At 49.3% G+C, this 71,221-nt stretch overlaps 2 protein-coding genes across 2 annotated transcripts; one reads left to right on the top strand and one right to left on the bottom strand.

Moving 5' to 3' along the window:
• Window positions 1-12,000: 12,000 nt before the first annotated feature.
• tm4sf5 (transmembrane 4 L six family member 5) lies at window positions 12,001-25,625 on the bottom strand. Its single transcript, XM_080182581.1, has 5 exons — window positions 25,455-25,625; window positions 19,824-19,904; window positions 17,927-18,072; window positions 15,035-15,221; window positions 12,001-12,015 (listed from the first exon to the last, which is right to left on the bottom strand). The coding sequence occupies exons 1-5, from the start codon at window positions 25,623-25,625 to the stop codon at window positions 12,001-12,003; spliced, it is 600 nt and encodes a 199-aa protein (XP_080038707.1).
• Window positions 25,626-32,703: 7,078 nt separating this feature from the next.
• On the top strand, window positions 32,704-67,691 carry pelp1 (proline, glutamate and leucine rich protein 1). The gene is made up of 17 exons (XM_080182576.1): window positions 32,704-32,876; window positions 33,852-33,916; window positions 36,767-36,872; window positions 38,346-38,495; window positions 40,913-40,984; window positions 41,327-41,386; window positions 43,311-43,461; window positions 44,878-45,007; window positions 46,164-46,251; window positions 49,704-49,792; window positions 53,138-53,254; window positions 54,744-54,894; window positions 58,188-58,353; window positions 59,149-59,204; window positions 60,722-60,925; window positions 62,693-64,315; window positions 67,434-67,691. Exons 1-17 carry the CDS (start codon window positions 32,715-32,717, stop codon window positions 67,545-67,547), a joined length of 3,504 nt encoding a protein of 1,167 aa, XP_080038702.1. The 5' UTR covers window positions 32,704-32,714; the 3' UTR covers window positions 67,548-67,691.
• The last annotated feature ends 3,530 nt before the right edge of the window (window positions 67,692-71,221 follow it).

Raw genomic sequence — 71,221 nt, 5'->3', positions numbered from 1 at the left:
AAGAGAGGCATGGACAGAGTGGATAGTCAGGAGCTTTTTCCCCAGGGTGGAAGACTCAATTACTAGGGGGCATGGGTTTAAGGTGCGAGGGGCAAGGTTTAAAGGAGGTGTACGAGGCAAGTTTTTTACACAAAGGGTGGTGGGTGCCTGGAAGTCATTGCCTGGGGGAGGTAGTGGAAGTGGATACGGTCGTGACTTATAAGGGGCATCTGGACAAATACAGGAATAGGGTGGGAATAGAAGGATATGTTCGCCTCACTACAGGAAGGATGTGGAAGCTATTGAGAGGGTGCAGAGGAGATTTACAAGGATGTTGCCTGGATTGGGAGGCATGCCTTATGAGGATAGGTTGAGGGAGCTCGGTCTCTTCCTGGAGAGACGAAGATCGAGAGGTGACCTGATCGAGGTTTATAAGATGTTGAGAGGTATAGATAGGGTGGATTCTCGGAGGCTATTTCCCAGGGCTGAAATGGTCGCTACGAGAGGATACAGGTTGAAGGTGCTGGGGAGCAGGTACAGAGGAGATGTCAGGGGTAAGTTTTTCACCCAGAGGGTGGTGACTGAGTGGAATCGGCGATGGTGGTAGAGGCGAACTCACTGGGGTCCTTTAAGAGACTTCTGGATGAGTACATGGGATTTAATGGGATTGAGGGTTATAGATAGGCCTGGTAGGTAGGGATAGGATTGGCACAACTTGTGGGCCGAAGGGCCTGTTTGTGCTGTAGTTTTTCTATGTTCTATGGTCCCTGGAAGGTTAGGTGGCTGTAGTTCAGTTGGGCAAATGATCGGTGCAGGCTTGGAGGGCCATTGGGCCTGTTCCTGTGCCTCTTTGTTTCTCTTCCAACACTCCACACAACTTTCCGAAGTTGGGGAGCTTTTATATCTCTGATGAAGTGACGAAACATCAGGAAGTGTTGGTAAAAGGGGAGTGGATCGGGTGGTGTCAGAGTCGCAGATGGGCAGAAATGGAAACCTACCCTGGGGTAAATTTGAGCTGACATTCGCTCGGAGAGACGGACTGTGGACGAACAGGTTTGGATTTGAAGAACAAAGAACAAAAACAGCCCGGGAAACAGGCCCTTCGGCCCAACGAGCCCGCGCCGCCATTTTAACACTACTAGCCCCCCCCTCCACCCATGACCCTTATCTATTGTTTTTATGGCAATCCACATTGAGGGAAACTAATTTAAGGACAATTTATTACCACCAGTCAGCCTAATAGCACATCTTTGGGGTGTGGGAGGAAACCGGAGCACCCGGAGAAAACCCACGCAAGCACGGGGAGAATGCGCAAAACTCCCACAGACACCGGCCCAAATCCATGTGTCTGCACAGCCAACACTGATAGTCACTGAGCTGTCGTCTTGCCCAGTTCCTGGTCCAGTTTAGGCACACACTAACGACATGAAGCACTAGGCCAATCTCGAACATTCAAGAGCAGCCCTTGTACGACCCATCGCGTGTACGCCCCTCGTTGGACAACAAGGCGGACCGACTTAAAACCTGCGAATTAAAAGAGAAAAAACATTATTATCATCCCATATCCTTATACATTACCAGGGACGTCCCACTGCTAATGAACTTTATTTAAAACAATCTCCTATATCCTCCCATCTCCAACCCACTCATGTGCCTGTCTAAGTTAGTCTTAAAGAACTCTAGCGTGTTTGCCTCCACTGCCCTACTTGGCAGAGCATTCCATACCCCCACTACCCTCTGTGTGAAAAACCTCCCTCTAATATCTGTCTTATACCTCTCCCCCCTCACCTTAAGCCCGTGGTCCCTCATACTGTGTGTCTCTAACATAGGAAATAGCTTATCTCTGTTTACTCCGAGCACAATGATATTAAAATCACAATGATAGACGTACAAACCCGAATGCCAAAGACAATATCCTACAGCTAGGTGGACACAGGGAGGCCACATCACAAGAGGTCTCACATGTAGATATATAGACAACTCCATTCCGATACATGGGACAAAACAGCCGTGAAAAATCCCAAATGGGGAATTCTCGAGTGATTTTGATATTCGAGCAGAACAGAGTCAAAGTTGCTTTGGGACAAGAGAGAGTGACGCAAAGCCACCATCTCCATCCACACCTCCAATGCTGACTTCATCTGCAGTATTTGCATTTGGTGATGCAAATCGAGACTTGGACTAAAGTCTAGATCCAGGACAGAAACTCCAAGCTGTTTTGCGAGGACTGGCTTGATCTTAAGGTTTGCACTTTGAACTTTGGCGCAGGCGAGCAGAGGTTGGTTCACTCCAAGGTTGACTGGAATGACCCACTAGGGAGCTTTTATCAAACAAAGTTTATTTAAGAATATCGTTGCCATGTAATAAGAGAATTAGCAATAAGCTTAACCAATCACAAACAGGAGCAACCTTGACATTGTATATTGTTTCTCTCTATTCATGGAACATGGGTGTCGTTAGTTGGCCATATTTATTGCCCATCCCTAGTTGCCCTTGATCTAAGTATCTTGCTTGGCCATTTCAGAGGGCAGTTGAGAATCAACCACATTGCCGTGGCTCTGGAGTCACATGTAGGCCAGGCTAGGTAAGGACGGGAGTTCTCCTTCCCTCTAGGAGCCAGATGGCTTTTTACGACAATTGACAATGGTTTCGTGGTCATTAGTAGTTTCTTAATCCCAGATTTTTAAAAATTGAATTCAAATTCTGCCATCTGCCATGGCGGGATTCGAACCCGGGTCCCCAGAACACTATCCTGGGTCTCTCCCAATCTACTGCCCTCAGGAACGGGCAATAAATACTGGCCAGCCAGCGGTACCCACGTCCTACAAATGAACAAAATGAAGCGATGGTGCAGAGTCTCAAATACAGGTTTACACAAACAGATATGCTCCAGGACTCGATTACAAGTAATAATCATGTACCAATCAGAGGATGTACATTTGCATCAGAATTATCTATGTCCACTCACAACTACTGATTAGGTTTTCATCATGCATAGGATACAAATGTTAAAAACCAATCACAATACATGCACGTATGTCTAAGGATAATATCCAATCAGTGTAAAGCTTTAAATGTGGTAGCTGATCTAAATTATCATCATAACAAATTGTCCTCTAACATCCCAGCCTCTGCGTGGGTTTCTTCCTGGTTCTCTGGTTTCCTCCCACAGCCTGAAAGGCATGCTGGTGAGATGAATTGGCCATGCTAAATTCTCCCTCAGTGTTAACCAAACAGGCGCCAGAGTGTGGCGATATGGTATTTTCACAGTAACTTCATTGCAGTGTAATGTAAGCCTCCTCGTGACCCTAATAAATAAATGTTAAATCTCACAAAGGATCATTCTAAGACTATTGGAAGAAAGTTTAGCAGAACTCATGGGAATGCTATCACCTCTCCGAGCCACTCACTATCCCAATTGGAAAATATATCGGCTCTTCCTTCACTATCACTGGGTAAAAATCCTAGAGCTCCCTCAAAATATTAGGATATTATTAAACTAGAAAGAGTGCAGAAAAGATTGACTCAGACGCTAAGAGGACTTGATGGTTTGAGGTTTAAGGAGAGGCTGGATAGACTGGGGACATTTTTCTCTGGAGCGTAGGAGGTTGAGGGATGATCTTATAGAGGTCTATAAAATAATGAGGGTCACAGATCAGCTAGATAGTCGATATCTTTTCCCAAAGGTAGGGGAGTCTAAAACTAGAGGGCATAGGTTTAAAGTGAGAGGGGAGAGTCTAAAAGGGTCCAGAGGGGGCAATTTTTTCACACAGAGTGTCTGGAACGAGCTGCCAGAGGTAGTGGTAGAGGCGGGTACAATTTTGTCTTTTAAAAAGCATTTAGACATGGGTATAGAGGGATATGGTCCAAATGCAGTCAATTGGGACTAGCTTAGTGGTTAGAGAAAGGGCAGAATGAACAAGTTGGGCCATGCTGTAAACCTCTATGACTCTACGACACTGTGGGGTGCAGCCACACCACTCGGACTGCACTGGGTTTGAGATGGGGGTTCCCACCACCTTCTCAAGGGGCAATTAGGGACGGGCAAGAAATACTGACCCAGCCAGCGACCCCCACACCTCGAGAAGGGATACAAGCTAAAAGATTTTATCAAAGAATTTGGAATCGTGGTCTAGGCTCAGGAGCTGTGATGGTGAAACTAGCGTCGCTTGTCTGCAAAAGCCCCATCTGGATCACGAATAATATTTGGCCATGGAAATCTGCCACCCTTACCCGGTCTGGCCTACATGTGTCTCCAGGGCCCACAGCAGTGCGGTGAGAGCCCGCTGGCCATCTGAAGTGGTCAAGCGAGGTACTCCATTGCACCAAAGCACTCCGGAGAGAGGGAGAGGTCGACAAGATTTCAGCGGTTGTCTGCGTGGTGTTTGCACATTCTCCTCGTGTCTGCGTGGGTTTCCTCCCAACAGCCCAAAGATGTGCGGGTTAGGTTGATTGGCCGTGCTAAGAAATCGCCGAAGGGCCTCTTTGTGCACTGTAGGGTTCTATGATTCTACGAAACAATCCCAGTCGGAATGACTGAGGGAGGTAAAGATGCTCAGAGCTCTGAGATCAGGAGCTGGCCTGCATTGCCTTGGGCTACGCTGGGAGAATCAGTTGGGGGCTGTGTCTGGCCTGATTATAATCAGGCCATAATTAGGTCTAGGCCCCCCTCGACTATGAAAGAATCTTCCCAGTCCTTCTGCCCTACCCCCAGCCCCAAGCCAACGACGTAGGCAAAATGCCTACGTAGGATCTGGAGAAGGAGTATGAAAAGCCGGGAATGGAATTAAAAAGCAGAACCGACAGGGTGGTTATCTCCGGATTACTGCCTGAACCGAGTGCAGACGGGCGTAGGGTAGATAAGATTAAGGAAGTGAATGGGTGGCTCAGGGATTGGTGTGGGAAGAATGGGTTTGGATTTATGGGGCATTGGCATCAGTATTGGGGTAGGTGGGACCTGTTCGGGCGGGATGGGGTTGGTCTGAACTGTGCTGGGGCCAGAGTCCTGGCGAATCGTGTAAATAGGGCTGTAGATAGGGCTTTAAACTAATTGGGGGGGGGGGGAGGGTGCAAGGGTAGGTGACATTATGGGGTCTAAAGTTAAGGAGAGGGTACAGGTAAGGGAAGAGGCCAACGATGTCCCAATAATAAAGGGAGTAGGAGGCGTGAGTATAGTTGGTGGCGTTCTGGCAAATAGGGTCCAGGTGAAGGCTGGGAAGAAGGCACTTTATCTGAATGCACGAAGCATTCGGAATAAAGTGGATGAGCTGGTGGCGCAGATCAGCACAAATGGATATGATCTGGTGGCCATTACAGAGACGTGGCTACAGGGTGACAGGGACTGGGAGCTGAATGTACAGGGGTATCAAGTGTTTAGGAAGGATAGGCGGGAGGAAAAAGGAGGGGGGCGTAGCTCTGCTGATTAAGGATAGCATCAAGGTGGTAGCAAGGGATGATATTGGAGCCAAGGAGCAGAGGGTGGAATCGTTGTGGGTGGAGATTAGGAACAGCAAAGGGAGGAAGACGCTGGTGGGTGTCGTCTATAGGCCCCCGAATAATGATCTGGAGGTGGGGCAGGCTGTTAACGCGCAAATAAGTGCGGCGTGCAGGAATGGGACGGCCATAATTATGGGGGATTTCAATCTACATATAGATTGGTCGACCCATGTTGGACGCGGTGGGCTCGAGGAAGAGTTCTTGGAATGCTGCCGGGATAGTTTCCTCGAACAGTGTGTGTTGGAGCCGACGAGGGAGCGAGCTATCTTGGATCTGGTGCTATGTAATGAGGCGGGTAGAATTAGGGACCTTGCGGCGAAGGATCCTCTTGGGGAGAGTGATCATTGTATGGTGGAGTTTCTGATGCAGATGGAGGAGGAGAAAGTGGGTTCCCGGACACGTGTCCTTTGTTTGAACAGAGGGGAGTACGGTAGGATGAGAGAGGAATTGGCGAAATGTTGATTGGGGGAGCGCGTTGGAAGGTAGGTCTGCTGAGGAGCAATGGAGGATCTTTAAGGAGATCTTTCTTGGTGCTCAGCAGAAATTTATTCCGATGGTTAAAAATGATCGTAGGAGAGATAATCAGCCATGGATAACGAAGGAGGTAAAGGAAAGTGTTAAATTAAAAGCTGATGCGTTTGGAGTAGCTAAGAGTAGTGGGCGAGAAGAGGATTGGGAGGGGTTTAAATGTCAACAAAGAATGACAAAGAAGTTGATAAAGAAGGGTAGGAGAAACTATGAAGCTGGGCTAGCGCTTAATACAAAAAAGGATAGCAAGAGTTTTTATAAATATATAAAAAGGAAGAGGCTGGCTAGGGTGAACGTTGGGCCCTTAGAGGATGAGAAGGGGGACTTAGTGGTAGGGGATGGGGAAATGGCTGAGGCCTTGAATAACTTTTTTGTTTCGGTCTTCACGGAGGAGGACGTGAATAATTTGCTGGGTGTTAGCGATGGAAAGATGGTAGGAGTGGAGGGCCTGAATGACATTATTGTTACTAGACAGGAGGTGCTCGACAGACTGGAGGGACTGATTGTGGACAAGTCCCCAGGACCGGATGGAATGCACCCAAGGGTTCGGAAAGAAATGGCGGAGGTGATAGTGGATGCCTTGGTAATTATTTTCCAAACGTCGCTGGATTCCGGGGAAGTGCCGGAAGATTGGAAAACGGCTAATGTTACGCCGTTGTTTAAGAAGGGTGCCAGGCAAAAGGCAGGGAATTATAGGCCGGTTAGTTTAACGTCTGTTGTAGGTAAAATGTTAGAATCCGTGATCAAGGAGAAAATAGTGAGGCATCTTGAGGAGAATTGCTTGATAGAGCAGACGCAGCACGGTTTCGTTAAGGGGAAGTTGTGTCTGACGAATTTATTGGAGTTCTATGAGGATGTGTCTAGGGCGGTGGATAGAGGAGAGCCGGTGGCTGTGGTGTTTCTTGATTTTCAGAAGGCGTTTGACAAGGTGCCTCACAAGAGGTTATTGCAGAAGGTCAGGGGACATGGAGTTGGGGGTAGGGTGTTAGCGTGGATAGAGGATTGGTTGTCAAATAGGAGGCAGAGAGTGGGGGTCAATGGGTGCTATTCGGATTGGCGGTTGGTGACTAGTGGAGTGCCCCAGGGGTCGGTGCTGGGGCCTCAGCTATTTACCATTTATATAGATGATCTGGAGGAGGGAACCGAGTGTATGGTGTCGAAATTTGCTGATGACACCAAGATTGGTGGAACAGCAAATTGTGCGGAGGGTGTGGAGAGTCTGCAGAAGGATCTAGATAGGCTGGGCGAATGGGCCAGGAACTGGCAAATGGAATTTAATGTTGGCAAGTGCGAGGTGGTCCACTTTGGTAGGAAGAATGGTAGGAAGGACTATTACTTACGGGGCGAAAAACTGCAGCAGGCGACGGTGCAGAGGGACCTCGGGGTCCTTGTGCATGAGTCGCAAAAATCCAGCTTGCAGGTGCAGCAGGTGGTCAGGAAGGCGAATGGGATGCTGGCCTTCATAGCGAGGGGGATTGAATATAAAAGTAGGGAGGTCTTGCTGCAGCTGTATAGGGCATTGGTGAGGCCGCAGCTGGAGTACTGTGTGCAGTTTTGGGCGCCACACTTACGCAAGGATATTTTGGCCTTGGACGGAGTGCAGAGGAGGTTTACTAGGCTGATACCGGAGTTGAGGGGGTTGAGCTATGAGGAGAGGCTGAATAAACTGGGCTTGTACTCGTTAGAGTTTAGAAGAATGAGGGGAGATCTCACTGAGACGTATAAGATGATGAATGGGATGGATAGGATAGAGGTGGAGAGACTCTTCCCGCTCAAAAAAGACAGTAGGACTAGGGGGCACAGCCTCAAGATAAAGGGGGGGACGGTTTAGAACGGAGTTGAGGAGGAACTTCTTCACTCAAAGGGTGGTGAATCTCTGGAATTCTCTGCCCGTTGAAGTGGTGGAGGCTGCCTCGCTAAATATTTTTAAGACGCGGGATGATGGGTTTTTGATAGGAGAGGGGATTAAGGGTTATGGGGAGAGGGCAGGAATGTGGAACTGAGCAGCGACAGATCAGCCATGATCTTATTGAATGGCGGGGCAGGCTCGAGGTGCTAGGTGGCCGACTCCTGCTCCTATTTCTTATGTTCTTATGTTCTTATGAATGTGAAGGACAATTAATAGCAGAATAAAGGTAAGCATTGTCTGAGAGTGAAATAGCAGAATGTGTCAATCGTGGAATAAAGGTCAGCAATGTCTGAGAGTGAATTAGCAGAATGTGTTAATAGCAGAATAAAGGTCAGCGCTGTCTGAGAGTGAATTAGCAGAATGTGTTAATAGCAGGAAAAAGGTCAGCACTGTCTGAGAGTGAAATAGCAGAATGCTTTAATAGTGCTAACCTTTATTCTGCTATTAACACACTCTGCTATTCCACTTTCAGACATCACTCATCTTTAATCTGCTATTAACACATTTCACTATTTCACTCTCAGACAGTGCTGACCTTTATTCCACTATTAACACATTCTGCTATTTCACTCTCAGACAGTGCTGACCTTTATTCTGCTATTAACACATTCTGCTATTTCACTTTCCGACTTTGCTGACCTTTATTCTGCTATTAACACATTCTGCTATTTCACTCTCAGACAGTGCTGACCTTTATTCTGCTATTAACACATTCTGCTATTTCACTCTCAGACAGTGCTGACCTTTATTCTGCTATTAACACATTCTGCTATTTCACTCTCAGACAGTGCTGACCTTTATTCCACTATTAACACATTCTGCTATTTCTCCCTCAGACAATGTTGACCTTTATTTTGCTATTAACACATTCTGCTATTTCACTCTCATACAGCACTGATCTCTATTCTGCTAGGAACACATTCTGCTATTTCACTCTCAGACATTGCTGACCTTTATTCTGCTATTAACACATTCTGCTATTTCACTTTCCGACTTTGCTGACCTTTATTCTGCTATTAACACATTCTGCTATTTCACTCTCAGACAGTGCTGACCTTTATTCTGCTATTAACACATTCTGCTATTTCACTCTCAGACAGTGCTGACCTTTATTCTGCTATTAACACATTCTGCTATTTCACTCTCAGACAGTGCTGACCTTTATTCTGCTATTAACACATTCTGCTATTTCACTCTCAGACAGTGCTGACCTTTATTCTGCTATTAACACATTCTGCTATTTCACTCTCAGACAGTGCTGACCTTTATTCTGCTATTAACACATTCTGCTATTTCACTCTCAGACAGCGCTGACCTTTATTCTGCTATAAACATTCTCTTCAGTGTTTGCACTATCGCATCCATTCCCTTTGAATTGTGCTCCATAACAACTTTGTCAGTTAGTCTCTCCTGATCTCCACCCTATCCCTGACCTTCTATTCTCTTCCACTTGCTTCAGCAGTCCATGTGATGTAGGTACACCTGTAGTGCTGTTAGGGAGGGATTTTGACTCAGGGCAGCGAGGGGGAATGGCCGATATATTTCCAAGTCAGGATGGTGAGTGACTTGGAGCAGGATCTCCAGATGGTAGTGTTTCCCAGGTATCTGCTGCCCTTGTCCTCTTAGATGGTGGAGGTTGTGTATTTGGAAGGCGCTGTTGGGGGAGCCTTGGCATGTCGCTGCAGTGCACCTTGTAGATGGTACACACGGCTGCTACTGTGCATTGGTGATGGAGGGATGCTTGTGGGTGGGGTGCCAATCAAGTAGGTGCTGCTTTGTCCTGGAAGGTGTTGAGTTTCTTGAGTGTTGTTGGGAGCCGCACCCATCCAGGCAAGCAGGGAATATTCCGTCACACTCCTGACTTGTGCCTTGTGGATGGTGGACACTTCCTGGGGGGCAGACAGGAGGTGAGTTATGCACTGCAGCATTCCCAGCCTCTGACCTGCTGTGGTATGGACAGTAAGAAGTCTCATGACACCAGGTTAAAGTCCAACAGGTTTATTTGGTAGCACGAGCTTTCGGAGTGCTGCTCCTTCATCTTAGGTGAATGAAGAGTTGGCATAGATAGACACAAACTCAATGATTAGAATGTGAGTCGTTACAGGTAATCGAGTCCTTACAGGTACAGACAATGTGAGCGGAGAGAGGGTTAAGTACAGGTTAAAGAGATGCGTATTGTCTCTAGACAGGAAATTAGTGAGATTTTGCAAGTTCAGGCAAGTCGCGGGGGTTACAGATAGTGTGACATGAACCCAAGATCCCGTGTGAGGCTGTGTGCGGATCTTGGCTATCAGTTTTTGCTTGGCTGGGTCTAGTTTCTGGTCAATGGTAGCCCCTGGGATGTTGATAGTGGGGGGACTCAGCCTTGGTAATGCCATTGAGTGTCAAGGAGCCATGACTTAGGTCATCTCTTGGAGACGTTTATTGCCTTGGAGGAACAGCAACTCATCTTCCTATGGTGCAGAAAGAGGCCCTTCGGCCCATCGAGTCTGCACTGAACACAATCCCACCCAGGCCCTACCCCCATATCCCTACATATTTTACCCGCTAATCCCTCTAACCCCCACATCCCAGGACACTAAGGGGGCAATTTCTTAGTGTCCAAAGATGTGCAGGTTAAGTGGATTGGCCATGCTAAATTGCCCCTTAGGGTCCAAAGATGTGCAGGTTAGGGGGATTGGTCATGCTAAATTGCCCCTTAGTGTCCAAAGATGTGCGAGTTAGGTGGATTGGCCATGCTAAATTGCCCCTTAGTGTCCAAACATGTGCAGGTTAGGCAGATTGGCCATGCTAAATTGCCCCTTAGTGTCCAAAGATGCACAGGTTAGGTGGATTGGCCATGCTAAATTGCCTCTTAGTGTCCAAAGATGCGCAGGTTAGGTGGATTGGCCATGCTAAATTGCCCCTTAGTGTCCAAAGATGTGCAGGTTAAGTGGATTGGCCATGCTAAATTGTCCCTTAGTGTCAAAGATGTGCAGGTTAAGTGGATTGGCCTTGCTAAATTGCCCCTTAGTGTCAAAGATGTGCAGGTTAGGTGGATTGGCCATGCTAAATTGTCCCTTAGTGTCCAAAGATGTGTAGGTTAGGTGGATTGGCCATGCTAAATTGCCTCTTAGTGTCCAAAGATGCGCAGGTTAGGTGGATTGCCCATGCTAAATTGCCCCTTAGTGCCCAAAGATGTGCAGGTTAGGTGGATTGGCTATGCTAAATTGCCCCTTAGGGTCCAAAGACGTGCAGGTTAGGTGGATTGGCCATGCTAAATTGCCCCTTAGTGTCCAAAGATGTGCAGGTTCAGTGGATTGGCCATGCTAAATTGTCCCTTAGTGTCAAAGATGTGCAGGTTAGGTGGATTGGCCATGCTAAATTGTCCCTTAGTGTCAAAGATGTGCAGGTTAGGTGGATTGGCCATGCTAAATTGCCCCTTAGTGTACAAAAATGTGTAGGTCAGTTGGACTGGCCATGCAGGAGAGAGAGAAGACAGGAGCGAGATCAACAGAAAGTAACTAATTAGGAGCACAAGAGCATAACAAACGTGAACAATTTTGGGCCCCGTATCTAAGGAAGGATGTGCCAGCCTTGGAAAGGGTCCAGAGGAGGTTCACAAGAATGATCCCTGGAATGAAGAGCTTGTCCTGTGAGGAATGGGTTGAGGACTCTGGGTCTGTACTCGTTGGAGTTTAGAAGGACGAGGGGGATCTTATTGAAACTTACAGGATACTGCGAGGCCCTGGATAGAGTGGACGTGGAGAGGATGTTTCCACTAGTAGGAAAAACTAGAACCAGAGGGTGCAACCTCAGGCTAAAGGGACGATCCTTTAAAACAGAGATGAGGAGGAATTTCTCCAGTGGGGAATCTGTGGAACTCTTTGCCACAGAGGAGGCCAGGTCATCGAGTGTCTTTAAGACAGAGATAGAGAGGTTCTTGATTGGTATGGGGGTCAGGGGTTATGGGGAGAAGGTAGGAGAATGAGAAACATATCAGCAGAGCGGACTCAATGGGCCAAATGGCCTAATTCTGCTGCTACATCTTATGGTCTTCTGGATAAATCTCCGCCAGAAATGGTCTCTTCGCCTCAGGCCCACGGCGTTTACAATTCATCATCCTGCAATAGAAAGGAGGAGGGGGGGGTTACAATTAGAGCAAGATTTCACAATGGCAACAGGGAAAATACAAGCACTGACCACACACGGAGAGAGGCAGATCTTTGAGCAAACATTTCATCGGGGGCGTCTCACCTCTTGATGCCACACCAAGGGCTCAGAGCAAGGCTCAAAATTTGAGGAGCTGGGATCCACAGAAGTCCCCCCACTCCCCACCCATCCAACATCCCCCTCCCCCGCTCGCCAACACCCCCCCCATTTTGCTCCACAGAGATGCAAGTACCCTGAACTCTGAGATAAAGTTCAAGGGAAATTTAACACGGCGACTTATTTCGATTGGAAGAAGGTAAATGGACAATACAAAGCAAAGGGTGCGATTCTGAAGGGGGAGACAGGGGGACAGGGGTCTGGGAGTCCATGCGCATTGTTAAGATTTGGGGGAAATGAAGTCAAAAAGGAGAGTACAAAACAGGGAGTTGATTAGAGGCGGACGTCTGGAGAACTGATGAGATGCAAATTAGCTAAGTTTGTTTTTACTTACTAGTGCGACAGATCGGCTTACGTTAACGCTGCAATGGAGTTAGTGTGAAAATCCCCTTGTTGCCACACTCCGGCACCTGTTCGGGGAATACTGCGGGAGAATTTAGTACGGCTAATGCATCCTAACCGGCACGTCTGGGAGGAAACCAGAGCAAACCCATGCAGACACGGGGAGAACGTGCAGACTAGAACACCATAGAATCCTACAGTGCAGAAAAAGGCCCTTCGGCCCATCGAGTCTGCACCGAACACAAACCCACCCAGGCCCTGCCCCCATATCCCTACGTATTATACCCACTAACCCCTCTAACCTACACATCCCTGGACACTAAGGGGCAATTTCTTAGCACGGCCAATCAACCTAACCTGCACATCTTTGGACAGTGGGAGGAAACTGGAGTACCCGGAGGAAACCCACGAGGACACGGGGAGAATGTGCAAACTCCACACAGACAGTGACCCGAGCCAGGAATCGAACCCAGGACCCTGGAGCTGTGAAGCAACAGTGCTAACCCACTGTGCTACCGTGCCGCCCATGCTCACAGCCGCCTACTCACGGACAGTATCCCAAGCTGGGAATCGAACCCGGGGCCCTGGTGCTGTGAGGCAGCGGTGCTCACTCCCGCTGTGCCATAAGACATAGGAGCAGAATTAGGCCACTCGGCCCATCAAGTCTGTTCCGCCATTCAATCACGGCTGATATTTTTCTCATCCCCATTCTCCTGCCTTTCCCCTGATCCCCTCATTAATCAAGAACCTCTCTATCTCTGTCTTAAAGACACCCAATGACCTGGCCTCCTCTGTGGCAAGGAGTTCCACAGATTCACCACTGAAGAAATTCCTCCTCATCTCTGTTTTAAAGGATCGTCCCTTTAGCCTGAGGTTGTGCCCTCTGGCTCTAGTTTTTCCTACTGGTGGAAACATGCTCTCCCCATCCATTCTGTCCAGGCCTCCAATATCCTCCAAGTTTCAATAAGATCCCCCCCCGTCATCTTCCTAAACTCCAACGAGTACAGATCCAGAGTCCTCAACCCATTCCTCATACGACAAGCTCTTTATTCCAGGGATCATTCTTGTGAACCTCCTCTGGACCCTTTCCAAGGCCGGCACATGCTTGCTTAGATACGGGGCCCAAAACTGCTCACAATACTCCAAATGGGGGTCTGACCAGAGTCTTATAAGAACATAAGAACATAAGAAATAGGAGCAGGAGTAGGCCATCTAGCCCTTCGAGCCTGCCCCGCCATTCAATAAGATCATGGCTGATCTGTCGTGGCTCAGTTCCACATTCCCGCCCTCTCCCCATAACCCTTAATCCCCTCTCTTATCAAAAACCCATCAACCCGCGTCCTAAAAATATTTAGCGAGGCAGCCTCCACCACTTCAACGGGCAGAGAATTCCAGAGATTCACCACCCTTTGAGTGAAGAAGTTCCTCCTCAACTCCGTTCTAAACCGCCCCCCTTTTATCTTGAGGCTGTGCCCTCTAGTCCTACGGTCTTTTTTGAGCGGGAAGAGTCTTTCCACCTCTATCCCATCCATCCCATTCATCATCTTATACGTCTCAATGAGATCTCCCCTCATTCTTCTAAACTCTAACGAGTACAAGCCTAGTTTATTCAGCCTCTCCTCATAGCTCAATCCCCTCAACTCCGGTATCAGCCTAGTAAACCTCCTCTGCACTCCCTCCAGGGCCAAAATATCCTTGCGCAGGTGCGGCGCCCAAAACTGCACACAGTACTCCAGCTGCGGCCTCACCAATGCCCTATACAGCTGCAGCAAGACCTCCCTACTTTTATATTCAATCCCCCTCGCTATGAAGGCCAGCATCCCATTCGCCTTCCTGACCACCTGCTGCACCTGCAAGCTGGGTTTTTGCGACTCATGCACAAGGACCCCGAGGTCCCTCTGCACCGTCGCCTGCTGCAGTTTTTCGCCCTGTAAGTAATAGTCCTTCCTACCATTCTTCCTACCAAAGTGGACCACCTCACACTTGCCAACATTAAATTCCATTTGCCATTTCCTGGCCCATTCGCCCAGCCTATCTAGATCCTTCTGCAGACTCTCCACGCCCTCCGCACAATTTGCCTTTCCCCCAATCTTGGTGTCATACACCAATCTTGGTGTTATATACCTGGCGTGCCACCCTTAACAACACGAAAGCGGATGATCAGGTGGTTACGCTGTCAACGTCACTGGGAGCTGATTGTGCGTGTGGTTACGGAGAACCAGAATGGCTGGCTTGCTGAAACGAGGGCCAGCATGGGTTCGGTGGGCCAAATGGCCTCCTTCTCTGCCACGATAGCTCATTGACAGTGGGTGGGAGGTGGCGGGGAGACGAGGGAGGGGGAAGGTGGGTTGGCGGAGACCAAAGACGAGGCCGGACATCGGGTCAACTGGAAAAGCAACAGCGCCAAAGTCCCCAGAGGGGAGGGGAGAGGAGGGGCAGAGACGAGGCGGATAAAGTGAGACAGATCGGTACCTCTCTCCCGTGTTTCTTGCGGCAATCCCCGCAGAAGACTCCGATGCACCCGTTGACGACCTGCAGCCCGCAGAAGACAAACTCGATGGCGCTGGCCACGAGCAAAATGGAGAACAGAATGACGTTCCACTTGACGATGTGAGGTGGGTTTTGGCACACCGACCACAGAGACTGGTTGTTGAGGTAACTGGAGAGAAGGGTAGGATTGCGAAAACAGGTTTAACGTGGAGGCGGAAGAACATTGTAATCGTTGCCCACCACCGCCACCCCCCCCCCCAACCCCCTCCCCTCAGCCCCCCCCCCCCATATCCCGTGGGCCTTTCCACACTATTTACAAGCGTGTAACCGCGACACTGTGGGAATGTCAGCGGGCTAGTAAGCCAGTGGGCCCAGGTTACTGCGCCCCTACAGTGTGGAAGGAGGCCATTCGGCCCATCAAGCCTGCATCAACTCTCTGACAAGAGTCCATCACCCAGGTTTTATCCCCCCACCCTATCCCTGTAACCCACCAATACATTTATCATGGCCAATCCCCATGACCTGCACCTCTTTGAACCATAAGGGACAATTTAGCGTGGCCAATCCATCTAACCTGCACATCTTTGGACACTAAGGGACAATTTAGCATGGTCAATCCACCTAACCTACACATCTTTGGACAATAAGGGGCAAATTAGCATGGCCAATCCATCTAACCTGCACATCTTTGGACACTAAGTGACAATTTAGCATGGTCAATCCACCTAACCTACACATCTTTGGACACTAAGGGGCAAATTAGCATGGCCAATCCACCTAACCTGCACATCTTTGGACACTAAGGGGCAATTTAGCATGGCCAATCCACCTAACCTGAAAATCCTTGGAATCTAAGGGATAATTTAGCATGGCCAATCCACCTAGCCTGCACACCTTTGGATACGAAGGGGCAATTTAGCATGGCCAATCCACCTAACCTACACATCTTTGGACACTAAGTGACAATTTAACATGGCCAATCCACCTAACCTCCACATCTTTGGACACTAAGGGGCAATTTAGCATGGCCAATCCACCTAACCTGAAAATCCTTGGAATCTAAGGGATAATTTAGCATGGCCAATCCATCTAACCTGAAAATCCTTGGAATCTAAGGGATAATTTAGCATGGCCAATCCATCTAACCCGCACATCTTTGGACACTAAGAGGCAATTTAGCATGGCCAATCCACCTAACCTACACATCTTTGGACACTAAGGGGCAATTTAGCATGGCCAGTCCACCTAACCTACACATCTTTGGACACTAAGGGACAATTTAGCATGGCCAGTCCACCTAACCTACACATCTTTGAACAGTGAGGGGAAATTAGTGTTAGAAAAATGGATGAAGATTATCAGGCCCTGGAGGTTTATTTACCTTCAATCGCATTAATTTTCCCAAAACCCTTTCTCTACCTATTGCTGATTTCCTCACTAAACCTTCTGTTTTTCAAAACTTCTGGGACATTTGATATGTCTTCCTTTTTGAAGACAGAATCAAAGTATGAACTTAGTTCCTCAGCTGTTTCTTTGTTCCTCATTCAGAATTCTCCTGTTTCTGATTGTTAGGGGCCTACATTCATTTTAGTCAAACTCTTTCTCCGTCAGTACCTACAGAAGCTTTATTTTATGCTCACTGCTGGCCCTGGTGCGTGGAAACACCACCAATTGCAAAGCGGGAAGGGACGGTGGCACAGTGGTTAGCACTGCTGCCTCACAGCGCCAGGGACCAGGGTTCGATTCCCAGCTTGGATCATTGTCTGCGCGGAGTCTGCAATTTCTCCCTGTTTCCTCCGGGTGCTCTGGTTTCCCCCACACTCCAAAGATGTGCAGGTTAGGTGGATTGGCCATGCTAAATTGCCCCTTAGTATCCAAAGATGTGTAGGTTGGGTGGATTGGCCATGCTAAATTGCCCCTTAGAGTCCAAAGATGTGCAGGTTAGGTGGATTGGCCATGCTAAATTGCCCCTTAGTGTCCAAAGATGTGTAGGTTAGGTGGACTGGCCATGCTAAATTGCCCCTTAGTGTCCAAAGATGTGTACGTTAGGTGGATTGGCCATGTTAATTTGCCCTTGGTGTCAAAAGATGTGTAGGTTGGGTGGATTGGCCATGCTAAATTGCCCCTTAGAGTCCAAAGATGTGCAGGTTAGGTGGATTGGCTGTGTTAAATTGTCCCTTAGGGTCCAAAGATGCGCAGGTTGGGTGGATTGGCCATGCTAAATTGCCCCTTAGTGTCCAAAGATGTGCAGGTTGGGAGGATTGGCCATGCTAAATTGCCCCTTAGTATCCAAAGATGTGTAGGTTGGGTGGATTGGCCATGCTAAATTGCCCCTTAGTATCCAAAGATGTGCAGGTTGGGAGGATTGGCCATGCTAAATTGCCCCTTAGTATCCAAATATGTGTAGGTTAGGTGGATTGGCCATGCTAAATTGCCCCTCAGTATCCAAAGATGTGCAGGTTGGGTGGATTGGCCATGCTAAATTGCACCTTAGCGTCCAAAGATGTGTAGGTTAGGTGGATTGGCCATGCTGAATTGCCCCTTAGTATCCAAAGATGTGCAGGTTAGGTGGATTGGCCATGCTAAATTGCCCCTTAGTATCCAAAGATGTGCAGGTTGGGTGGATTGGCCATGCTAAATTGCCCCTTAATATCCAAAGATGTGCAGGTAAAGAGGATTGGCCATGCTAAATTGCCCCTTAGTGTCCAAAGGCATGCTGGTTAGGGGTGCATTGGCCATGATAAATTCTCCCTCAGTGTTACCCGAACTGGCGCCGGAGTGTGGCGACGAGGGGGATTTTTCGTAGTAACTTCGTTGCAGTGTCAATGTCAGCCTAATTGTGACTAATAAAAATAAACTTTACTCTTACTTTACCTGCTTTCCATGTCCTGGAAGGGGTACTCCCACACCCCACGACTGGTTTCACACAATGGGCCATTAGCCAGGCCAGTAGAAGACACGCTGAGACAGTACAGGGAGCCCAGGCAACCAAAGGCGGAAGAGAACACAGATCTCAGCATCTGGAAGGACAAAGCAGCTGGAGTTAGCCACGCTGACGGGAAAGAGGTCTAGCCGGCAGACAGGCAAGAGGACGCCGGCTATTAGCATACTCCTGGGGTGGCACGGTGGCACAGTGGGTTAGCACTGCTGCCTCACAGCGCCAGGGACCCGGGTTTCGATTCCCGGCTCGGGTCACTGCTCTGTGTGGAGTTGGCACGTTCTCCCCGTGTCTGCGTGGGTTTCCTCCCACCGTCCGAGAGACGTGCTGGTTAGGGCGAATTGGCCGTGCTAAAACTGGAGCGCCCAGATGAAACCCACGCAGACACGGGATAAGTCATACCATAGACTCCTTACAACGCAGAAGGAGACGTTCAGCCCATCAAGCCTGCACCGATCGCAATCCCAGCCAGGGCCTATCTTTGCAACCCCACATATTTCTGATTCTAATCCCCCTGACCTTAAGGGGCAATTTAGCATGGCCAATCCACCTAATCTGCACATCTTTGGACACTAAGGGACAATTTAGCATGGCCAATCCATCTAACCTACACATCTTTGGACACTAAGGGACAATTTAGCTTGGCCAATCCATCTAACCTGCACATCTTTGGACATTAAGCGACAATTTGGCATGGCCAATCCACCTAACCTACACATCTTTGGACACTAAGGGGCAATTTAGCATGGCCAATCCACCGAACCTTCACATCTTTGGACACTAAGGGGCAATTTAGCATGGCCAATCCACCTAATCCATGCATCTTTGGACACTAAGGGGCAATTTAGCATGGCCAATCCACCGAACCTTCACATCTTTGGACACTAAGGGACAATTTAGCATGGCCAATCCACCTAACCTGCACATCTTTGGACACTAAGGGACAATTTAGCATGGCCAATCCACCTAACCTGCACATCTTTGGACACTAAGGGACAATTTAGCATGGCCAATCCATCTAACCTACACATCTTTGGACACTAAGGGACAATTTAGCTTGGCCAATCCATCTAACCTGCACATCTTTGGACATTAAGCGACAATTTGGCATGGCCAATCCACCAAACCTACACATCTTTGGACACTAAGGGGCAATTTAGCATGGCCAATCCACCTAACCTTCACATCTTTGGACACTAAGGGGCAATTTAGCATGGCCAATCCACCTAATCCATGCATCTTTGGACACTAAGGGGCAATTTAGCATGGCCAATCCACCTAATCCATGCATCTTTGGACACTAAGGGACAATTTAGCATGGCCAATCCACCGAATCTGCACATCTTTGGACACTAAGGGGCAATTTAGAATGGCCAGTCAACCTAACTAGTGCCACTTTGGAGTGTGGGAGGAAACCGGAGCACCTGGAGGAAACCCACGCAGACATTGGGAGAGAACATGCAAACTCCACACAGACAGTGACCCAACTGGGAATCAAACCCGGGTCCCTGGCTCTGTGAGGCAGCAGTGCTAACCACTGTGACACCGTGCTGCCTTTAACAATGCAAAAACAGACGATCAGGTCATTATGGAGCTCGAAGGGAGCTTGCTGTGCGTGAATTGACTGCAAGTCAGCAGCGAGTTAACTTCAGGAAGTTCTGCCCGAGCCGTAAAGATCTCTGACACATTGAGAGGACGTGAAAGGCGCTACATAAACGCAAGTCTGCATTCTCACTGATTGTAAGCTGCTCTCAAAACAGAGAAGTGACCAGACGTGCTAGAAGTGGCCATCCTCAACGGGGGAGACGGATTTAAAGCCTTCTTGCTTCTTACCCTGCATCTGTTTCCACAGCAACCGGCACCGCAGCATCCTTTACCTCCGGCTCGTATAGCGGAACATGCGGGACAAAGGATCTGTGAATAAAAACATCCCCAACAATCAATGGCCCGCTCCCTCCACACTGATACTGTCCAACCACACCTCCGCTTTCTTTGATTTGATTTATTATTGTCACATGTATTGGGATACAGTGAAAAGTATTGTTTCTTGCGCACTATACAGACAAAGCATACCATTCATAGAGTACACAGGGGAGAAGGATTTGATTTGATTTATTATTGTCACATGTATTGGGATACAGTGAAAAGTATTGTTTCTTGCGTGCTATACAGACAAAGCATACTGTTCATAGAGTACATAGGGAGAAGGATTTGATTTATTATTGTCACATGTATTGGGATACAGTGAAAAGTATTGTTTCTTGCGCGCTATACAGACAAAGCATACTGTTCATAGAGTACATAGGGAGAAGGATTTGATTTATTATTGTCACGTGTATTGGGATACAGTGAAAAATATTGTTTCTTGCGCACTATACAGACAAACCATACCATTCATAGAGTACACAGGGGAGAAGGATTTGATTTATTATTGTCACGTGTATTGGGATACAGTGAAAAGTATTGTTTCTTGCACGCTATACAGACAAAGCATACCGTTCACAGAGTACATAGGGGAGAAGGATTTGATTTGATTTATTATTGTCACATGTATTGGGATACAGTGAAAAGTATTGTTTCTTGCGCGCTATACAGACAAAGCATACCGTTCATAGAGTACATGGGGGAGAAGGATTTGATTTATTATTGTCACATGTATTGGGATACAGTGAAAAGTATTGTTTCTTGCGCGCTATGCAGACAAAGCATACCATTTGTATAATAAAGAGAATCGAATTGAGGATGCAGGTCAGGGGACCTCACAGCGTGACGAGCTCCCAGATTAGACACTGGCCAGACTTTTTCCAGTCTCGCAACCGCGGGGAGCGGGAACGGAGAATTTAGCGCTGGGCCACACTTCCGTTGACAGCAGCAGGACCGGTGAATCCCAGCTGCGGGCACGGCCGAGGAATTCCAGCCGAGCTTGAGTAGCCCACGGGATTGCGTAGTTGCAACTTGGAGGAGCAAGTGGGTCATTTCCTTCTGGCACCAAGGAGCAACGGGGAAGCGGAAATTTCATTCGAAATGATGATCCAATTCTTGGTGCAGTGATCCCGCAGGCACGGGGAGAAGGTGCAAAGTCAGAAGGCCTCTACTTTCTCAGACGACTAAGGAAATTTGGCATGTCCGCTACGACTCTCACCAACTTTTACAGATGCCCCATAGAAAGCATTCTTTCGGGTTGTATCACAGCTTGGTCTGGGCTCCTGCTCTGCCCAAGACCGCAAGGAATGACGAGTCGTGAATGTAGCCCAATCCATCACGCAAACCAGCCTCCCATCCATTGACTCTGTCTACACTTCCCGCTGCCTCGGGGAAAAGCAGCCGGCATAATCAAGGACCCCCACACACCCCGGACATTCTCTCTTCCACCTTCTTCCGTCAGGAAAAAGGTACAAAAGTCTGAGGTCCTGTACCGACCGACTCAAGAACAGCTTCTTCCCTGCTGCTGTCAGACTTTTGAATGGACCTACCTCGCATTAAGTTGATCTTTCTCTACACCCTCGCTATGACTGTAACACTACATTCTGCACCCTCTCCTTTCCTTCTCTATGAACAGTATGCTTTGTCTGTACAGCGCGCAAGAAACAATACTTTTCACTGTGTCCCAGTACATGTGACAATAATAAATCAAATCCTTCTCCCCTATGTACTCGATGAATGGTATGCTTTGTCTGTATAGTGCGCAAGAAACAATACTTTTTACTATAAAATCAAAACCTCCTCCCCTATGTACTCTATGAATGGTATGCTTTGTCCGTATAGCGCGCAAGAAACAATACTTTTCACTGTGTCCCAGTACATGTGACAATAATAAATCAAATCCTTCTCCCCTATATACTCTATGAACGGTATGCTTTGTCTGTATAGTGCGCAAGAAACAATACTTTTCACTGTGTCCCAATACATGTGACAATAATAAATCAAATCCTTCTCCCCTATATACTCTATGAATGGTATGCTTTGTCTGTATAGTGCGCAAGAAACAATACTTTTTACTATAAAATCAAAACCTCCTCCCCTATATACTCTATGAATGGTATGCTCTGTCTGTACAGCACGCAAGAAACAATACTTTTCACTGTATCCCAATACACGTGACAATAATAAATCAAATCCTTCTCCCCTATATACTCTATGAATGGTATGCTTTGTCTGTATAGTGTGCAAGAAACAATACTTTTTACTATAAAATCAAAACCTCCTCCCCTATGTACTCTATGAATGGTATGCTTTGTCTGTATAGCGCGCAAGAAACAATACTTTTCACTGTGTCCCAGTACATGTGACAATAATAAATCAAATCCTTCTCCCCTATATACTCTATGAACGGTATGCTTTGTCTGTATAGCGCGCAAGAAACAATACTTTTCACTGTGTCCCAGTGCACGTGACAATAATAAATCAAATAATTCTCCTCTATGTCATTTCCTGTTGACAATGAGGAGGAATGGGGAGGCGGAAATTTCTTTCTAAATGATAATCAAATTATTGGTGTTGTTATCCCGCAGGCACAGGGAGAACATGCAAAGTCTACACTAGACGCCTCTATTTTCTCAAAAGACTAAGGAAATTTGACATGTCCGTGACAATTCTCACCAAATTTTACAGATGCCCCATAGAAAGCATTCTTTCTGGTTGTATCACAGCTTGGTCTGGGCCCCTGCTCTGCCCAAGACCGCAAGGAACTACAAAGGGTCAGGAATGTAGCCCAATCCATCACACAAACCAGCCTCCCATCCACTGACTCTGTCTACACTTCCCGCTGCCTCGGGAAAAGCAGCCAGAATAATCAAGGACCCCACACACACACGGGACATTCTCTCTTCCACCTTCTTCCGTTGGGAAAAAGATACAAAAGTCTGAGGTCACGTACCGACCGACTCAAGAACAGCTTCTTCCCTGCTGCTGTCAGACTTTTGAACGGACCTACCTTGCATTAAGTTGATCTTTCTCTACACCCTAGCTATGACTGTAACACTGCATTCTGCACTCTCTCTTTTCCTTCGCTATGAACAGCATGCTTTATTTGTATAGCGTGCAAGAAACAATACTTTCCACTGTATCCCAATACAAGTGACAGTAATAAATCAAATCCTCCTCCCCTATGTACTCTACGAATGGTATGCATTGTCTGTATAGCGCGCAAGAAACATTACTTTCCACTGTATCCCAATACATGTGACAATAATAAAACAAATCAAATCCTTCTCCCCGATGTACTCAATGAATGGTATGCTTTGTCTGTATAGCGTGCAAGAAACAATACTTTTCACTGTATCCCAATACATGTGACAATAATAAATCAAATCCTTCTAAGAACATAAGAACATAAGAAATAGGAGCAGGAGTAGGCCATCTAGCCCTTCGAGCCTGCCCCGCCATTCAATAAGATTATGGCTGATCTGTCGTGGCTCAGTTCCACTTTCCCGCCCTCTCCCCATAACCCTCAATCCCCTCTCTTATCAAGAACCCATCAACCCGCTTCTTAAAAATATTTAGCGAGGCAGCCTCCACCACTTCAACGGGCAGAGAATTCCAGAGATTCACCACCCTTTGAGTGAAGAAGTTCCTCCTCAACTCCGTTCTAAACCGCCTCCCCTTTATCTTGAGGCTGTGCCCCCTAGTCCTACTGTCTTTTTTGAGCGGGAAGAGTCTCTCCACCTCTATCCTATCCATCCCATTCATCATCTTATACGTCTCAATGAGATCTCCCCTCATTCTTCTGAACTCTAACGAGTACAAGCCTAGTTTATTCAGCCTCTCCTCATAGCTCAATCCCCTCAACTCCGGTATCAGCCTAGTAAACCTCCTCTGCACTCCCTCCAAGGCCAAAATATCCTTGCGCAGGTGCGGCGCCCAAAACTGCACACAGTACTCCAGCTGCGGCCTCACCAATGCCCTATACAGCTGCAGCAAGACCTCCCTACTTTTATATTCAATCCCCCTCGCTATGAAGGCCAGCATCCCATTCGCCTTCCTGACCACCCGCTGCACCTGCAAGCTGGGTTTTTGCGACTCATGCACAAGGACCCCGAGGTCCCTCTGCACCGTCGCCTGCTGCAGTTTTTCGCCACGTAAGTAATAGTCCTTCCTACCATTCTTCCTACCAAAGTGGACCACCTCACACTTGCCAACATTAAATTCCATTTGCCATTTCCTGGCCCATTCGCCCAGCCTATCTAGATCCTTCTGCAGACTCTCCACACCCTCCGCACAATTTGCCTTTCCCCCAATCTTGGCGTCATCAGCAAATTCCGACACCCTGCACTCGGTTCCCTCCTCCAGATCATCTATATAAATGGTAAATAGCTGAGGCCCCAGCACCGACCCCTGGGGCACCCCACTAGTCACCAACCGCCAATCCGAATAGCACCCATTGACCCCCACTCTCTGCCTCCTAATTGACAGCCAATCCTCTATCCACGCTAACACCCTACCCCCAACTCCATGTCCCCTGACCTTCTCCCCTGTGTACTCTATGAATGGCATGCTTTGTTGGTATGGCATGCAAGAAACAATTTTCACTGTATCCCAATACATGTGACAATAATAAATCAAATCCTTCTCCCTATGTACTCTATGAATGGTATGCTTTGTCTGTATAGCGCGCAAGAAACAATACTTTTCACTGTATCCCAATACATGTGACAATAATAAATCAAATCCTTCTCCCCTATGTACTCTATGAATGGTGTGCTTTGTCTGTATAGCGTGCAAGAAACAATACTTTTCACTGTATCCCAGTACAAGTGACAATAATAAATCAAATCCTTCCCCCTATGTACTCTATGAATGGTATGCTTTGTCTGTATAGCGCGCAAGAAACAATTTTCACTGTATCCCAATACATGCGACAATAATAAATCAAATCCTTCTCCCCATGTACTCTATGAATGGCATGCTTTGTCAGTATAGCGCGCAAGAAACAATACTTTTCACTGTATCCCAATACATGTGACAATAATAAATCAAATCCTTCTCCCCTGTGTACTCTATGAATGGTATGCTTTGTTGGTATAGCGTGCAAGAAACAATTTTCACTGTATCCCAATACATGTGACAATAATAAATCAAATCCTTCTCCCCTATGTACTCTATGAATGGCATGCTTTGTCAGTATAGCGCGCAAGAAACAATACTTTTCACTGTATCCCAATACATGTGACAATAATAAATCAAATCCTTCTCCCCTGTGTACTCTATGAATGGTATGCTTTGTCTGCATAGTGCACAAGAAACAATACTTCTCACTGTATCCCAATACACGTGACAATAATAAATCAAACAGTCACCCGAGGTTGGAATCGAACCCTGCCGCTGTGAGGCAGCAGTGCTGACCACCCTGCCGCCCATTGCTGTCCCATTCTGGAGGGCCGCTTCGGAAGCTGTACCCCAGCCCCCCACCACCTCCACCCCCCCCCATCTGACCCTTCCTTATCTCGACAAAAAGAAGGCACTCACAAAAAGTCCGCCACCAATTACTCCTCCCATCAGCCAGACCTGCAGGGTGATATGATCGGTCCATACTCTCTCCGCGTTGGGGAAAATCAGGAGGACGTTGGCTATGATACACAAGAACGCCAGAGGCAAGAGGAACAGCCCGAGGCAGCGGGCGCAAGTTCCAGTGCACATCGTTCCTTCGGGGGGGGTGGCGTAAATCAGACTGAGATCTCCCTCTGCCCAGGCCTTGTGGGGGGGGGGGGTACTGTTCCTCCTCCCTTCTTATCTGGGTGGACTCTGACCGGTTGGAAGGAAATGGTACAGCTTGGTACTGCGGTGTCATCAGTATTTGCTCTCCGATAAGGGAGTCCAGTTCCCTCATTGCGCAGTCCACCCGTCCCGCCTTCCCCCAATCCACCCCCTCCACTCATCACCCACCCCCGCCACAGATAGCGACCCGAGTGACAAGCACGTCGCAGGAGATAACTGAAAAAAATCAACAGCAGCCAGCAAATTGAGCAGCAATGCAAATAACACCAAGTGATCCTCATGAGCTGCAGTTGGAGACCAACCGTTGACATAACAAATAAAGTTTTGAGAGGGAGGGGGTTGGTGGCAACAGTGGTTAGCCTCACAGCTCCAGGGACCCGGGTTTGATTCCCGGCTTGGGTCACTCTCTGTGCGGAGTCTGCACTCTCTCCCCCACCCCTGCCCCGTGTCTTGAAGCGTGGGCTTCAAGCGGCAGGCTGGAAGGGTTAGATGGCCTACTATTTCTTACGTTTTGTTCTCTCGCTTGAAGGGAACAAAACATAAGAAATAGGAGCAGGAGTCGGCCATCTAACCCTTCGAGCCTGCCCCGCCATTCAATAAGATCGTGGCTGATCTGAAGTGGATCAGTTCCACTTTCAGTGTAGGTCCTCACACACTTTTAGATAGTGTGGCGCTCTGTGAAGTTTCACTTGTATGACAGAGGCAGCAAAGGGCAACCCCCTTCAGAGGAGAAGGAGAGTCTAGCCCTGCGCAGTTGGAAACAGATGCAGTACCTGTGCAGTCAATGGAAATGACTCCCCTTAATTCCCTTGTCTATTGGAAACCTATCTACCCGTGACTTAAATATCTTCAGCGAGGTAGCCTCCACCACTTCAACGGGCAGAGAATTCCAGAGATTCACCACCCTTTGAGTGAAGAAGTTCCTCCTCAACTCTGTTCTAAACTGTCCCCCCCCTTATCTTGAGGCTGTGCCCTCTAGTCCTGCTGTCCTTTCTGAGCGGGAAGAATCTCTCTACCTCTACCCTCTCCATCCTCTTCATTATCTTATACGTCTCTATCAGATCCCCCCCTCATCCTTCTAAACTCCAACGAGTACAGACCCAGTCTATTTAGTCTCTCTTCATAGTCCAACCCCCTCATCTCCAGTATCAGTCTAGTGAACCTCCTCTGCACTCCCTCCAAAGCCAAAATATCCTTGCGCAAGTGCGGCGACCAAAACTGCACACAGTACTCTAGCTGCGGCCTCACCAGTGCCCTGTACAGTTGCAGCAAGACCTCCCTGCTTTTATATTCAATCCCCCTCGCTATGAAGGCCAGCATCCCATTCGCCTTCCTGACCACCTGCTGCACCTGCAGACTGGGTTTTTGCGACTCGTGCACAAGGACGCCCAGATCCCTCTGCACCGTAGCATGCTGCAGCTTTTCGCCCTTTAAATAGTCATCCCTCCTACTATTATTCCTGCCAAAGTGGGTAACCTCACACTTGGCTTTATGAAAAACTTTACGGTGGGACAATTGAGGAACTTTCAAAGCCATCTCTCACCGTGCTCAGCACAAGTATATACCAGCGATAAGGAAGGACTGTTGAAAAAGAGATAAGCAGCCGTGGTTATCTAAGGAAATAAAGGAGGGCATCCAATTGAAAGAAAAGTCACGCAAAGTGGCAAAGATTAGTGGGAAACTAGAGGATTGGGAAATGTTTAAAGGTCAGCAGAAAGCCACGAAAAAAGCTATAAATAAAAGCGAGGTGGATTATGGGGGTAAACTAGCTCAGATTATTAAAAACAGAGAGCAAAAGTTTCTACAAGTGTATAAAACAAGGAAGAGTGTGGCTAAAGTAAACATTGGTCCTTTTAGAGGACGAGAAGGGGGGATGTAATAACTGGAAATGAAAAGATGGCTGAGGCATTGAACAGGAATTCTTCACAGTGGAAGACACAAATAACATGCCAAAAATTGATGACAGGAAGGCTATGGCATGTGAGGACCTAGAAACTATCTAGTTTAATGTTAGCAAGTGTGAGGTTATCCACTTTGGCAGAAATAATAGGAGGGATTATTATCTATAAAGCGAAAAGCTGCAGCATGCTACGGTGCAGAGGGACCTGGGGGTCCTTGTGCATGAGTTGCAAAAAACCCAGTCTGTAGGTACAGCAGGTGATCAAGAAGGCGAATGGGATGCTGGCCTTTATAGCGAGGGGGATAGAATATAAAAGCAGGGAGGTCTTCCTGCGGCTGTATAGGGCACTGGTGAGGCTGCAGCTGGAGTACTGTGTGCAGTTTTGGTCGCCGCACTTACGCAAGGATATGTTGGCCTTGGAGGGAGTGCAGAGGAGGTTCACTAGGCTGATACCGGAGATGAGGGAGTTGGGCTATGAAGAGAGACTAAATACGAGTACGGTCTGTACTCGTTGGAGTTTAGAAGGATGAGGGGGCATCTTATAGAGACGTATAAGATAATGAAGGAGATGGATAGGGTAGAGGCAGAGAGATTCTTCCTGCTTAGAAAGGACAGCAGGGCTAGAGGGCACAGCCTCAAATAAGGGGGGGGGCAGTTTAGATCAGAGTTGAGGAGGAAATTCTTCACTCAAAGGGTGGTGAATCTCTGGAATTGGAAGTGGTGGAGGCTACCTTGCTAAATATATTTAAGTCATGGGTAGATAGGTTTCTGATAGACAAGGGAATTAAGGGGAGAGAGCGGGAAAGTGGAACTGATCCACTTCAGATCAGCCATGATCTTATTGAATGGCGGGGCAGGCTCGAAGGGCTAGATGGCCGACTCCTGCTCCTACTCCTTATGTTCTTATTATCACAAAAGAGGTAGTGTTGGGAAGCTAATGGGGGCTAAAGGCAGACAAGTCTCCTGGCCCTGATGGAATGCATCCCAGGGTTACTAAAAGAGATGGCAGGGGGAAATAGCAAATGCACTAGTGGTAATTTACCAAAATTTGTTGGACTCTGGGGTGGTTCCCGCAGATTGGAAAACAGCAAACGTGACGTCACTGTTTAAAAAAGGAGGTAGGCAAAAAGTGGGTATCTGTAGGCCGGTTCGCTTAACTTCTGTAGTAAGGAAAATGCTTGAATCTATCATTAAGGAAGAAATCTTTTCATGGACTCAGCTCCACTTACCTGCCGCTCACCATAACCCTTAATTCCTTTACTGTTCAAAAATTTATCTATCCTTGCCTTAAAAACATTCAATGAGGTAGCCTCACTGGGCAGGGCAGATTCACAACCCTTTGGGTGAAGAAGTTCCTCCTCAACTCAGTCCTAAATCTGCTCCCCCTTATTTTGAGGCCATGCCCCCTAGTTCTAGTTTCACCCGCCAGTGGAAACAACTTCTCTGCTTCTATCTTATCTATTCCCTTCATAATCTTGTATGTTTCTATAAGATCTCCCCCTCATTCTTCTGAATTCCAATGAGTATAGCCCCAATCTACTCAGTCTCTCCTCATAAGCCAACCCTCTCAACTCCGGAATCAACCTAGTGAATCTCCTCTGCACCCCCTCCAGTGCCAGGATATCCTTTCTCAAGTAAGGAGACCAAAAGTGTACACAGTACTCCAGGTGTGGCCTCACCAGCACCTTATACAGCTGCAACATAACCTCGCTGTTTTTAAACTCCATCCCTCTAGCAATGAAGGACAAAATTACATTTGCCTTCTGAATTACCTGCTGCAAACCAACTCCTTGAGATTCCTGCACAAGGACACCCAGATCCCTCTGCACAGCAGCATGCTGCAATTTTTTACCATTTAAATAGTAGCCCATTTTGCTGTTATTCCTATCAAAATGGATGATCTCATATTTACCAACATTGTACCCCATCTGCCAGACCCTCGCCCACTCACTTAGACTATCTATATCCCTTTGCAAACTTTCGGCATCCTCTGCACACTTTGCTCTGTGACTTACTTAGTGTCAACTGCGAATTTTGACACACTACACTTGGGCCCCAACTCCAAATCATCGACGCAAATCGTAAACAATTGCGGATCCAACACTGATCCCTGAGACACGCCGCCAGTCACTGTTCGCCAGCCAGAAAAACACCCATTTACCCTCACTCTTTGCAATCTGTTAGGTAACCAATCCTCTATCCATGCTAATACATTACCCGTAACACCGTGCACCTTTATCTCACATAGCTGTCTTTGGTGCGGCACCTTGTCAAATGCCTTCTGGAAATCTAGATACACCACATCCACAGGTTCCCCTTTGTCCACTGCACATGTAATGTTCTCAAAGAATTCCACCACATTAGTCAAACATGACCTGCCCTTCATGAACCCATCTTCCCAATGGGACAATTTATATCCAGATGTCTCGCTATTTCTTCCTTGGTGATAGATTCAAGCATTTTCCCTACTACAGAAGTTAAGCTAACTGGCCTATAGATACCCACCTTTTGTCTACCTCCTTTTTTAAACAGTGGCGTCACATTTTTTGTTTTCCAATCTGCCGGAACCACCCCAGAGTCCAGCAAATTCTGGTAAATTTGCACTGGTGCATTTGCTATTTCTCCCGTCATCTCTTTTATTACCCTGGGATGCATTCCATCAGGACCAGGAGACTTGTCTGCCTTTAGCCCCCTCCATTAGCTTGCCCAACACTACCTCTTTCGTGATAAAGGTAGTTTCTAGGTCCTCGCCTGCCGTAACCTTCCTGTCATCAATTTTTGGCACGCTATTTGTGTCTTCCACTGAGAAGATTGACACAAAATTCCTGTTCAATGCCTCAGCCATTTTCTCATTTCCAGTTATGACATTCCCCCTTCTCGTCCTCTAAAAGGACCAATGTTTACTTTAGTCACTCCTTTTTTGTCTTATATTTGTAGAAACTTTTGCTATCTGTTTTTACATTCTGGGCTAGTTTACTCTCATAATCCATCTTACTTTTCTTTATAGCTTTTTTCATGGCTTTGTGTTGACCTTTAAAGATTTCCCAATCCTCTAGTTTGCCACTAATCTTTCCCACTTTGTATGACTTTTGATACCCCCCTTTATTTCCTTAGATATCCGTGGCTGCTTATCTCTTTTTCTACAGTCCTTCCTTATTGCTGGTATATACTTGTGCTGAGCACTGTGAAAGATCCCTTTGAAAGTCCTCCAATGTTCCTCAATTGTCCCACCATAACGTTTCTTGCTCCCAATCCACCTTAGCCAAGTCCTCCCACATCCCATTGTAGTGTCCTTTGTTTAAGTACAAGACGCTAGTATTGGATTTTAACTTCTCAAGTTCCGTCTGTATTTTAAATTCAAATAAATGGCCTCCTTCTGCACTGTACAGTCCATAATTAATAGATTCTATAATTAATCTATGATTAACAAATGAAATGAAATCAAATCAAATCAATACAAACTCAGTCTGTTAGGTAAACCGGCCTCCCAGTTTGGTATGGGCTCCCACTCTGCCCAAGACTGCAAGAAACTACAAAGGGTCAGGAATGTAGCCCAACCCATCCCACAAACCAGCCTCCCATCCATTGACTCTGTCTACACTTCCCGCTGCCTCGGGGAAAAGCAGCCAGCATAATCAAGGACCCCCCACACACCCCCGACATTCTCTCTTCCACCTTCTTCCGTGGGGAAAAAGATACAAAAATCTGAGGTCACGTACCAACCGACTCAAGATCAGCTTCTTCCCTGCTGCTGTCAGACTTTTGAATGGACCCACCTCGCATTAAGTTGATCTTTCGCGACACCTTAGCTACATTCTGCACTCTTTCGTTTCCTTCTCGATGAACGGTACGCTTTGTCTGTGTAGCGTGCAAGAAACAATATTTTTCACTGTATCCCAATACATGTGACAATAATAAATCAAATCCTTCTCCCCTATGTACTCTATGAACAGTATGCTTTGTCTGTATAGTGCGCAAGAAACAATACTTTTCACTGTAACCCAGTACATGTGACAATAATAAATCAAATCCTTCTCCCCTATGTACTCTATGAATGGTATGCTCTGAATGTATAGCGTGCAAGAAACAATACTTTTCACTGTGTCCCAATACATGTGACAATAATAAATCAAATCAAATCCTTCTCCCCTATGTACTCTGTGAATGGTATGCTCTGTCTGTATAGCGTGCAAGAAACAATACTTTTCACTGTATCCCAACACATGGACAATAATAAACAAATCCTTCTCTCTTATGTTCTCTATGAACGGTATGCTTTGTCTGTATAGCACGCAAGAAACAATACTTTTCACTGTGTCCCAATACATGTGACAATAATAAATCAAATCAAATCCTTCTCCCCTATGTACTCTATCAATGGTATAGAATGTAGAACGTAGAACATTACAGCACAGTACAGGCCCTTCGGCCCTCAATGTTGTGTCAAGTTATGACCAAACCCAAGATCAAAGCTATCCCCTCCCTATAATTTTGGTGCGCTCCATGTGCCTATCCAATAACCACTTGAAAGTTCCTAAACTGTCCGACTCGACTATCGCAGCAGGCAGTCTATTCCACACCCCAACCACTCTCTGAGTAAAGAAATACTCAATAATAAATCAAGTCAAATCCTGCTCCCCTATGTACTCTATGAACAGCATGCTTTGTCTGTACAGCGCACAAGAAACAATACTTTTCACTGTATCCCAATACATGTGACAATAATAAATCAAAGCAAATACAATATTAGGCTGTGAGTGGGACTCAGGGCATTTTTTGCTGTTGGCTAGGGAAAGGGACTGAGAACTGAGAGACTACAAATGGTCGCGCCACCGATGACGCCACTGCGGGGCAACGTTGTGCATTTGATGACGCCATTGCGGGGCACCGGCGCGCTGCGAATGACGCAACACCTGGATGACGTTGAGCATCCATGATGACATGAGCGTGGCGCCAGATGACGCAAGAGCGGGGCACCGACTCGTTCCCTGATGATGCGATAGCGGGGCACAGTCGCGCATTGATGATGTGTCAGTAGGGGGAGGGAGAGACGCGTGACGTTTGGCCGCTCCGGGGGGCGCGGTTTGATGACGAGCCGGGGGAAAAGCGGGATGGCTGCCTCGCTGCTGCTGGACCGGGTGTCGGTGCTGCTGCGGCCCGGGGATGGAGGCGACGGAGGCTCGGCCCAGGACCAGCCCCAGCCCCAGCTCCAGCAGCAGCACCTAGCCCATCTGCTCCGCCACCTGCGCGGACACCGGCTGCTGCAGACCGAGGTAAAACCCCCCAACCCCCCTGGGGGGGTGGGAGAAGGGGAGACACAGAGACTGGATGTAACCCCAAAAACCTTCCCCCAACAACTGAAAACTCCCAGAAACTGGTTCCCCCTCCCAGAAATTGTCCCCCCTCCCAGAAACTGACCCCCCCCACAAAAGACTGCACCCCTAGAAGCTGTCCCCCCCGAGAAGTGCCACCCCCCCGAGAAGTGCCAACCCCCCCCCGAGAAGTGCCAACCCCCCCCCGAGAAGTGCCAACCCCCCCCCGAGAAGTGCCAACCCCCCCCCGAGAAGTGCCAACCCCCCCCCGAGAAGTGCCAACCCCCCCCCGAGAAGTGCCAACCCCCCCCCGAGAAGTGCCAACCCCCCCCCCGAGAAGTGCCAACCCCCCCCGAGAAGTGCCAACCCCCCCGAGAAGTGTCAACCCCCCCCCCCGAGAAGTGCCACCCCCTGAAACTGCCCCCACCCCCAAAAAACTGGCCCCTCCTGGAAACTGTCCCCCCAAAAAATACTGCCCCCCACCCCCAGCCCTGCATTCGGCTCCCTCTTTCCTGGCATGATCTTCCCCTCACCCTTGCACTCCCTTTGATGTACTCTTCACCCGCTTTTTTTCTCTGCTTCTTTCCCCGCCTCACCCTCCTACCCATCTCTCACCCCGCACCACCCCTTCTCCGCCTCCCCCCCCCCCTTTTCCGTCCCCTATAAAATTGCCACTGGGAGGACTTGGTAAATATCTTGGCCGATGCTCTGCCCTCACGCTTTCCGCGATCCGGTTTTCCTCCCACAGTCTGAGAGACGTGCGGGTTAGAGCGCATTGTCCGTGCTAAATTCTCCCTCGGTATTTTCCGATTAGGCGCCGGGGTGTGGAGACTGGGGGATTTTCACAGTAACTTCATTGCGGTGTTAATGTCAGCCTTGCATGTGACACAAATAAATAAACTTTAAAACCTTACCATTTAACGTTTTTCCTTTCAGAATCTGTCTGATCTTGGCGGTTTGATTGGCATCAGCAACTCCAATCTGCGGTCTGTGAAAACCAGGTGAGGATTACGGGAGTGTGAAAGGTGTGCGTTCCAGTTTCACTCGCACAGGGTTGCTCGGGTGTTCTGGTACATGGTTCGCCAAAAGCTAGTTTGTAGACAGAGGAAGTGATTATGATTTAAAGTGTGATGTTGCCGTTAATTGCAAGGCAGATAAATATGGAAGTTCTGAAATCCAGCTACAGAGTGGTACAGTGGTTAGCCCCTCTCAGCGCCAGGGAGCCGGGTACAATTCCGGTCTTGGGTGATTGTTTGGAGTCCACACGTTCTCCCCGTGTCTGCGTGGGCTTCCTCCCACACTCCAAAGATGTGCGGGTTAGGTGGATTGGCCATGCTAAATTGCCACTTTGTGTCCAAGAATGTGCAGGTTGGGTAGATTGGCCATGCTAAGGTGCCCCTTAGTGTCAGGGGGATTAGCAGGGTATGTACATGGGGTTATGGGGATAGGGGCAGGGTGTGACTTCGGTCGGTGCAGGCTCGATAGGCCAAATGGCCTCCTTCTGCACCATAGGGATCTGTGGAGAGAGGCAGAGCTAACATCTCGAATCTGGGTGACTCTTCGCCACGGCAGCATAGTGGTTAGCCCTGCTGCCTCACAGTGCCAGCAACCTGGGTTTGATTCCTGGCTCGGGTCACTGTCTGTGTGGAGATTGCGTGTTCTCCCCATGTCTGCATGGGTTTCCTCCGGCTGCTTCTGTTGAGGAGGAACTTCTTCACTCAAAGGGTGGTGAGTCTCTGGAATTCTCTGCCCGCTGAAATGGTGGAGGCTACCTCGCTGAATATATTTAAGTCACGGGTATTTAGGTTTTTGATAGGCAAGGGAATTAAGGGTTATGGGGAGAAAGCACGAAAGTGGAACTGATCCACTTCAGATCAGCCATGATCTTATTGAATGGCGGAGCAGACTTGAAGGGCTAGATGGCCTACTCCTGCTCCTATTTCTTATGTTCTGGTTTCCTCCCACGAAAGACTTGCTAGTTGGATGCATTGGCCATGCTAAATTCTCTCTCTGTTTACCCGAACAGACAGCGCAGCCTCACAGCACCAGGGAACCAGATTGGATTCCAGACTTGGGTAACTGCCTGCTTGGAATTTGCACATTCTCCCATGTGTCTGTGTGTGTTTTCTCCCAGAGTCCAAAGGTGTGCAGGTTAGGTAGATTGGCCATGCTAAATTGCCCCTTAGTGTCCAAAGGTATGCGGGTTGGGTGGATTAGAAGGGCAAATACATGAAGTGATGGGGTGGGCCTGGGCTAAGATGTCCTGTCAGAGAGTTGGTGCATACCTAATGGGCTGAATGGCCTCTTCCTGCACTGTAGGGATTCTGTGAAATCTCTTGCCTTTTATCTTAAGCCTATGCCCCCTGGTTATTAACCCCTCCAAGGGGAAAAGTTTCTTCCTATCCACCCTATTTGTGCCCCTCAAAATCTTGTACCCCTCGATCAGGTCCCCCCCCCCTCAGTGTTCCTCCTTCAAGGAAAACGACCCAAGTCTACTCAACCTCTCTTCATAACTGAAATGTTTCATCGCAGGCAGCATCCTGGTGAATCTCCCCTGCATCCCCTCCAGTACGATCACATTCTTCCTATAATGTGGCGACCAGAACTGCACACGGCACTCCAGCTGTGGCCTCACCAGCATTTTATTATAACTTCATCGTATCCTCCCCGCTTTTTTGTTCTTCTGAATTCCGATGAGTGCAGGCCCAATCTTTCTTCGTTAGGCAACCCAGAAACAGTCGAATGAGCCTGCAATGCTTCCAATGCACGAATGTCCCCTCCTTAATTGAGAAATCTGCATACAGCATGGAACATAAGAGCAGGAGTCATTGTCTCTGTGGAGTTTGCACATTCTCCCCGAGTCTGCGTGGGTTTCCTCCGGGTGCTCCGTTTTCCTGGTGCGCTACACCAACAAAGCATACCATTCATAGAGAAGGGAAGAGAGTGCAGAATGTAGTGTTACAGTCATAGCTAGGGTGCAGAGAAAGACCGACTTAATGTGAGGTAGGTCCATTCAAAAGCCTGAAGGCAGCAGGGAAGAATTTGTTTTCAAGGTGGTTGGTACGGGACCTCAGACTTTTGTATGCTTTTCCTGATGGAATAAGGTACAAGAGAGAATGTCCGGGGCCTGTGGGGTCCTTAATTACGCTGGCCGCTTTGCCAAGGCAGCGGGAAGTGTAGACAGAGTCAATGGATGGGAGGCTGGTTTGTGTGATGGACTGGGCTACATTCGTGACCTTTTGTAGTTCCTTGCAGTCTTGGTCAGAGCAGGAGACCATACCAAGCTGTGATACAACCAGAAAGAATGCTTTCTATGGTGCATCTGTAAAAGTTGGTGAGAGTCGTCGCTGGCACGCCAAATTTCCTTAGTCTTCCGAGAAAGTAGAAGTGTTGGTGGGGCTTTCTTAACTATAGTGTCGGCATGGGTGGGACCAGGGAAGATTGTTGGTGATCTGGACGCCTAAAAACTTGAAGCTCTCGACCCTTTTACTTCGTCCCCATTGATGTAGACAGGGGCATGTTCTCCTTTAAGCTTACTGAAGTCCTTTGTTTTGTTGACATTGAGGGGCGAAGGGTCATCCGGACTGTAGGCGTTAGTTCTGTTCTCTCTCCACAGATCTGTGCACCCCTGCGGTGCAGAAAGAGGCCATTTGGCCCAGCTAGCCTGTACCGACAACAGTTCCACCCAGCTGTTATCCCTGTAACTCCCACGCTGCCACCATGTTCTATTCCAGTGTTTTTTGTTGTTTTTTTTTTGCTACTCTGCCCAGTTGATCTTTAGCCACTGCTGATGCCCCCTCCTCTCTTTGTCTGCCTCATTCCGATTCCCCACCCCCTTCTCCCTCCTGCAGGTTCGAAGGGGTTTGCCTCTTGGCTCTACTTGTTGCCGACAGCCCTACGGATACGTTCCAGGATCAGTGTATCTCATGGCTGCGGGCCGTGCAGAACATCATCCAGGTAAGTAACGGGCTGCCTCTATAAGACATAGGAGCAGAATTAGGCCACTCGGCCCATCGAGTCTGTTCTGCCATTCAATCACGGCTGATATTTTTCTCATCCCCATTCTCCTGCTTTTTCCCCTGATCCCCTTATTAATCAAGAACCTATCTATTTCTGTCTTAAAGACACTCAATGACCCGGCTTCCACAGCCTTCTGCAACAAAGAGTTCCACAGATTCGCCACTCTCTGGCTGAAGAAATTCCTCCTCATCTCTGTTTTAAAGAATCATCCCTTTAGCCTGAGGCTGTGCCCTCTGGTTCGAGTTTTTCCTACTGGTGGAAAAATCCTCTCCATGTCCACTCTATCCAAGCCTCGCAGTATCCTGTAAGTTTCAATAAGATCCCCCCCCCGCTTCATCCTTCTAAACTCCAACGATTACAGACCCAGAGTCCTCAACCCGTTCCTCATACGACAAGCTCTTTATTCCAGGGATCATTCTTGTGAACCTCCTCTGGACCCTTTCCAAGGCCCGGCACATCCTTCCTTAGATACGGGGCCCAAAACTGCTCACAGTGCTCCGAATGGTGTCTGACCAGAGCCTTGTACAGCCTCAGAAGTACATCCCTGCTCTTGTATTCTAGCCCTCTCGACATGAATGCTAACATTGCATTTGCCTTCCTAACTGACGACTGAACCTGCACGTTAACCTTAAGAGAATCTTGAACAATGACTCCCAAGTGCCTTTGTGTTTCTGATTCCCTAAGCATTTCCCCATTTAGAAAATAGTCTATGCCTCCATTTCCTCCTTCCGACGTGCATAACCTCACACTTCTCCACATTGTATTCCATCTGCCACTTCTTTGCCCACTCTCCCAACCTGTCCAAGTCCCTCTGCAACCCTCCCTGCTCCCTGAATGCTACCTGTCCCTCTACATATCTTTGTACCATTATTGTCACATGCATTGGCATACAGTGAAAAGTATTGTTCCTTGCGCACTATACAGACAAAGCATACCGTTTATAGAGTACATAGGGGAGAAGGATTTGATTTGATTTATTATTGTCACATGTATTGGGATACAGTGAAAAGTATTGTTCCTTGCGCACTATACAGACAAAGCATAATGTTTATAGAGTACATAGGGGAGAAGGATTTGATTTGATTTATTATTGTCACATGTATTGGGATACAGTGAAAAGTATTGTTTCTTGCCCGCTATACAGACAAAGCATACCGTTCATAGAGTACACAGCGGAGAAGGGTTTAATTTATTATTGTCACATGTATTGGGATACAGTGAAAATTATGTTTCTTGCGCTCTATACCGACAAAGCATACAATTCATAGAGTATATAGGGCATTTGCCTTCCTACCTGCCGACTGAACCTGCACATAAACCTTAAGGGAATCTACCAAGGCATCTCTCACTTCTCCGTCCTCGACAGTGTAGCTAATCCCCCTCTCTCTCTCTCTCTCGTCTTGGTTCCAGTCCCAGGACCCCCAGACGACGATCGAGGTGGCAGTCTGGGCGTTGCACGACCTGCTGAAGTACTCGTCCCAGCTGCCGGAGCTCGCCCGCGAGGTGGCCATGAATCACATCCCCACCATCGTGACGTCCCTGCTGGGCTTGAAGCTCGAGGTAACTCCCAGGCCCGATTCGGAACGATTTCCCCCCATCCCCGTCCCTCTGTGTTCCGGGCCAGACAGAACGGAGTGGAGGAAACGGGCGGCGTAGCGCGTGCTGGAGTTTATCATCTCCAGGTTGGCAAAGCTGGGGTGGGGGGGGGGGGCGGGGAGGGTGAACTGTGAGGAGGATACAGAGATACTTCAGTGTGATTTGGACAGGCTGAGCGAGTGGGCAGATGCAGCACAATGGTGGAAAAATGAGAAGTGAGCCCGGTTTGGCAGCAATAATAGGAAGGCCGATTGTTATTTGAGTGGGTGCGAATTGAGTTTTTGAGGTTGATTTATTAATGTTACAAGTGGGCTGGTGATTGCTGCAGAGCTCTGGGGAGAGAGTGGGGGCAGTGCGATTAGTTTGGGGATTGATACAGGGCTATGGGGGAGAGAGTGGGGCAGTGGGATTAGTTTGGGGTTGATCCTGAACTATGGGAACAGAACAGGGAAGTGGGATTAGTTTGGGATTGATACAGGGCTATGGGGAGAGAGCGGGGCAGTGAGATTAGTCTGGGGATTGATACAGGGCTATGGGGAGAGAGTGGGGCAGTGGGATTAGTTTGGGATTGATACAGGGCTATGGGGAGAGAGCGGGGCAGTGAGATTAGTCTGGGGATTGATACAGGGCTATGGGGAGAGAGCGGGGCAGTGGGATTAGTTTGGGGATTGATACAGGGCTATAGGGAGAGAGCGGGGCAGTGGGATTAGTTTGGGGATTGATACAGGGCTATGGGGAGAGAGTGAGGCAGTGAGATTATTCTGGGGATTGATACAGGGCTATGGGGAGAGAGTGGGGTAGTGGGATTAGTTTGGGGATTGATACAGGGCTATGGGGAGAGCGGGGCAGTGGGATTAGTTTGGGGATTGTTACAGGGCTATAGGGAGAGAGCGGGGCAGTGGGATTAGTTTGGGGATTGATACAGGGCTATGGGGAGAGAGTGGGGTAGTGGGATTAGTTTGGGGATTGATACAGGGCTATGGGGAGAGAGCGGGGCAGTGGGATTAGTTTGGGGATTGATACAGGGCTATAGGGAGAGAGCGGGGCAGTGGGATTAGTTTGGGGATTGATACAGGGCTATGGGGAGAGAGCGGGGCAGTGGGATTAGTTTGGGGATTGATACAGGGCTATGGGGAGAGAGTGGGGCAGTGGGATTAGTTTGGGGATTGATACAGGGCTATGGGGAGAGAGCGGGGCAGTGGGATTAGTTTGGGGATTGATACAGGGCTATGGGGAGAGAGTGGGGCAGTGGGATTAGTTTGAGATTGATACAAGGCTATGGGGAGAGAGAGTGGCAGTGAGATTAGTCTGGGGATTGATACAGGGCTATGGGGAGAGAGTGGGGCAGTGAGATTATTCTGGGGATCGATACAGGGCTATGGGGAGAGAGCGGGGCAGTGGGATTAGTTTGGGGATTGATACAGGGCTATGGGGAGAGAGTGGGGCAGTGGGATTAGTTTGGGGATTGATACAGGGCTATGGGGAGAGAGCGGGGCAGTGGGATTAGTTTGGGGATTGATACAGGGCTATGGGGAGAGAGTGGGGCAGTGGGATTAGTTTGGGGATTGATACAGGGCTATGGGGAGAGAGCGGGGGCAGTGGGATTAGTTTGGGGATTGATACAGGGCTATGGGGAGAGAGCGGGGAAGTGGGATTTGGGGATTGATACAGGGCTATGGGGAGAGAATGGGGCAGTGGGATTAGTTTGGGGATTGATACAGGGCTATGGGGAGAGAGTGGGGAAGTGGGATTTGGGGATTGATACAGGGCTATGGGGAGAGAGTGGGGAAGTGGGATTTGGGGATTGATACAGGACTGTGGTGGGGGTGGGGTGGGGGGGAATTTACGACTGGTAAATCTTTCCTACTTCAGTCTCTACCTTCCACTGCCTTTCGGGGAACTGAGTTACTGCCCATTCACCCCAGTGATGTCCAATGAAGGCAGCACAGTGGTTAGCAGTGCTCCCTCACAGCACCAGGAACCCGTGTTCGATTCCTGGTTTGAGTCACTGTCTGTGCGGAGTCTGCACATTCTTCCCCACTCCGTGTCTGCCTGGGTTTCCTCCGGGTGCTCCGGTTTCCTCTGAAAGATGTGCGGATTAGGTTGACTGGCCAGACTAAATTGCCCCGGAGTGTCAGTTGGAATAGCAGGGTAATTATGTGGGGCTAGAAGGATAGGGTGGGACTGTGATCGGTGCAGTCTCGATGGGCCGAATGGCTTCCTTCTGCACTGCAGGGATTCTGTGGATACTACAGGATTTGCAGTCTCCATTTTGAAAAAAAATTGAAATGTTTGTAGTTCCTGACCCCTCGCTGTCCTCAGCAAGAGTTTAACGTGAGCGAAAGCACGGGGAAGGTGTAACACTCTTGTCTCTTCTGCAGTGTCAGCAATCAGCGATGGATGGAATGAAGGCCTGTATGACTTTCTATCCCAGGGCGTGTGGGTCTCTGCGGGTAAGGAACCTTGCTGTTTTTGCCTGGGTCACCCTCTTAAAGGCAACGTTGACATTGGAGAACAGCCCCATTTTAAATTTACAGACAAAGTTCGCAAGCTATGGTGATATCTCAGACCAGAGTCAGTCAGCTACTGAGTTTTAAAATGCGCAGTAGGGTGTGATTGTACAATACTGGTGGGGAGGGGTCTGTCACTGTATAACACTGGGGTACAGTACTGGTGGGGACAGGTCTGTTTCTGTACAGGTACAGTACTGGTGGGGAACAGAGAGCAGATACTGTGAGTTCACATGAGGTGAATTCTAAGGATGGTTGTAACTTTGCCTTTCTTTGTGCTAACAGGGCAAACTGGCTGCGTATCTCCTCAGTAAACTGGATACTGCAAGTCCTAATATCCAGGAGGTAAGCACAGGGAGGTATTACGAGGGAGATCTAACCTCTTGTGTTGAGTTGTGCGTTGTTGGGTGAAATGCTATCCCATTTAGCAACAGAAAGCCCTCTTCTATGAGGGCTGTCTTTACTGGAATTACAAGATAACTGTGCGCCTGGTGGAGTTTGCATTGCGCAGTTTGGGACGCAAGGTGGCACAGTGGTTAGCACTGCTGTCTCTCAGCGCCAGGGACCGGGGTTCAGCTCCTGGCTCGGGTCACTGTCTGTGTGGAGTTTGCACGTTCTCCCTGTGTCTGCGTGGGTTTCCTCCGGGCGCTCTGGTTTCCTCCCACAGTCCGAAAGACGTGCTGGTTAGGGTGCATCGACTGTGCTAAATTCCCCCTCAGTGGGATTGTCATCAGTGCAGACTGAACATAAGAAATAGGAGCAGGAGTAGGCCATCTAGCCCCTCGAGCCTGCCCCGCCATTCAGTATCATGGCTGATCTGTCGTGTCTCAGTTCCACATCCCCGCCCCCTCCCCATAACCCTTAATCCCCTTGCCTATGAAAAACCTATCAACCAGCGTCTTAAAAATATTTAGCTAGGCAGCCTCCACCACTTCAACGGGCAGAGAATTCCAGAGATTCACCACCCTTTGAGTGAAGAAGTTTCTCCTCAACTCCGTTCTAAACCGCGCCCCCCCCCTTTATCTTGAGGCTGTGCCCTCTAGTCCTACTATCCTTTCTGAGCGGGAAGAGTCTCTCCACCTCTATCCTATCCATCCCATTCATCATCTTATATGTCTCAATGAGATCTCCCCTCATTCTTCTAAACTCTGACGAGTACAAGCCTAGTTTATTCAGCCTCTCCTCATAGTTCAACCCCCTCAACTCCAGTATCAGCCTAGTAAACCTCCTCTGCACTCCCTCCAAGGCCAAAATATCCTTGCGTAAGTGCGGCGACCAAAACTGCACACAGTACTCCAGCTGCGGCCTCACCAGTGCCCTATGGCCTGAATGGCGTCCTTCTGCACTGTAGGGTTTCTACGAGCCCGGAAAACAGGGCCTTGGTGAAATGTTGTACCCCAGGAATGGTGCCTGTGACAGTGCAGCACTCCCTCAGCACTGCGCTGGGTGACAGCATGGGACATGAACCCTCAAGCTTCTGATTCCAGGGAGAGGGTGCGGTCACTGAGCCAGAGCTGACATCTTGACAGACTCCTCCTTTCCATCAGTGGCAGGAGCCGGCTTATCTTGACCACGCAGGCCCACACTCGGACGATGACCCCTACGAATGGGCTGCAGGCGTAGAGGTATCTGGAGCAACCAGTCGGGTAGCACAGTTCCTCTGTTAATGAAGGGGAAGGAAACTAGGCCACACAGTGGCTAGCGTTGCTGCCTCACAGCACTGGGGACTCAGGTCACTGTGTGGATTCTGCACGTTCTCCCAATGTCTGCGTGGGTTTCCTCCAGGTGCTCCGCTTTCCTCCCACAGTCTGAAAGATGTGCAGGTTAGGGGGATTGGCCATGCTAAATTGCCCCTTGGTGTCCAAAGATGTGCAGGTTAGGTGGATTGACCATGCTAAATTGCCCCTTGGTGTCCAAAGATGTGCAGGTTAGGTGGATTGACCATGCTAAATTGCCCCTTGGTGTCCAAAGATGTGTAGGTTAGGTGGGTTGGCCATGCTAAATATGCAGGGTTACAGGGATAGGGCGGAGTGGATGATATGGGTGGAGTGCTCTTTCGGAGCGTCGATGCAAAACTTGATGGGCTGAATGGCCCCCTCCCTGCACTGCTATGGTACTGAGTGGGATTGAGTGAGTAGTCGTCCGAGAGAGGGGGCTAGGATGGGTGGTGGAACGGGTTGAATGGCCTGTGGCTGCATCATGCACTATCTGACTGTACATCTTTCCACTAATCTTTCTCTTTTTCATTCTCCCCCACCTTCCTGTCCAGCTGGCCTGCCAGTGTTATGTTCTGTTACCGGGCCTGGGCACGGGATTTGCCCAGGGTGTGAAGTACGCAGAGTCCTGGTCGCAGCAGCTACACTGCCTCCTCGCCACCTTACACGGCGTACTGGAACAGCTGTACGAAGAGGCGGAAACCGGTGAGAAATCAAACACGGGGCGCTCTTGTGCACGAATTCCTAATTGCTTGCGGCCAGCTTACAGTTAGGAAGGCAAGCAGAATTTTTATCGCAAGGGGGAGAGATGGAATATAAAAACCGAGAACTCTTGTTGCAAGAGAGCAGCCTGTTCGTGAGGACGCACCTTGAGTATTTGTTCATAGAGTACATCGGGGAGAAGGATTGGATTTGATTTGATTTATTATTGTCACATGTATTGGGATACAGTGAAAAGTGTTGTTTCTTGTGTGCTACACAGACAAAGCATAGCATACATGGGGGGAAGGATTTGATTTCTTATTGTCACGTTTATTGGGATGCAGTGAAAAGTATTGTTCCTTGCGCACCATACAGACAAAGCATACTGTTCATAGAGTACATCAGGGAGGATGATTTGATTTGATATATTATTGTCACATGTATCGGGATAGAGTGAAAAGTATTGTTTCTTGCGCACTATACAGACAAAGCATACTGTTCATCGAGTACATAGGGAAAAGGATTTGATTTATTATTGTCACATGTATTGGGATACAGTGAGAAGTATTGTTCCTTGCGCACCATACAGACAAAGCATACTGTTCATAGAGTACATCAGGGAGGATGATTTGATTTGATATATTATTGTCACATGTATCGGGATAGAGTGAAAAGTATTGTTTCTTGCGCGCTATACAGACAAAGCATACCATTCATAGAGTACACAGGGGAGAAGGATTTGATTTATTATTGTCACATGTATTGGGATACAGTGAAAAGTATTGTTTCTTGTGCGCCACACAGACAAAGCATGCCGTTCATAGAGAAGGAAAGGAGAGGGTGCAGAATGTAGTGTTACAGTCATAGCTAGGATGTAGAGAAAGATCAACTTAATGCGAGGTAGGTCCATTCAAAACTCTGACGGCAGCAGGGAGCCGAACAGTCGCCAAAGTGTGGCGACTAGTGGATTTTCACAGCAACGTGTGAGCTGACTCGTGACACTAATAAACTTAAAAACACTTCTCTCTCTCTTTGTGGGGGGGGAGGGGGGGTGCAGCGGCAGTGGGACGGGAAGTAAAAATGCTGGCAAATCTCAGCAGGTCTGACAGCAGCTGTGGAGAGAGAATAGAGCCAACGTTTCCAGTCTGGATGACCCTTCGCCTGTTGGGTCCTGTCATCCTGAAGAGAGTGCGGACGAAGGGCCATCCAGACTCAAAACGTTGGCCGTACTCTCCCCCCGCCGATGCTGTCAGACCTGCCGAGATTATTCGCAGCATTTTCTGTTTCCGTCTCAGACTCCAGCGTCCGCCTTTATCCGGCAGGTGGAGGTTGTCTTCGAAGTTTCAGTACTTTGTACAGAACCGCTCGAGAAATCTGCGGACGGATACTGACGGCCACCGACCTCTTGTTTTCCCGCAGACCCCGTTCGCTACGAGGGACCCGGCGTCGACCTCCCGCTGCCTGAGCTGAGCGACTGCGACCCGTTCTGCGTGCTGCATCTGAGGCAGAGATTCTCTGCGCTGAGCAGGTGCCTCTCGCTGCTGCTCAGGTACGTCCACCCTCCTTGGGGAGGCCACCACCACCCCCACCCGCCCCACTCACGGGGAGGCGACGGCCTAGCGATATTATCGCTAGACTATTAATCCAGAAACTCGTCTCGTGTTGTGGGCGACCCGGGTTCGAATCCACGCCACGGCAGATGGTGAAATTTGAATTCAATAAAAAAAAAAATCTGGAATTAAAAATCTACTGACCTGTTCTCGGAAAAACCCATCTGGTTCCTCGAGGGAAGGAAATCTGCTGTCTTTATCCCGGTCTGGTCTACGTGTGACTCCAGAGATGTGGCTGACTCCTAACTGCCCTCTGAAATGACCCAGTAAGCCACTCGGCTCAAGGGCAGCAGTTAGGGCGGCACGGTGGCACAGTGGTTAGCACTGCAGCCCCTTAGCGCTAGGGACCTAGGTTCGATTCCCGGCTTGATCATAGAACTCTACAGTGCCCAAAGAGGCCCTTCAGCCCATCCAGTCTGCACTGACCACAATCCCACCTAAGCCCTACCCCCATATCCCGACCTATTATACCCACTAACCCCTCTAATCTAAGCACCTTAGGACACTAAGGGCAATTTTAGCATGGCCAATCAACCTAACCTGCACATCTTTGGACTGTGGGAGGGAAACCCACGCAGACCCGAGGAGAATGTGCACCCTCCACACAGACAGTGACCCGAGCCGGGAATCGAACCCAGGTCCCTGGAGCTGTGAAGCAGCAGTGCTAACCCACTGTGCTACCGTGCCGCCCCGGGGAGGAACACGAAGCTGGCCCAACACTTAACCCAATGAGAGAATTTTTTAAAATAACCACCGTGCTGCCCGGTTTAAATAAAAAATCTGGAATTAAGAATCTACTGATGACCCTTCCAGTTCTTTAGGGAAGGAAATCTGCTGTCCTTACCCCGGTCTGGCCTACGTGTGACTCCAGAGCCACAGCAATATGGTTGATTCTCAACTGCCCTCCAAGGGGCAACTAGGGATGGGCAATAAATGCTGGCCCAGCCAGCGACACCCATGTCCAGAGAATGAATTTTTTAAAAATTCTGTCTGTCACTTTTATTGAATAGATATTTGTGAGGTTTTTTTTTCCTAAATCTTGCCTGTTCTCTCCATCTGTCTCTCTGTCTCTCTCTTTCTCTCCTCATCTTTTAGTTCGGATTTCCCTGTACCCGTCAAGCTGCCACTCCAGGTTATCCTGAACTTGGTTTGCCGAGTCTTAAACATCAACACCAAGAGCATGGTAAGATCTGGCACTGAAACCTGTCTCGGGTTTGTCTGGTCCCATTTCAGTTCTTTTCTGTACTGTCGAAACCAGGAGGGCGAGTCACTGAACCCAAAAGCATAGGAACCCCATGATAAGAACTAGGAGCAGGAGTAGGCCATCGAGCCTGCTCCGCCATTTACGATTCACGTAAACAATTTGGAGCTGGGGACCAAGTGTAGTGTGTCAAAGTTCGCAGATGGCACTAAGATGAGTTGGCAGAGCGAAGCATGCAGAGGACGCTGAAAGTCCTGCGAAGGGATATAGATCGTCTTAAGTAAGTGGGCGAGGGAGTACAATGTTGCTAAATGTGAGGTCATCCATTTTGGTAGGAATAACAGCAAAATGGACTGTTATTTAAATGATAAAAAAATTGCAGCATGCTGCTGTGCAGAGGGACCTGGGTGTCCTTGTGCAGGAATCTCAAGGAGTTGGTTTGCAGGTAATTAAGAAGGCAAATGGAATTTTGTCCTTCATTGCTAGAGGGTTGGAGTTTAAAAACAGCGAAGGTGCTGGTGAGGCCATACTTGGAGTGCCGTGTACAGTTTTGGTCTCCTTACTTGAGAAAGGATATACTGGCACTGGAGGGGGTGCAGAGGAGATTCACTAGGTTGAGAGGGTTGGCTTATGAGGAGAGACTGAGTAGACTGGGGCTATACTCACTGGAATTCAGAAGAATAAGGGGAGATCTTATAGAAACATATAAGATTATGAAGGGCATAGATAAGATAGAAACAGGGAAGTTGTTCCCACTAGCAGGTGAAACCAGAACTAGGGGGCATAGCCCTACATCTACTTCCCCTTATTTGAGGCTGAGTTGAGGAGGAACTTGTTCACACAAAGGGTTGTGAATCTGTGGAATTCCCTGCCCAGTGAGGCTACCTCATTGAATGTTTCACCTCATTGAATTGAATGTATTGAATCATTGAATGCAAGGATAAATAAATTTTTGAACAGTGAAGGAATGAAGGGTTATGGTGAGTGGGCGGGTAAGTGGAGCTGAGTCCATGAAAAGATCAGCCATGATCTTATTGAATGGCGGGGCAGGCTCGAGGGGCCAGATGGCCCTACTCCTGCTCCTAGTTCTTATTTTCTTATTCAATAAGATCATGGACTCAGCTCCACTTACCCGCCCGCTCACCATAACCCTTAATTCCTTTATTGCTCAAAAATTTATCTATCCTTGCCTTAAAAACATTCAATGAGGTAGCCTCAACTGGGCAGGGCAGATTCACAACCCTTTGTGTGAAGAAGTTCCTCCTCAACTCAGCCCTAAATCTGCTCCCCCTTATTTTGAGGCAATGCCCCCTAGTTCTAGTTTCATCTGCTACTGGAAACAACTTCCCTGCTTCTGTCTTATCTATTCCCTAATCTTATATGTTTCTATAAGATCTCCCCTCACTCTTCTGAATTCCAATGAGTATAGCCCCAGTCTACTCAGTCTCTCCTCATAAGCCAACCCTCTCAACTCCGGAGTCAACCTTGAAGAATGATCAAACTTAAAACACACCAAGACGATCTCCCGATGACCCTGAAACCATTGTCGATTGTCGGGAAAACCCATCTGGTTCGCTAATGTCCCTTTAGGGAAGGAAATTTGCCGTCCTTACCTGATCTGGCCTAGATGTGACTCCAGAGCCTCAACAATGTGGTTGACTCTCGACTGCCCTCCAAGGGGCAACTAGGGATGGGCAGTAGGCTCAGCCAGCGACGCCCATGTTCCCCAAATGAATTTAAAGGAAGAACAATCCTGGGTGTGTCTGTGGTTGGGTTGAGTGAGATAGCAAGTTTTTGAGTAAAGCATGGCCTGTGGTAATGTGTGTGACTTAATAAGGTGGTCAAAACTTAAAAGCAAATTACTGCGGATGCTGGAATCTGAAACCAAAAGAGGGAATGCTGGAAAATCTCAGCAGGTCTGGCAGCATCTGTAAGGAGAGAAAAGAGCTGACACTTTGAGCCCAGTAGGGGATATGGGGGTAGGGCCTGGTTGGGATTGTGATCAGTGCAGACTCGATAGGCTGAATGGCGTCTTTCTGCACTGTAGGGTTCTATGACCCTGTGACAAAGTTAATAGGCATAGAAAGTGGGAGATATTTATACCGTGGGGGTGTGGGGTGCTGCCAGGGGTATGGCGACTAGAGGAATGTCACAGTAACTTCATTACAGTATTACAAGACTACTTTTGACTAATAAATAACTTTAAATATAATTCTTAACAGCTAGCTATCTTTGTTGTTCCAATTTAGCAATATCCTCACATGGTCACAAACCTCTCCTTTAGAACCAGTTAGCCCAGAAACCCAAGATCTTTACTTAAGTACTAGGTTTTCAGCCTTTTGACACTTCTGGAGAGTGATCCAGACAAATACTTGTCTTCTAATTCTCATGTATCAATTTCCAGAGAAAGGTCTACCCCCCACCCTCCCCAAACAGTAGAACCTCGGAGAGAGAGGCTTATTTCTTGGTAGATTCCAGCCTTTATTTCCATCAGAGCAAGGGATACAAAGAAAGCAAACGCACTCTTAAAAATTGCAAGTGCAGGCTGTGTTAAGCTCCCGAGCTGCATCCAATCACATGACCTTGCCTGTCAATCAACCGAGTGAAGCCCTACTCTGCAACATCCCAGGGGAAAACACAAGTTAACAGAACCTTGCATTGACCCAGATTAACCTTGGAAAGGGTCCAGAGGAGGTTAACAAGAATGATCCCTGGAATGAAGTGCTTGTCCTGTGACAAACGGTTGAGGACTCTGGGTCTGTACTCGTTGGAGTTTAGCAGGATGGCGGAGGGGGGGAGGGGTGGAATCTTATTGAAACTTACAGGATACTGCGAGGCCCTGGATAGAGTGGATGTGGAGAGGATGTTTCCACTAGTAGGAAAAACTAGAACCAGAGGGGCACAAACTCAGGCTAAAGGGCCGATCCTTTAAAACAGAGATGAGGAGGAATTTCTTCAGCCAGAGAGTGGTGAATCTGTGGAACTCTTTGCCACAGAAGCTGTGGAGGCCGGGTCATTGAGTGTCTTTAAGACAGAGATAGAGAGGTTCTTGATTAATAAGAGGATCGGGGGTTATGGGGAAAAGGCAAGAGAATGGGGATGAGAAAAATATTAGCCATGATTGAATGATAGAGCAGACTTGATGGGCTGAGTGGCCTAATTCTACTCCTATGTCTTATGGTCTTGTAACAAACATGATAGCGATGAAGATCAATTATGCTGCTGCAGTAACATCACAGTGCTGCTGGATGCAGCAGAGTGTGTAGAAGGAACAAAATACGTTTCTTTAAAGCGCGGTACCATTGCAGCATTGTGCACGATCCCGAGAGTGGACTTGCTTGGACACTCGCTGGTCTCGCTTCGTCCCAGCGCTGTCGTGACGCAGTTGTGTTTGGTCCACCGTCAAACGTCTTCCTCTCGATCCTTCCTTGCAGAGCTGGGTGGGCGAAGGGCCGTTGAAAATGTTAGTCCTGCCGGCAATCCACTGCGACGCCCTGGAGCTCCTGTCATCGCTCATCACCGTGTAAGTGTACCGGCGCTGGCTCGAGAAAGCTGTGAGTAAAAGAAACTTTCCCTCACTCGGTTGAAGTTTCTCCCCGTCCGGAACGATCTACACGAGAATAAGTTGCAGTGTTTCATGCCTGGTTCCGGGCTCCACACTGCGGGCAAGATGCGAAGGCGCGAGAAAGATCAATAAGAACAGTCACAGGGCTGAAGGATTGACAAAGCATACCGTTCATCGAGTAGAAGGTCTTGATTTATTATTGTCACGTGTATTGGGTTACAGTGAAAAGTATTGTTTCTTCTGCTCTATACAGACAGAGCATGCTGTTCATAGAGTACATAGGGGAGAAGCATTTGATTTATTATTGTCACATTATTGAGATGCAGTGAAAAGTACCATTTCTTGCTTACTATAGAGACAAAGCATACCGTTCATAGAGTACAGTAAGAAGTCTCACAACACCAGATTAAAGTCCAACAGGTTTATTTGGTAGCACGAGCTTCCGGAGTGCTGCTCCTTCATCAGTGTCGAAACTCAACTGATGAAGGGGCAATGTTCCGAAAGCCCGTGCTACCAAATAAACCTGTTGGACTTTAACTTGTTGTTGTGAGACTTCTTATTGTGCCCACCCCAGTCCAATGCTGGCAACTCCACACCCTGTTCATATAGTACGTAGGGGGAGAAGGATTTGATTTGATTTATTATTGCCACATATATTGGGATACAGTGGAAAATTATTGTTTCTTGCACACTATACAAAGCATACTGTTCATAGAGCACGTAGGGAAAAGGAAAGGAGAGAGTGCAGAATGTAGTGTTACAGTCATAGCGAGGGTGTAGAGAAAGATCAACTTAATGCGAGGTAGGTCCATTCAAAAGTCTGATTGCAGCAGGGAAGAAGCAGTTTGGTTGGTACGTGACCTCAGACTTTTGTATCTTTTTCCTGTCCGAAATATGCAGTGCAGAAGGAGGCCATTTGGCCCATTGAGTCTGCACCGACCGCAATCCCACCTGGGCTCTATTCCTGTAACCACATATTTATCAGACTTATCCTCCTGGCATTAGGGTAAATTTATCATGGCCAATCCGCCTAACCTGCAAATCTTTAGATTGTGGGAGGAAACTGGAGCACTTGGAGGAAACCCACACTGACACTGGAAGAATGTGCCAACTCTACACAGACAGCGCCCCAGGCTGGAATTGAACCCGGGTCTAGGCACAGTGCCAACTGTGCTGCCCAAGTGGAAGAGAGAACATCCAGGGTGCGTGGGGTCCTTAATTATGCTGGCTGCTTTTCCCAAGACAGCGGGAAGTATAGTCAGAGTCAATGGATGGGAGGCTGGTTTGCGTGATGGACTGGGCTACATTCACGACCTTTTGTAGTTCCTTGTGGTCTTGGGCTGAGCAGGAGCCCATACCAAGCTGTGATACAACCAGAAAGAAAGCTTTCTATGGTGCATGTGTAAAAAGTGGTGAGAGTGGTAGCTCACGTGCGGAATTTCCTTAGTCTTCTGAGAAAGTAAGAGGTGTTGGTGGGGTTACTTAACTATAGCGTGAGTCTTTTTGGTGCCCTCTCCAATGCCTTCACATCCTTTGGAAAGGGTTGTTCCCAGAATTGGAAATGGGAAGTGCAGACCCAGTTAATAGATGGGAGGCTGGTTTGCGTGTTGGATTGGGTTATGTTCACGACCTTTTGTAGTTCCTTGCGGTCTTGGGCAGAGCAGCAGCCCATACCGAGCTGCGATACAACCAGAAAGAATGCTTCCTATGGCGCATCTGTAAAAAGTTGGTGAGAGTCGTTGTGGACGTGCCGAATTTCCTTAGCCTCCTGGGAACGTAGAGGTATTGGTGGGATTTCTTAACTGTAGCATTGGCGCGGGGGAGACCAGGACAGATTGTTGGTGATTTGGATATCAGGTCAGTGAAGAGATTGAAGGGACCAACGCCATTCTGTCCGGGTTGAGAGGAGATTAGGGATGGATGCTCAACATCATGAGGGGTCCCAATAGTGCAGATTGAGAGAAACTGCCCCCCTTGTTTGACCGGCAGGTCTTTGATCCCACTGGGGAATGAAGACAACTGGGTGAGAGAGTGGGAGTTAAGTGGCCATGCTAGCACTAAGTGATGCGGCAGACCCGAAGGGTTGTACGGTCTATTGCTCCTGTTTCTTATTGACGCAGAAGGCAAGCTGAGGACTGCCCATAAACCGTAAGACATAGGAGCAGAATTAGGCCACTCGGCCCATCGAGTCTGCTCCGCCATTCAATCATGGCTGATATTTTTCTCATCCCCATTCTCCTGCCTTTTTCCCCATAACCCCTAATCCCCTTATTAATCAAGAACCTATCTATCTCTGTCTTAAAGACACTCAATGACTTGGCCTCCGCAGCCTTCTCTGGCAAAGAGTTCCACAGATTCACCACTCTCTGACTGAAGAAATTCCTCCTCATCTCTGTTTTACAGGATCGTCCCTTTACCCTGAGGTTGTGCCCCTCTGGTTCTAGTTTTTCCTACTAGTGGAAACATTTTCTCCACATCCACCCTATCCAGGCCTCACAGTATCCTGTAAGTTTCAATAAGATCCCCCCCACGCATCCTTCTAAACTCCAACGAGTACAGACCCAGAGTCCTCAACCGTGCCTCATACTGGAACTGGGACGCACATGGATTGCAGGATCCGAGCAATACAGAAGGAGGCAATTCGGTCCACAGAGCTTACACTGACAACTGTCCCACCCAGGCCCTATCCCCTTAGTTATTTTGCTAATCACCTTGACATTGTATTGTGATTATAAAGCACAATTTAGCATGGCCAATCCGCCTAACATGCACATCTTTGGACACCAAGGGGCAATTTAGCATGGCAAATTCATCTAACCTGCACATCTTTGGACTGCAGGAGGAAACCGGAGCACCTGGAGGAAACTCACGCAGACACGGGGAGAACATGCAACTCCACACACACACACACACACACACACACAGACCCAGGCCAGGAATTGAACCCAGGTCCCTGGCGCTGTGAGGAGGTAGTGCTAACCCACCGTGCCACCCCGCGCTGCCAAATCAGTGCCAACATGAGGCAAAACGTTCTTCTACAACGCATGGTTGGGATCTGGAATTGACTGCCTGAGAGCGCTGCGGAGACAGACTCAGAAACAATCCAGTTCTCGGCTGAGAGCGACTAAGTTTTGACAGCCGTGTAGGGTTTGAATGTTAGCTGTTGGGTTGGTTACAGCTTGAATTGAGCACCGCCTGACATTCTGACGGTACCCCCCTCCCATCTGTCCCCGTGCGTGGTGGGTGAGCGGTTGGAGATGATGCCCAAGGGGTGGTGACGTTGGTTGTGTCTTGCCTTGACAGGTGTAGGAAGCATCTTCTGCGTTTCGCGGACGTCATCTGCAGGCTCTTCCCCCAGGTCCTGACCACGTGGGGCACTCCCCGAGACGCAGCCGTGCCTGGACAGGAGAAAGCGTACAGGTCAGATTCTGCCACGCGTGCGAGGTTTGCGAGGATTTGGCGATATTTGGGGAGGGAGTGTCGCGGAATCGGTGCTATGACGATGTGTGAGAAACCCTCAGCTCAAGAGGTTGTTCCCACCACCATTTTGTTTCCGTCCTCGTCGCCAGTATTGGGTCTCGATCTGTTTTGGGCGGCAGGTGTTCCCCACCCTGCCATTCGCATCTCCTCTAGGCCCGTCTTTTATTTCATTGCTTGTGCATTGTCACGTCCTTTAGCCTTGTACACGCACTCTTTTTTTTTGCCTGTGTCAGGTGCAGGAAAGTCCTTCCATTATGACTTTCATAGAATCCGTCCAGTGCAGAAGGAGGCCATTCGGCCCATCGAGCCTGCACCAAAAACAATCCCGCCCAGGTCCTATCCCCATAACGCCACTTATTTAACCTGCTAAACCCCCTGACACTAAGGGACAATTTAACATGGCCAATCCATCTAACCTGCACATCATTTGGACTGTGGGAAGAAACCAGAGCACCCGGAGGAAACCCACGCAGGTACCTGCACATCTTTGGACACTAAGGGTCAATTTAGCATGGCCAATCCACCTAACCTGCACATCTTTGGATGCTAAGGGGCAATTTAGCATGGCCAATCCACCTAACCCCCACATCTTTGGACACTAAGGGGCAATTTAGCATGGCCAATCCACCTAACCTGCACATCTTTGGACACTAAGGGCCAATTTAGCATGGCCAATCCACCTAACCTGCACATCTTTGGATGCTAAGGGGCAATTTAGCATGGCCAATCCACCTAACCCGCACATCTTTGGACACTAAGGGTCAATTTAGCATGGCCAATCCACCTAACCTGCACATCTTTGGACACTAAGGGGCAATTTAGCATGGCCAATCCACCTAACCTGCACATCTTTGGATGCTAAGGGGCAATTTAGCATGGCCAATCCATCTAACCTGCACATCTTTAGACACTAAGGGCCAATTTACCATGGCACTCTTTCTTGATTTATTTATTTACTCGTATTACAAGTAGGCTTACACTAACACCACAATGAAGTTACTGTGAAAATCCCCTAGCCGTCACATTCTGGCACCTGTTCGAGTGACACTGACTGAGAATTTATCATGGCCAATGCACCCTAACCAGCACAACTTTCGGACTGTGGGTGGAAACTGGAGCGTCCGGAGGAAACCCACGCAGACACGGGGAGAACATGCAAAATCCGCACAGGCAGTGACCCGAGCGGGAGTCAATCCCAGAACCCCAGCGCTGTGAGAAAGCAGCGCCAGCCACCACGCCAATCCACCTAGCCCGTGAATCTTTGGAGTATGGGAGGAAACCCACACAGACACGGGGAGAATGTGCAAGTTCCACACACATTCAGCCAAGGCTGGAATTGAACCCGGGTCCCTGGCACTGTGAGGCAGTAGTGCTAACCCACTGTGCCGCGCCCTGTCATGTAGTCAATATCAGCATTGTGTTTTTACAGCTCAGTGCGGGTTAAGGTCTATGAGGTGCTGGAGAAGTGGGTGAAGGTCTGTGGGGCCTCCTCGGGCGTTCTGCAAGGGGTCTTCCACCATTCTGACGTCTTATTGGCCAACCTGATCGCTGACATCACTCCTGTAGCGGACACGACGAAGGTAAGCGTGCCGTGGGGTGGGCGGGAGGGGAAGGTGCGTGGCTTGCAAGGGAACAAATAAAGCTTGGGATAAAAAAAGTTCTCGCAAGTCTTTGGATGAGAGTCTATCATGGTCAATCATCAATTGTTGGAGCTTTACTTCAGAGACCAAGCATTAAGTTGGCTTTCGCAAGAGGAATTTCCCTTCTTAATTAAAGCTCAGTTAATACAAAAACTCGCAGAAACAGTATTCTAGTATAAGATGTTCCTTTATTCCCCGGGCCTGTTTCAGTGCAGCAAGGGAGAGCAGTGTTGGCGGGGATCCAAATCTACTCTAAAAGTACATCACTTTCAGTACTACAATTCGAGTTTTAAAGTTTATTTATTAGTCACAAGCAGGCTTAACATTAACGCTGCAGTGAAGCTACTGTGAAAATCCCCTAGTCGCCACACTCGGGCACCTGCTCAGGTAACACTGAGGGAGAATTTAGCACGGCCAGTGCACCTAACCAGCAAGTCTTTCGGAAATCGGAGCACCTGGAGGAAACCCACGCAGACACGGGGAGAACGTGCAAACTCCACACAGACAGTGACCCAAGCCAGGAATGGAACCCAGGTCCCCGGCGCTGTGAGGCAGCAGTGTTAACCACTGTGCCATCCCACACAAATTATTCAGTGTACAAAAGTCACTTGCTGTCTGGTCACCCCATCAGGATATGAGCCAATCATTAGTAGCTTGGGGTATTTACATTGGCCAATAACATTTTACACTCTGACAGCATGGGAGTACGTGGGTTCGTGAACTTTGAAAGCTTTTCTCACAGTCGGCGAGCAGCTCCTTACCAGGAAACTGTATGCCCTGTTCATTAACTTGCCTGGGATTGCTCAGCGTGTCTGGAGTCCAGACTGATAAGAACTGCATTTAGTAGTTGTATTGTTCTAAAAAATATGGCTCTTTTGACCACGTTCCATCAAGTCTTAGACCATTGTGCCATTGACCAAGGCGTGTACTTTCAATGCAAAATAGTCAGAAATATATGTCTAAATTCTCTAACAGTGGTTATATGTGTGTCTATGCAAAAAGAAACTTTTGGAAGATACATTCCAGGCATTTTGTGACTTCACTCTGAATTAATTGTACTCAGATTGGTTAGTCGTTTAGTCCTGGGTTACTCTGAACCCCCCATTATGTTGACTCACCGGGGTGGCTGGCTGAACAGAGGGCAGCCCTGCTTGGTGCCATGTCCTCCAAGAGGGCCGGGGGTCCCCAAACCTCCCCAAAATTAGGACAAGATTTTGTGGTCGTGTGCTCCTAGCGGTCATGCCCTTGGAGTGGTGACTCTGTTGGGAGGTCTGTCGCCCCTTGATACGTGCACCCAATTTTTCTTTTATTCCCCGACTCGTGGGTGTGGAGTGGGCCGGAAGTGACATGACGAGTCAGTTACCAGGATTGGTTGATCTGCAAGTGAGGCACTAAGAGAGGCCATACCGAAATGAGGGTGAGATTTAACAAAGGACAAATAAAATTACAGCACAGGAACAGGCCCTTCGGCCCACCAAGCCTGCACCGACCATGCTGCCCGACTTAACTAAAACCCTCTATCCTTCCAGGGACCATATCCCTCTATTCCATTCCTATTCATGTATTTGTCAAGACACCCCTTAAAAGTCACAATCGTATCTGCCTCCACTACCTCCCCCGGCAGCGAGTTCCAGGCACCCACCGCCCTCTATGTAAAAAAAATCTTGCCCCTTGCACCTTAGATTTGTGCCCACTAGTAATTGATTCTTCCACACACACACACAAACACAAACACCACCCCCCCCCCCGCCCCCCGATTCCCATTCCTGCGGTCTCTACAAAATCTATGGTGTTAGATTTGGTGACACAGTTGGCACAGTGGGTTAGCACTGCTGCCTCGTGGCACCGGGGACCCAGGTTCGATGCCCAGTTCGGGTCACTGTCTGTGCAGAGTCTGCACTTTCTCCCCCATGTCCGTGTGGGTTTCCTCCCACAGTCTGAAAGACGTGCTGGTAAGGGTGCATTGGCCGTGCTAAATTTTCTCTCAGTGCTACCCGAACAGGTACCAGAGTGCGGACACTAAGGGACAATGTAGCAGCCACCTAACCCACACATCTTTGGACTGTGGGAGGAAACCCACACAGACATGGGGAGATGGCAGCACAGTGGTTAGCGCTGCTGCCTTACAGCGCCAGGGACCCGGACTCTATTCCCGGCTCGGGTCACTGTCTGCGCAGAGTCTGCATGCTCTCCCCGTGTCTGCGTGGGTTTCCTCCGGGTGCTCCCGTTCTCTCCCACAGTCCAAAGACGTGCTGGTTAGGGTGCATTGGCCGTGCTAAATTCCCCCTCAGTGTTACCCGAACAGGCAGCGGAGTGTGGCGACTAGGGGATTTTCACAGCAACTTCGTTACAGTGTTAATGTAGGCACTAATAAATAAACTTTTTAAAACTTGTACAGGATGGCAGCACGGAGGTGGGAGAAAGAATTCAGGTAGCGCTGCTCTCGGAGAAAATAGTTTAGTCCTCAAAGCTGGGTAGGGGGGGTGTTGTAACGTTTTGTACTCTTGAAGGGCTGTAGTCAACACGATGATCACCATAAACTGAAACCTGCAATGTACATCCATCTGCACTTCTGGGGTTGTAGCATCTTAGCCTTGTTGTTGGGAGTGTGGCATTTGCTCTCACACATTCCCTACCACTTCCCACCACCACCACATTCAAGGCTGCAAGGTGGCACAGTGGTTGGCACTGCCGCCTCACAGTGCCAGGGACCCAGGTTCGATTCCCGACTCGGGTCCCTGTCTGTGTGGAGTCTGCACCTTCTCCCCCCGTGTCTGCGTGCGTTTCCTCTGGTTCCTCCCACAGTCCAAAGATGTGCGGGTTAGGCGGATTGGCCGTGCTAAATTGCCCCTTTGTTAAGTTCAGGCCTGAACTTGACGAAGGGGCAGCGCTCCCAACGCCAGTAGCGTTTGCTACCAAATAAACCTGTTGGACTTTAACCTGGTGTTGTGAGACTTCTTACTGTGTCCAAAGATGTGCGGGTTAGGTGGATTGGCCATGCCAGATTGCCCCATAGTGTCGGGGGATTAAGAGGGTAAATGTATGGGGTTATGGGGATAGGGCCTGGGTGGGACTGTGCTTGGTGCAGACTCGATGGGCCGAATTGCATTCTGTGGTTCATTCCAGCCGACTGGGCTCGAAAGGGAGACCCGTGGGGCAGTCAGGGTTGGGGGGAGGGCGTGACCCAGCCAGCTCCTGCGTCAACCCGACTGAATGGCCTTTGACCCTTGCAGCTGCGGGCGGGCAAGCCGCCGGGGGACGGGGCGCAGCAACTCCACTACGGCAAGCACAGCAACAAGAAGCAGAAGCTGATGGATCCCAGTGATGCCACCGCCATGGCAGGCCACAAGAAGCAGGACGTGGCTGCCAACGGCGATGTCTGCCTGGCAGCGCTGAAAGGTACTCGCGCGCGCTGGTATCCGCCCCGCTGCGTCTCCCCCCCGCCGAGCGCCCCCGCCTCGCTGCGTCTCCCCCCACCTCGCTGCGTCTCCGCGTCTCCCCATCTCCCCCGCCGAACATCCGTTTCTGGGGCATACGAGATAAGGAAAGTCTGCCATCCTTACCCCGGTCTGGCCTACATGTGTCTCCAGAGCCGCAGCAATGTGGTTGACTCTCAAACTGCCCCTCCAGGGGCAACTAGGGATGGGCAATAAATGCTGGCCCAGCCAGTGGCACCCATGTCCTACGAATGAATAAAAATAAATTGGCTTCTCCCTGTGCCTTTCCAGTCTCCTTCCAGATGCTGTGAAATGCGATCTGCCTCGGTCAGGCCATGAGGATCGGTTCCATGTTCTTATTGAACTCCTGATCAGGAAATTCCTAATTGAACCAATGTTTGTTCTTTGGTTTTGAATTCACCTCTCTCCCTCCCTCTCCCTCTCTCTCCCCCTCACTCTCTATGTCTCTCTCCATTGCGTTTTGTCTCGCCTTCCCCTCCCCTCCCCTCCCCTGGGTAAGACATTGTATCAATAAGAGAGTTGTTACAGAATTGATGGGCCGAGTGGCCTCTTCTGCATTGTTGGGATTCTGTAATTCTAAGCCCAGCGGACGCTGACCTGGAGGACTCTTCGCCTCTGCTCTCCGTCAACCTCTTGGCTACGTCACTGGCTGCTGGGGTCCCTAATTTTGTGTTTTCTTCTTTTCCTTCCAAACCACGCCCCCCCCCCCCCTCCCTCCCTCCCTCCCTCCCTTCAGTCTGCAGCGCTGTCTTCCTGTCCTGTGGAAGCCTACTGAAGGAGGAAACACACAAGGTGAGTGTGGCTGGCTCCCGGGGAGGGGCGGGGGGCTACGCAAATTCGGGGCTCGTTCAAACAAAGGTGCACAGCCTGTTGTTTTAACTTAAAAGTGACGCAGTCGTTCATAAAGCGCATTCCTCCAATTCGGGATCTCCTGAAGCATTTCATTTGATTTATTATTGCCCCACGTACTGGGGACACAGTGAAAAATATTGTTTCTTGCGTGCTATACAGACAAAGCATACTGTTCATAGAGTACATGGGGGAGAAGGATTTGATTTATTATTGTCACGTTTATTGGGATACAATGAAAAGTATTGTTTCTTGCGCACTATACAAACAAAGCATAACATTCATAGAGTACACAAGGAGAAGGATTTGATTTGATTTATTATTGTCACATGTATTGGGGACACAGTGAAAAGTATTGTTTCTTGTGCGCTATACAGACAAAGCATACCATTCATAAAGAAGGGAAGGAGAGGATGCAAAATATAGTGTTACAGTAATAGCTAGAGTGTAGAGAAAGATCAACTTAATGCGAGGTAGGTCCATTCAGAAGTCTGACGGCAGCAGGGAAGAAGCTGTTCTTCTGTCAGTAGGTGACCTCAGACTCTTGTATCTTTTTCCTGATGGAAGAAGGTGGAAGAGAGAATGTCCGGGGTGCGTGGGGTCCTTGATTGTGCTGGCTGCTTTTCCCCGAGGCAGCGGGAAGTGTAGGCAGAGTCAATGGATGGGGAGGCTGGTTTGTGTGATGGATTGGGCTAAATTCACGATCCTTTGTAGTTCCTTGCGGTCTTGGGCAGAGCAGGAGCCCATACCAACTGCGATACATCCAGGAAGAATGCTTTCTGTGGTGCATCTATAAAAGTTGGTGAGAGTTGTAGCTGACATGCCAAATTTCCTTAGTCTTCTGAGAAAGTAGAGGCGTTGGTGGGGCTCTCTAAATTATAATGACAGCATTGTGGGAGGGACCAGGACAGGTTGTTGGTGATCTGGACACCTAGAAACCTGAAGCTCTCAACCCTTTCTACTTTGTCCCAATTGATGTAGACAGGGGCATGTTCTCCTTTTATGCTTCCTGAAGTCGATGGCAATCTGCTTTGTTTTGTGGACATCGAGGGAGAGATTATTGTCGCCGCACCAGTTCACCGGATTCTCGATCTCATCCCTGTACTCTGTCTCGTCATTGTTTGAGATCTGGCCCAGTGGTGTCGTCAGCAGACTTGAATTGGAGGGGAGTTTGGCCACACAATCATAGGTGTATAAGGAGTATAGTAGGGGGCTGAGAACACAGCCTTGTGGGGCACCGGTGTGGATGATCGTGGAGGAGGTGTTGTTGCCTATCCTTACTGACTACGGTCTGTGAATACGGAACATTGGTATCATTGTTTTGCGGTTCTAATCCTCGTAGTAGTGAGACCAGCTTTGTCCTGTTGGGGCATCCTTCAGAGGCAAGTCTGCCTTGGAAGTTACCTCTTTTGCTGACCTCTCCCCCTCTCTCTCTCTCTCCCCTCCTCTGCCTCCCACAGAAGCTACACGAGCTGGTACTGCCCCTCCTGATCCGTCTGCAGCAGGGGACCAGCGCGGCCAGCCCCTACCTCCGGGCGGACTGCCGGAGAGAACTCTACCGCCTCCTGCTCTTCCTACTGCTGGTCCCCAACTCAAAATGGCCGCCGCCGCTGCACTGCGCCGTCAGGATGTTCAGCCAGGGCCAGAACGACGGAGACACTGAGGTAAGGCGAGGGAACGAGAGCATTCCCCAGCGTCTCACCCTTCCGTTTCTTCCCATTGAGGTAGCCCATATCTGCATGTGTACAGCGGCACGGTGGTTAGCACTGCTGCCTCACGGTGCCAGGGACCTGGGCTCGATTTCCCAGCTCGGGGCACTGTCTACGTGAAGTTTGCACATTCTCCCCATGTCTCTATGGGTTTCCTCTGGGTGCTCCAGTTTCCTCCCACAGCCCGAAAGATGTGCAGGTTAGATGGATTGGCCATGCTAAATTGCCCCTTAGCGTCCAAGGATGTGTGGATTAGGTGGATTGGCCATGCTAAATTGCCCCTTAGTGTCCAAAGATGTGTGGATTAGGTGGATTGGCCATACTGAATTGCTCCTCAGTGGGGCACCAACTAGGTAAATGCATGGGGTTATGGGGATAGGGCCTGGGCGGGATTGTGATCGATGCAGACTCGATGGGCCAAATGGCCTCATTCTGCACTGCAGGAGTCTTTGGTTCCCTGATGTTCAGGTTAGGTGCATTGGCCATGCTAAATTCTTCCCCTGTTACCCGGATAGACATGGAATGTGGCGACTGGGGCATTTTCACAGCGACGTCATCGCCTACTCATGACACTAATAAATAATAAATAAAATGTAATGAGACTGTGTAAACGTCACGCTGCAGTTGCACGTTCTTGCCAGAGATGGTGCTGCAGCCACACCATACCACATCTTTTAAGTTTTTAATTGAAGTTTGTTTATTAGTCGCAAGTCAGGTTACATTAACATCGCAATGAAATTCCCCTCGTTGCCACATCGGTCTGCAAGAAGCAAAACCAGTTTTTCTAGTGCTCCTGTTTTTCAAAATTATTATCGTTATTGTTAAATTTTGTTATTTATTCATAAAAAGAAGTTCCTTTTAAACAACACGTTCGATTACCTTATTTGTTTATTTATTCAGTGTCACAAGTCGGCTCACATTAACACCGCAATGAAGTTACTGTGAAAATCCCCCAGTCGCCACACTCCGGTGCCTGTTCGGGTCAGACTGAAGGAGAATTTAGCACGGCCGATGCAACCTAACCAGCACGTCATAGAACCGTAGAATCCTACAGTGCAGGAGATGGCCATTCGGCCCATCGAGTCTGCGCCGATCACAATCCTGCCCAAGCCCTATCCACATAACACCAAACGTTTATCCTAGTTACTCCCCCTGACCCTAAGGGGCAATTTAGCATGGCCAATCCACCTAACCTATACATCTTTGGACGCTAAGGGACAATTTAGCATGGCCAATCCACCTAACCTGCACATCTTTGGATACTAAGGGACAATTTAGCATGGCCAATCCACCTAACCTGCGCATCTTTGGATGCTAAGGGACAATTTAGCATGGCCAATCTACCTAACCTACACATCTTTGGACACTAAGGAGCAATTTAGCATGGCCAATCCACCTAACCTGCACACCTTTGTTACTAAAGGGCAATTTAGCATGGCCAATCCACCTAACCTACACATCTTTCGGACTGTGGGAGGAAACCGGAGCACCCGGAGGAAACCCATGCAGACACGGGGAGAATGCGCGGACTCTGCACAGACAGTGACCCGAGCCGGGAATCGAACACAGGGCTCTGGCGCTGTGAGGCAGCAGTGCTAACCCGCTGCGCCACCCAAGCCACCGTTCCAATGCCAGTAAGGTTAAGAATGAGGTGGAAAGCTGGACGCTGAGTGTCCCTGCCGTTAAAACGAAAGGTGGCATCGTTCCTTTTTTGTCTTGCAGGTGTCGGCCTTTTGCTCAGAAGCGCTGGTCGTCTGCAACTGCTTAATCCACCCCCGGGTGCCCTCCCTGCAGATGCCCCTCAACACCGCCAGCCTCATCGCGGCAGCCTTCAAACAGCCGGTGCCCGACCTGCAGCCGCCGGCCAGGCAGCCGCCGGTGCCCACCTTCCACCTGCCCGCCCCTCCGGCCCGCCCGCACCCCGACCCGCTGGCGGGCCTGCCCCCCCAGGGGCGCTTGGCCGGCCTGCCGGCGGCGGCGGCGCCCGCCCTCTGCCTCCCCCCGCCCCTGACCCAGGCGGCGGCGGCGCCGGCGGAGAACCACGCCCCCGGCGGGGAGGCGGAGGGCGGCGAGACGGCGGTGGCGGAGGCCGTCTTCGGCAACGGCGGCCACCGGCCGGTCTTCGTGCGCTACGACAAGGAGGAGGAGTCGGACGTGGAGATTTCCCTGGAGAGCGATTCCGATGACAGCGTGATGATCGTCCCGGAGGGCCTGCTGCCCCAGCGCGCCCCCGACCCCAAACAGCAGCAGAAGGAAGAGGAGGAGGAGGAGGAGGCGGCGGCGGCAGCAGAGGAGGAGATCGAGAAGGTGGTGGTGGCGGCGGCCGCCGCAGCCTCCTCCTCGCCCCCACCTCGGAGCCAGCCGCCCGGCCTGGCCCCCGCCCAAGCCCCGGCCCCCCTCCAGCCTCAGCCCCCCGTCCAGCCCGCCCCCCAGCCCCTGCTGGAGGAGCCCAAGCTGGACCCTCAGGAGCTGGACGAAGACCTGACGGTCATCAACATCAACAGCAGCGAGGACGAGGAAGGGGAGGACTACCCCGAGGACGGCGAGTACTACGACGAGGAGGACGAGGAGGAGGAGGACGAGGAGGAGGACTTCGAGGACGAGGAGGAGGACTTCGAGGAGGGGGAGATGGAAGAGGAGGAGGAGGAGGAGGAGGAGGACGACGAGATGGACTACAAGGAGATGGACGAGCTGGAGGAGGAGGAAGAAGAGGAGGAGGACGAGGACGAGATGTACGAGCACCACCAGGATGGGATGTCCGAGGACGGGGACGAGCCTCCCCCAGAGCTGACGGTGCAGGTTCTGGACCTGGACGAGGCGGTGCCCCTTGCCCTCCCGGCGGCCGACGAGGGTCTGGCCGAAGACCGCCCGCCGCTCTTGTGCAGCGAGCCCCACCTACCCCCGAGCGCCCGGCAAGAGGAGGGGCCTGCGCCGATCGAGGGGCCGCAGGAGGGTCCCCCGGGCATCCGACAGGAGGAGCAACCCGCGGAGGCGGAGCCGGCGGTGGTGGAGCAGCCCGCCGCGCAAGAGGAGGAGGAGGAGGAGCAGGTGACCAAGTCGCCGGGGGAGCCGGCGGAGGAAGCGGCGCCGCAGGAAGGGCAGGAGGCGGGGGAGGCGTGCCAGCCGGCAGTCAGCACAGCACCGGATGGGGACAAAGTGGACGTTAGCGCGCCGGAGGGCTGGATCGAAGACAAAGGCAGCGCGCCGATCGTGGATGAACCGGAGGAGAAAACGGAGAACGGGAACGCCACTGAAGTCACGGACGCGACTGAGGCGGTGGCGGAGGAAAGCACAACTGAGCAAAAAGACGAGGAAACGGACCCTGCAAAAAAGGATGAGGCTGAGGTAAGGTGTGCGCGCCTGGGTGGTAACGCTAGGGTAATGTTTAAAGACGTACGCGACAATAAATGCGGTTAAGAGAGTCACCCCCTCTGCTACGTGCTAAAAATGCAAGCTCCAGGAGGAGGCCAACATCCACTCGAAAATCGGGCAGGACGGATTAGCTGCAGGTAGTGCTTGAGGGCAAGGATAGGCCTCGCTCACAGCCCACCCAAGTGTAATGACCTGTCTCGTTGTCCCAGAGCTTCCCGGAGGGGCATTCTCTGCCACCCTCTCTTGGCTTTAGCAAAAGAAACAAGATGGCAACAGATCCCGCCCTAGGATTTGGTATTTGGTATTTAGTTTATTTATTAGTCACAAGTCTGGGGCAGCATGGTCCTGGGCTGCCTGATAGTGCCAGGGATCTGAGTTCAATCCCCGGCTTGGGTCACTGTCTGTGTGGAGTCTGCACGTTCCCCCCGTGTCTGCGTGGGTTTCTCCCGGGTGCTCCGGTTTCCTCCCACGATCCGAAAGAAGTGCTGGTTAGGGTGCGTTGACCCGAACTATGGGAATTTCACAGTAACTTCATTGCAGTGTTTATGTAAGCCTTACTAGTGGCGACGAATAAACTTTTTTTTAAACTTTTTAAGTAAGGTTTACATTAACACTGCAGTGAAGTTACTGTGAAAATCCCCTAGTCGCCTCAATCCGGCGCCTGTTCGGGTGCTCGGAGGGAGAATTTAGCACGGCCAATGCACTCTAACCAGCACATCTTCCGGACTGTGGGAGGGAACAGGAGCACCCGGAGAAAACCCGGGGTGGGGGGAGGGGGGGACGCGGGGAGAATGTGCAAACTTCACAGAGACAGTGACCCAAGCCGGGAATCGAACCTGGGTCCCTGGCGCTGTGAGGCAGCAGCGCTAACCATTGCGCCACCTTGGGGTGTTGTAAACCGGCTCTGAAACTCCAAGGTGTTTTATGAAGTTTGCCTGGTCCATAAGTTTTGCCCTTCGAATTTATAAGCAGAAGATGTTTCACTCCAAATATGATTCAAATGACCCACTAGGGAGCTTTTATCAAACAAAGTTTATTTAAGAATACGGTTAACATTTCATAAAACAATTAGCAATACCTGTTAACAATTACAAACACTCATGATATTGTGTATACTTAAACAGTTACGAATATTGTTCCAGCACCAATACCCCCTAGACATCATCCCCGTTCTAGCACAGATGGTTAGCAGTGCTACTTCACAGTGCCAGGGAACTGGGTTCAGTTCCCGGTTTGGGCCACTGTGTGTTGTTTGCACACCTTCCCTGTGTCTGCGTGGGTTTCCTCCCACAGTACGAAAGATGCGCTGGTTACATGGATTGGCCGTGCTAAATTTCCCTTTGTCTCAGGGGGGCTAGCTAGGGTAAATGCATGAGGACAGGGCCTGGGTGGGATTGGGGCTGGTGCAGACTCGATGGGCTGAACAGCCACCTCCTGCACTGTATGATCCTACAATTTAGGTTTAGTGTAGGACATAAGTAAGCTCACGTGATGCCGGATCTTGCAGCTTTGCAACACCTGCTGCAAATTGGGACCTTTGGGTGGAGAATTGAAACTCTGTCCTGTAATTCCCAGCACGGCTGGAGTTAGCGATAGGGAGAGCCACTGCTGACCTCCAGCTTTTAGCAAGCAGACCGCTTCAGGAGACAGAGACACTCCTTGCCTCTCGTTGCTAGCAAACCAGCCACCCAGAGCTAAATTTCCAATCCCAGGGAGAGAGATAGAAACACTACTTGCAGTCCTAACCACTCCTAACTAGCCAAACTGCTAGTAAAAAAGCTCTGGATTTCCTGAGTGGAAAAAAGCAACTGTTCCTACTTGAGAAAGGATATACTGGCACTGGAGGGGGTGCAGAGGAGATTCACTAGGTCGATTCTGGAGTTGAGAGGGTTGGCTTATGAGGAGAGACTGAGTAGACTGGGGCTATACTCATTGGAATTCGGAAAGAATGAGGAGGAGATCTTATAGAAACATACAAGATTATGAAGGGAATAGATAAGATAGAAGCAGGGAAGTTGTTTCCACTGGTGGATGAAACTAGGACTACGGGGCATGGCCTCAAAATAAGGGGAAGCAGATTTAGGACTGAGTTGAGGAGGAACTTCTTCACCCAAAGGGTTGTGAATCTGTGGAATTCCCTGCCCAGTGAGGCTACCTCGTTGAATGTTTGTTTTTAAGGCGAGGATAGATAGATTTTTGAACAGTAAAGGAATGAAGGGTTACGGTGAGCGGGTGGGTAAGTGGAGTTCAGTCCATGAAAAGATCAGCCATGATCTTATCGAATGGCAGAGCAGGCTCGAGGGGCCAGATGTTCTGTGAACAAAGTGAAATGCATGACTGGAAGTGAGTCCAGGTAATCTTACGCAGGGTAGTTGAAGGAGCTTGGGCCAGAGTAGGGCATCACAGGTGATTGGTCTTTTAGCATATGAGAACTTTGCCAGGGCAACAGAACAGCTGGAGTGGGCAGCATTCACACCTTAGTTTAATAAGAACGGAAGAACTAGGAGCAGGAGCAGGAGCAGAACCGTTTGGTTCTGTGGATTGGACATGCTAAATTGCCCCTTAGTGTCCAAAGATGTGCAGGTTAGGTGGATTGGCCATGCTAAATTGCCCCTTAGTGTCCAAAGATGTGCAGGTTAGGTGGATTGGCCATGCTAAATTGCCCCTTAGTGTCCAAAGATGTGCAGGTTAGGTGGATTGGCCATGCTAAATTGCCCCTTAGTGTCCAAAGATGTGCAGGTTAGGTGGATTGGCCATGCTAAATTGCCCCTTAGTGTCCAAAGATGTGCAGGTTAGGTGGATTGGCCATGCTAAATTGCCCCGAAGTGTCCAAAGATGTGCAGGTTAGGGGAATGAGCAGAATAAATATGGGACTCTGCCGGAGATTCGATGGGCCAGTTGGGCTCCTTCTGCGCTGTAAGGATTCTATGACTGTATCATGTATCATATTCGGTATGGGTGGTCAAGAACTTATTCTGCCCGTTCCTGGGTGTACTGTAGACTGCTGAATGGACGGGTGGCTGCGCTTGTCGTGGCCTTCTGCATTCATTCACTTGCGTGTTCCTCTCTCTCTCCCCCCCTCCCACCTCAGGGCCAAGACGACCCTACAGCGGCCATGCTGGCTGACTTTGTGGACTGCCCGCCGGACGAGGAGGAGATGGAGATGGAGGTGGCGGCGGCGGAGGGGCCCAGCACCAGCAGCTGAGCACGTTCCCTGTGGCGTCCAAGATGGCCGAGGTGCCGACAGCTCCGCTTATCTCAGCAGGGGACTGGGGTGGGGGGTTGGGAATTAAGACACAACACAGGGCATACGGAGTGAGTGTAGTGGCCAGGACTCCTTTGGTGCTATGCTCATTCTGTGTGTGTGTGGAAGGGGATTGGGGGGTGGTGGGGGGGCAGGATCAGCCATCAGCTGGTTTTACTTACAGCCTCTCTCGAGGTTGCATGACTTGGGTGTAGGGAAGGGGGGGTGGGGGGGTGTGGCAGATCCTCGACATGTTTGCCTTCCTGCGCACATATTTCTATATGTTTTTTTATACGTGTGAAAGAAACTGAACAGAATAGCCAATAGGGCAGAACCTGAGACTTATGTACACAATGAGTAAACCAATAAACACGCAAAACCAATGGAGAGGCTGGCGCTAAATTTCTTTTCATTCCACCTAGTCTGGGCACTAAGGAATAGGCCTTTCTGCACCCGAGCACTCCTTAACCTCAATCGCGTAAACAGTTGTTCAGATGCACCACAGAAAGCATCCTTTCCAGAGGTATCCCAGCTTGGTAGGACAGCACGGTGGTTAGCACTGCTGCCTCACAGCACCAGGGACCCGGGTTTGATTCCCGGCTTGGGTCACTGTCCGTCTGTGCGGAGTCTGCATGTTCTCCCCCCCGGGCTTGCGTGCATTTCCTCCGGGTGCTCTGGCTTCTTCCCACAGACCGAAAGATGTGCTGGTTTGGTGGATTGGCCGTGCTAAATTGCCTCTTAGTGTCCAAAGATGTGCAGGTTAGGTGGTCTGGCCATGCTAAATTCTCCCTCAGTGTTACCCGAGCAGGCACTGGAGTGTGGTGACTAGGGGATTTTCAGAGTACTTCACTGCGTGGAATTTCCATGTTCTGTCTGTATTTGTGGGGGTTTCCTCCCATAGCCCAAAGATGTGCAGGTTTATGATTGGCAGTTAATTTAAGCCTACTTGTGAACTAAGAAATAAATAAACTGAAACTTGCTTGCAGCTTGCAGGTGCAGCAGGTGGTCAGGAAGGCGAATGGGATGCTGGCCTTCATAGCGAGGGGGATTGAATATAAAAGTAGGGAGGTCTTGCTGCAGCTGTATAGGGCATTGGTGAGGCCGCAGCTGGAGTACTGTGTGCAGTTTTGGGCGCCGCACCTGCGCAAGGATATTTTGGCCCTGGAGGGAGTGCAGAGGAGGTTTACTAGGCTGATACCGGAGTTGAGGGGGTTGAGCTATGAGGAGAGGCTGAATAAACTAGGCTTGTACTCGTTAGAGTTTAGAAGAATGAGGGGAGATCTCATTGAGACGTATAAGATGATGAATGGGATGGATAGGATAGAGGTGGAGAGACTCTTCCCGCTCAAAAAAGACAGTAGGACTAGGGGGCACAGCCTCAAGATAAAAGGGGAGCGGTTTAGAACGGAGTTGAGGAGGAACTTCTTCACTCAAAGGGTGGTGAATCTCTGGAATTCTCTGCCCGTTGAAGTGGTGGAGGCTGCCTCGCTAAATATTTTTAAGAAGCGGGTTGATGGGTTCTTGATAAAAGAGGGGATTAAGGGTTATGGGGAGAGGGCGGGAAAGTGGAACTGAGCCACGACAGATCAGCCATGATCTTATTGAATGGCGGGGCAGGCTCGAAGGGCTAGATGGCCTACTCCTGCTCCTATTTCTTATGTTCTTATGTTCTTATGAAACAAAACTCCCTCTCTGACCAAAACAGCAAGAAACTACAAAAGGTCGTGAATGTAGCCCAGTCCATCATGCAAACCAGTCTCCCATCCATTGACTCTGTCTACACTTCCCGCTGCCTCGGGAAAAACAGCCAGCATAATCAAGGACCCTACACACCCTCCCATTCTCTCTCTTCCACCTTCTCCCGACTCAATAACAGCTTCTTCCCTGCTGCCATTAGGCTTGAATGGACCTACCATAGATTACATTTTCTCCGCACCCTACTTGTGACTGTAACACTACATTCTGCACGCTTTCCTTGCCTCCTCCTCTGCTCTGAACGGTACGTTTTGTCTATGCAGCGCGCAAGAAGCAATAATTTTCACTATCCCGATACATGGGACAGCAATGATACAAAGATATGTAGAGGGACAGGTACTATTGAGCTGCAGGACTTGGACAAGTTAGGAGAGTGGGCAAAGAAGTGGCAGATGGGATACAATGTGGAAAAGTGTGAGGTTATGCACTTTGGAAGAAGGAATGGAGGCATAGACTATTTTCCAAATGGGAAAATGCTTAGGAAATCAGAAACACGAAAGGACCTGGGAGTTCTTATTCAAGGTTCTCTTAAGGTTAACATGCAGGTTCAGTCGGCAGTTAGGAAGGCAAATGCAATATTAGCATTCATGTTGAGAGGGCTAGAATACAAGAGCAGGGATGTACTTCTGAGGCTGTATAAGGCACTGGTCAGACCCCATTTGGAGCAGTTTTGGGCCCCGTAGCTAAGGAAGGATGTGCCGGCCTTGGAAAGGGTCCAGAGGAGGTTCACAAGAGTGATCCCTGGAATGAAGAGCTTGTCGTATGAGGAATGGGTTGAGGACTCTGGGTCTGTACTCGTTGGAGTTTAGAAGGACGGGGGGATCTTATTGAAACTTACAGGATACTGCGAGGCCCTGGATAGAGTGGACGTGGAGAGGGTGTTTCCACCAGAAGGAAAAACTAGAACCAGAGGGGCACAACCTCAGGCTAAAGGGACGATCCTTTAAAACAGAGATGAGGAGGAATTTCTTCAACCAGAGAGTGGTAAATATGTGGAACTCGTTACCGCAGAGGAGGCCGGGTCATCGAATGTCTTTAGGACAGAGATAGATAGGTTCTTGATTAATAAGGGGATCAGGGGTTATGGGGAAAAGGCAGGAGAATGGGGATGAGAAAAATATCAGCCATGACTGAATGGTGGAACAGACTCGATGGGCCGAGTGGCCTAATTCTGCTACTGTGTCCTATGGACTCATAATAAATCAAATCAAATCCTTCTCCCCTGTGTACTCTATGAACGGTATGCTCTGATCGCACGCAAGCAACAATACTTTTCACTGTATCCCAATACATTTGACATCAGCAAGGAGGAGCAACTTTAAATAAAGGAACATTCATCATCCTGGTTACAGGACTCTTACCGACTGGATGGATGTGACAACATAGCCATTATTGCACCTTTTTTTTCATTCTCTGTTAGTGTCACAACTAGGCTCTTACATTAACACTGCAATGAAGCAACTGTGGCAATCCCTAGTCGCTGAGCATCTGTTCGGGTAACACTGAGGGAGAACTTAGCACCGCCAATGCACCCTAACTTTCAGACTGTAGGAGGAAACGGGAGCACCCAGAGGAAACCCGAGAGTGACCCGAGGCCGGGAATCGAACCCGGATCCCTGGCGCTGTGAGGCAGCAGTGCTAACCACTGTGTAGCCACCTCCCCGTGCCTGCGTGGGGTTCCTCCGGGTGCTCTGATTTCCTCCCACAGTCCTAGCTGTGCAGGTTCGGTGGATTGTTCGTGCTATATTGCTTTCAAATTGGGCAGCACAGTGGTTAGCGCTGCTACTTCACAGTGCCAGGGACCTGGGTTCAGTTACCGGCTTGGGTCACCGTCTGTGTGGAGCCTGCACATTCTCCCCGTGTCTGTGTGGGTTTCCTCT

This window comes from Carcharhinus amblyrhynchos, unplaced genomic scaffold, assembly GCF_965287045.1.
Source record: "Carcharhinus amblyrhynchos unplaced genomic scaffold, sCarAmb.v2.hapA scaffold_69, whole genome shotgun sequence".
NCBI lineage: Eukaryota > Metazoa > Chordata > Chondrichthyes > Carcharhiniformes > Carcharhinidae > Carcharhinus > Carcharhinus amblyrhynchos.
The sequence above is the reverse complement of the archived record's forward strand: the minus strand, read 5'-3'. Positions and strand labels throughout refer to the sequence as shown.

What these genes read in the sequence shown, in the direction of transcription:
- pelp1 (XM_080182576.1), top strand. Translation starts at nt 32,715, where the DNA reads ATGGCTGCCTCGCTGCTGCTGGACCGGGTGTCGGTGCTGCTGCGGCCC. An exon ending in CAAGTCCTAATATCCAGGAG is followed by an intron (nt 41,387 to 43,310) that starts GTAAGCACAGGG and finishes CTTCCTGTCCAG; the next exon opens with CTGGCCTGCCAGTGTTATGT. An exon ending in GGACAGGAGAAAGCGTACAG is followed by an intron (nt 53,255 to 54,743) that starts GTCAGATTCTGC and finishes GTGTTTTTACAG; the next exon opens with CTCAGTGCGGGTTAAGGTCT.
- tm4sf5 (XM_080182581.1), bottom strand. Translation starts at nt 25,625, where the DNA reads ATGTGCACTGGAACTTGCGCCCGCTGCCTCGGGCTGTTCCTCTTGCCT. An exon ending in TAATTGGTGGCGGACTTTTT is followed by an intron (nt 19,905 to 25,454) that starts GTGAGTGCCTTC and finishes TTTTATTCACAG; the next exon opens with ATCCTTTGTCCCGCATGTTC. An exon ending in GCTGTGGAAACAGATGCAGG is followed by an intron (nt 18,073 to 19,823) that starts GTAAGAAGCAAG and finishes TTGTCCTTCCAG; the next exon opens with ATGCTGAGATCTGTGTTCTC.